The 72089-nt window shown below is 37.8% G+C and overlaps 1 non-coding gene and 1 pseudogene across 1 annotated transcript; one reads left to right on the forward strand and one right to left on the reverse strand.

Annotated features, from left to right (window-relative positions):
- Window positions 1-2196: 2196 nt before the first annotated feature.
- On the reverse strand, window positions 2197-54491 carry LOC110556205 (wee1-like protein kinase 2; annotated as a pseudogene).
- LOC132648827 (small nucleolar RNA SNORA48) lies at window positions 42741-42887 on the forward strand. Its single transcript, XR_009587230.1, has one exon. It is a non-coding gene; the product is annotated as a small nucleolar RNA SNORA48 (small nucleolar RNA).
- Window positions 54492-72089: the final 17598 nt, after the last annotated feature.

Consider the following 72089-nt stretch of genomic DNA (forward strand, 5'->3'; position numbering starts at 1 on the left):
ATGAAGAGACAACATGACCAAGACAAATTTTAAAAGAAGGCATTTACACTGGGGGTTTGCTTACAGTTTCAGAGGATGTGTCCATGACCCTTATGGGAGGGAGCATGGTGCAGGAAGTCAGGCATGGCTCTGGAGCAGTAGCTGAGATCTTAAATCTAATCCTCACAGGAGGCAGAGAGAAAGAGAGACTTGTTTTGGCTTGGGCTATTGGAAGCTCAGAGCTCACTCCTAGTGATACACCAACTCCAACAAGGCTATGCCTCTTAATCCTTCAAAAATTGTTCTACCAAGTAGGAATCTAACATTCAAATATGAGCCCATGGGGGTCATCTAATTCAAACCGTCACACCGGCTTCAACTTTTAATCCTTGTGTCTTGGCATCACATTTGTCTGTGCAGTTGCCCAAAGTTTTATTCTTTTTGAACTCCTTATACACCCTTGATATTAACCTTTTATTGGACAAGTGGTTTGCAAATATTCTCCCAATTATTTTCTCTCCATTGGTTGGTTTATTTTGCTATGTAGATTTTTAATTTAGTATAATTCCATTTGTCTACATTTGTTTTATATTCTTATGAGGTCTATTTCAGAAAACTATTGGTTTACCAGTATTTTAAAGTATTTCCCAAGGATTCCAGAAAGATTTGCTGGGGTAAGGATAGCTTCTTCAATAAATAATAGTTAAAAAGCAAAACAGAATCACATAGTTATATGCAGGACTGAAACTCAATTTCTACCTCTCATTCTGTACAAGAATTTACATAAAATTCACCAAAGATAATAATGTAAGACCTGAAATCCTGAAGCTACATATTGGTATAAAAATAAATCAATATTGTGTTTCACAACATTGTGCACAAAGTGAGTTATGTAGACACTAAACATTAAATATTTGTAAGGATAAAAAGTTAAGAAATATTAGTCTCACATTTAAAAATGATTGTCTCTATATATAGTTTTTGGAATTATAAAAGAATTTCAAAGTAACATTTATTTTTCTTCATAATTGTGAAAACTACTTTAAAAATTTATTTATTTTCCTGATAATTTCCATAGGAATATTCTTCATAGAGTGAGTCTTAGAGAGACTTTTAGTAATATTTGAAAGATGACATTGGTGTTTAGGTGTTAGGTAGTTTTAAGTCTCTGCTGATTAGCAGTCGGAATTAATCGTATCTCCTTAATCCTGCTTTTGAATTGTTAGTTTCATCATTGTCAAGAGCATCTATTTCACATTGACAGTCCTAAAACCTGTTTGATAATATTTACTGACAATTAGAGTCTTAACTAAGAAATAGCAACAGGGAGTAATGCTGCCTTTGAATAAAGTCAGCCACAAAATGAACAGCAGTAGGGGACTGATTGGATCACTTTTATTTAACACTTTTGAGCTTGATCTTTGACATTTTCATTAGTGAAGAAAGAGAGTATACTGACACAGATCTCAGGTGACTCAAAGAAAAAAGTGCTAAACATGTCAGAAACAGTAGGTCTCACGCAACTATGTAGAGAAATGGAGACATGTGGGATTTCTTAGGATGTGGTAATTCAGAAAGCTAAGCAATACTTCTTGTTTTTATGTTTTTATTTTTGCCCAGTTTTTAAATATACCTTATTTGTGAAAATAGATCATCTGTTTGCTTAATTTTAGGAATTTATTTGAATTATGGTTGCATTACTTTGGTAATCACAAAAAATTACTAATAAGCTGAGGCAAGTTTGTTACTATTTTTTTTAAGTTACTAGAAAAGTTTATGCAGATAGAAATTTCTTCAATACCATTGCCAATTACTAAAAACAGTGACAAGGAAAACAAGAACTAGCATGATAAATCTTGTTTGAACATATATCATGTTAATATATGTTATTTACAAATGCTAATATCAATTATATACATACATATATCTATATCATTATGAAGAGATTGGTAAAAAGATAGTACTTTGTAGAGATTTCACCATGTGATACCCTTGGTACCCTGACTGACAATTGCATATTATTTTGATTCTTGAATGTTAGTGCATTTCTGTGAGCTGGAGATGTAGACTTCTTGGGAAGGACTTGCTAACACTTGAGAGGCCTTAGGTTTTTATCAACTCCAAGCATCACAAAAAGTAAAAGAAAAGGCTAGAGGATAACGCACAGAATGTATAATTAAGTAGAACACTATTCATTCATGTTATTGAAACCAACATTTAAGTAACAATTTGAGAACTATTTTCTAATGCTATTGAAGTTGTTTTCCAGTTACATTCCTGAGCCTTGCTTATACCTGTAAAAAAAAGTCAGATAAAAAAAAGACAATAATAAGTATTAAGAACTGAATGTGCTCTCATTTTTTTTTTCTTCTCCAATTGGTCATTCGGCAGTAGTATTTAAGCCAAAATATTGGCCATTTATTTCAGAGGATTAAGCTTGTTGCCTCATTGTGACGATTGAAAATGAAATATCTTTAAGATAGGGGATCATTTCATTCTTTTAAAATACCTTCCTTAGTTACAAAGTGTAAGGCTGTATGAGCGCAGAGTCAGCATGGTCAAGAAGTGAAAGAGTGTGGGATATAACCACACCCCGCTGGTAAGGAGAGCAGAGAAGACAATGTCGTCTCTGAACAAAGGGAGAATGAGGATTCTAGCCAAAGACCTTACACATAGTCATACAGGAAAACGCTTTGATAGGCACACCTCAGAGCGTGGTCATTACAAATGGTGCAACTGTGAGCGGACTTGATTTAAGGTCATAGTTAAAGAACAGAAGATGGCAGCTGCGTTCTCGGGTTTTCTTAGTTTAAGATCACAGAGCATATATTTGAAAGATTAAAATTGCAGATGGGGCCACTTCCAGTCATTCTTGACTTGCATCATAGAGGATCATGCTTAGATTATTTTTCCCTAAGTAATTTTTCCCTGATAACTAAAGGAAAGGATGGATTGAAGGCACATTAGTGTAGGAGTTTACCTATGGAACACTGACCATGCTTAGATGGAAAAACTCTCATCTCTGACGTGGGCAGAGTGTACATGTTAACCAATCAAGGCATGAGAGAAGACTGAGAAAGTTGGGCATCAAATTTCACAGACTCAGTTCTTTTCAAAGAAACATCGTTTTCCGAGTGACCATGGCAAGTTACTCTGCATTTATCAATGAGAGTTAGTTCCTTATTGTTTAAAAGGATTAAACTGTGACTTTAGCATAAGGTTTCATCAGGAAAAGACTAGCAAAGCATAAGCTACTGTTTTAAGCCACTTTATTTCTCCCATTTCTGTTTTGACAGTAGGGGAAACTCTCTTACAACACAGGCAATTTCAACATTCGCCTGTAACTCTCACATGTCTTATATTGTATGTTTGTGTGGGCATATGTGAAGAGAGCAAAATTAAATGTGCTTATTTAAAATGGAATAGTCATGTTACAGTGACAAGAAAACGGATTTAAAGGTGAGAGGGCAAAAGTCCCTGAAGCCATCTCCTCCACACTGCCAGATTGAAAAGACAAACGGGTTAGAGGGCTTCATCAACTGAGAAATTGAAATACAATATAAATCTGGTGAAATGCCATCTCTCTAAATTTCAGAAACATCTCAGCTAGAACACTCTATTCAATATCAGAAAAATTATGCGTGATGGTCAATGTTAAAGATTGGGATGCGTGCTGGTAGACACTTAAGCAGGCAGGGAAAAATGAGATTGGTAACACAGTGTGCAGTAATCATCCAAACAAATCAGACATTTTCCTGTATTAATGTTTATAAATTAAGATAATGTGCTCACTGACAGAAATTTTTTCAATTTATTTGAAAACTCAATAATGTGTTCTCAGCATTTCAGACAAAGGATAATTGGTTTTAGGGGCAATCCTATCAACTTTTAATTAATTCCTTGGAAGTCTTGAAACAGAGGAGAGAGCGTAAAGTAATGTCATAAATGGTTATATGAACCTTCTCTTACTCGACGCCAGATTTGGAAGAAAGTCTATACCTTAATATTCAACTAAAGTAGTTTCAATCACCAAAAATTCTCAGAGTTGCAATAGAAAAACAGGTGCATCATATTCCTTGTCATTGAACTGCTTTAAGAAGAAAAATTTCAAAAATTAGGATGAATTAATCAAATCTTTCTTCCCAAGAGAACTCTTAGTGAGAAAAATGATGATCTCAAATCATTTTGAAAAAGAAAAATGGAGGAATATTTAACTAAAATTGATAACTCTACCTAAAAAATTTATCAGCACAAAAATAACAAAGTTTTCGCTCTGGAACACTTTTATTTGAGGTTGGAGAACTTTGGTAATCATAATATTTGCAAATATTTTTATTAATTAATTGAGTTTACATTTTGGTCATATTCCCCTCCCTCCCCTCTTTTCCCATTTCCACCCAAAATTTGCAGGCAAATGGATGGAACTAGAAAAGAACATCCTGAGTGAGGTAACACAGACCCAGAAAGACACACATAGTTTATACTCACTTATAAGCTGGTTTTAGTCATATAGTACAGGATAAATATACTACAATGCACAGACTCCAAGAAAATAAGCCCAGTAAGCATCTTAAGCTTCATGCGGATTTACTGGTTAGGGGAGTGGAGGATAGCTTTGACATGGACTATGTTCCCTGAGTATTTTTCTGGAACAGTCTTTATGTGCTCACGTAATTATGTTTACTGGGTTAGTGATGTGTAATAAATTATAGAAAAGACTGGAGTCTGGAGCTAGAGAAGTGACTTAGAAGTAAAGAGTGCTTGTTGGGCAACCATGAGAACCAGTCAGCTCTCATACAACTATCTGGGTGTTCTGTGCCTGCTTGTAACCCTAGCTCTGAGGTTGATGGTAGGACAATCACTGGATTCCAGTGTAGCAGAGAAAATGCACGCTCTGAAGTCAGGGAGAGACCCTGCCTTAAAGGAACAGGCAGAAAGTGATGGAGGACACCTGATACCCTCTTCTGTCCCCTGTAGGCACTTAGGTATGCATGCGCACACGCACACACAAAACCAGAGACAGACAGAGGCAGCAGAGATAGAGACAGAAAGACAAGGACAGATGTATAGAGACAGAAACAGAGAAAGACAGAGATACAAAGATATATATATATTGAGAGAGAGACAGACAGAGACAGAGGGACAGACACAGAAAGAAATATGCACACACCTAGAATCATCTTCTTTTAACCAGATTTTAATGTAGAATTTAGAAGCCAGAGAGGACTATATTTCTTTTCAGTCATCACAAGCATATTTCTTTGATTCATTTCATGTGACATACATATATATATATATATATATATATATATATATATACACACACACATATATTTCCAAATGTGTCTCTATTCGAGCTGTATTGTTTTCAATGAATTTGCCATCAATACTTTTGAGAACCACCCCATTATAGCAAGGAAAGGGGTTCAAAGAACAAAGGATTATTTTACTTCAGTGAGGTGGCTTCAGGCACCGTCAAGACATGTGTAAGTGGGGTTCAGTTGCTACGCCATAAGGTCTGATTGTTACTACCCAGGCGGTGAAGGGTGCCATTTGTCCTTATTCAGGAAATGCCTCAGTGGCTCTAGATTATTAAACAGCATGGCATGGCCCCTCAGTCTGAGCAGCAGCTGCTCCCTTTAGAAGCTAAAGATTCAGGCTTGCTGGTATATTTTAACTTTTCTCCCCCAAGTATATTACAGATTTAGACCTTAGATTTTGTTTTACTATTTCTAAATAAAAAATCATCCAAATTATAAATGAAGGCAATTTAGATCACTAGAAATGGTTACAATTAATGTTGGCTAAAAGTATTAACAATGCTTCAGGAAGGCCTCTCTTGAATCCAACACTGACCTTTGAAGGATGCAGAGAATATAAATGGGTAGAAACGTTATCATTAGTGTTTTGTGTTGAAGGCATGCCTGAAAACACACACTACATACATATTACTCTGTCTTACAGAGACTGATCACTGTAATCCTATAATGTTAATGACTTAAACCATACATTAAGCAAGCACATTGTGTGATTACAATGCAGCTACATATAAATAAGATATCAACTGTTTCACAGCACAGGAAAAATCCTGATAAAATGACATGGCCATAGCTGTTTGGATTTAGCTTGATATAATTGTAGCCATTTTGAGTATCAACCACTGTGACTGCCCCTGAGGTACCCTGGTTGCTTTTCCCCAAGTAGTTTCCCAGCATAGAATAAATGAAGAAACCCATTCACGCGGAATGCTGAGCTTTACAAGTAGAACTTGGTGCCAGGAATACACCTACCTAACTCTGATATTAGCTTGGAATGAAACAGGCTTGGATGACATCACTTTCACCCGACTGCTCTCTTGGTCCTGTCTTCTGACCTAAGTCAGGAGCATTGGTAACTAGTGTTGAAGTGGCCCAGGAGCACACTGCTGTCACATGTCCATAGTAAATTGTGTTCTGTGCAGTCCTGAACGTTTCTCCCTCTTCTCCGTCTCTTGACACTTTGGGCCTGCACAACTCATGAACATGGATTGGAGTTCAAGAAGGGCAGGAAAACGTGGAATGTCTTCAAAATGTAATTTTGTTTCTAAATCTCAATATAGAAAATTATTCCAATTAATCAAATGAAACACTTTAAGTAAGGTATCAGTATTTTTTTTTCATGCTTGCTTAAACATTTCTAAGAGTAAAGTTTTAGACAGCTTAGATCCTGAAGAAATTCTTCTCAGCTTTTGCAAAATAAATCTAATTCTCATTTTATAATCAGGAAATAAATCTTAGTTTGCACAACATATTCTCTTTTCCCAAAGTCCTTCTCTCATAGGTAAAGAAAATAAAAATAAAAAGTTGGCTATATAAAACCTTGTCTTCCATTCATCTTATCTCCAGGTTGACTAGCTTTGATAATGAATAACTCAGAGAAAGTATTCATTGTATTGAAAGTGATTTCATGCCACCATTTTCATATCAGAGGAATAATCCATTTGTTTGTCCTGTGAATGTGTACCCGTATTCGCATAAAAGATAAAATTGCTTTTACAATACATTAATTTTTCAGTCTTGGCAGCTCAAGTATTATTTTTCCTAATGTCATATATTTGCATAGCACTTTAGACTTCAAAGAATCTTATGGATTTTTTTTTTTTACTACATTGAGCCCATCACAGACTGTGAGTTATGTTAAATGAATTTGTACTTTAATACCTTTGTGTTTCCTTGAAATGCTGGGATGCATTCAAAATATGGCATTGGTATCATTATGCTAAATGGTACAGATGCACACAAAGCCGTGTATTTTTAATTTTCTAAGGTCAGGTTGCTCACCCTTCCCCGCATTGCTACAGCTGTGATGTGAGTTCCCAGAAAAGAGTGTAAACTGAGAAGCCTTTGCGATGACTGTTGAAACACCCCAAATCTGCCTGAATTTTATTTTCTGCTTTATTGCATGCAATTTGCTCTTTCTCCTATATATTTTTTCACATCATTACTCCTTTTCAAGTTTAATCCATTAAGTGTTTTGTAGAATTTTCCTTCAGTGTAATAGCCTGACACATTTAGAATACAAATTGTATACCACGCCCATTTTCCTTACATCATGCTGTACCTTGAAAAGTTGTTTGTATGTATCTCTAATGTGTTTTTACATGATTCTGGTACCAGGCTGGCTTGCCTAATAATTTTAGAGTACCCTAGATTGAGGTCCTTCCTTTCCAGTTTTGGACAGAGCTGTGAGAGTTTCTGTACAGAGAAGAAATCCTGATTTTGCCCACTTTGATTCTGGACATTTTTACATGATTAGGCACAAAGAGGAGATGTGGTTTTGAGGACCAGAACACTCTTTTTACTCTGGTCAGTATCCAGGTAGCTTCTTTGTACCTTCAGGCTATAGTTTAAAAGACAATAGTATGCAACCTTTATCTTACAGAGTTATTTGTTTTTTGTGCAAGTGTGTGCACGTGTTCCATTGTGTTCCATTGTATGTATCTGTGGTTCACATGTGTGTTGTATCTGTGTGTGTGTGTAAATGGGTGTGTGTGCCTGTGCACATGTGCAGAGATCACAACAGGCTGTAGGGTGTCTTTCTCTGCCCTCTCTTCCTTACTTGTGTGGAAGAAGGCATCTCAGAGTCTGAGTTCCCTGATTCAATACCCAATGATCTGCCTGTTATAACACCCAGAGCCAAAAATGCATGGCCCTGAACCATGCCTGGGTTTTAGGTAGGTCCTGGGGGATTTGAATCTCCATTCTAGCAGACCTGAGCCTCTGTCAACCCCCACAAAACTCATTTTTTTTCCTTTCCACTATTTATATACTTACTTGTTTTGAGACAGGATCTCACGTAGACCAGACTTGCTTCAAATTCCCCATGCAGTTGAATGAACATAGCTTCTGTTCTTGTTTCTACCTCTAGAGAGTGCCAGGATTCCGGGTGCACTGGGATGCCAGGCTTCTGTGGTACTGAGGACTGAAGTTCAGGAAGGCTAGGCAAACCCTCTACTGACCATGCTTCCCCACCACCTGCCCCCAGCTCCTTTCCAGAACACTTTGCTTGCAGACTCCACTGGCCCACCTGAGATGCTCCCGCTTTGCAATTTTAGAAGGATTTCAACCCTGATAATGAATTCTTAATATATTTCTAACTAGATAATTCTAACCTTATTATCTTAAATTTTATACTAATTTAGTGCAATAGGTAGATCCAAGATACAGTATGTTTCACACTTTAGTAATCTGGAGGAGCTTAGCACAAATTACATTTCACATTAACCATCCTAAAGCCATGAAAATGAAAGTATGCTCCAGGGTATTTGGTTAATTGTGCTAAAAATATATTCACACCATTTGTGTAGGACATAAATGTACCAAAGTACTTCTTTAACTAAAATACGGGTAGTTTACAGTAGTTTAATTTCTTTGCTTTCCCATTCATTTAAGATGTGAACAATAATGACTATTTTGATCTTTTGCAAACCTAATAGGTTATACTTACATACCTTTTATTGTTTTCCAAGTGTGGGAGGAGATCAGTAAAAAAAGACCTGTGTTTATTCAAGATCTTAGTTGCTGTTGTTTTAAAACAAAGTGTATTTATTTGTATTTATTTATCAACAGTAATATATTTTAGAATTATATATAATAGCATCAAGGGGAAAACAAGTTTCTTATTGTTTTTAAATTCTTGGCATGTTATACTTTCAGATTCAGTGACAATAAATCATATTCTCAGGAATTATCAGAATTTTCAGAATTATGAATATTTTAACTGTACTTCTAACAATTATAACACTCTACTATTTGTTTTTTTTCCACTTTTTTCTTTTTATGTTCAGTAGTGCACATATGGTACAATAATAAACTAAGAGATCCCTCAAAGGTCTATGGAAATATCATTGTATGACCTCTTCCAAACACACCCATACTAATTCACATTTTTCTAATGAAGGAATAGATTGATAAATAAATACAGACCTACATCAACTAGAGATCAGATTGCCCTCTTTTCTCAGAAAAATGCATCATCTTCTAAACATGTTATCTGGATAGGATGTCTGCCTTCTGTCCCTGCAACTTGATGCTTTTTAAAATAGTTCTCTATTCACCTAAGCATCCTAAAAAAACCTGTTTAGCTAAGACTATCTTAGGTGATCACCAAATAGTTATTTGATACCCGCTGTCCTTCAGAATCCAAGGACTTGCTTATTGCTGATATTTCCTTGATTTCCTCCCTCTTGCTTGTTTGGATTACTTGGAATTCTCTGTCAGGCTGCCTAGTCTCAGAGCTGCAAAATCCCATGCCATAAACAAAGCACACTTCTTGTAGGCCAGAGCCTATGTCTGATGACATAGAGCATACAATAAGTATGAATCCATACAGATACATCAGTCGGACTGAGAGTGGTTCAAACAGATGCTTTCTTAACTCCAATAACCAACTGACCTTTCCAGTGTAGATATCTTGGATTTCTCCAAGTTCAGTTGTTTCTGGAGTTCTTCTTCTGTCTTCTCCAGGAAGGACCGGAGAATTTGACTTACAGCCAGGGCTGCTGCAGAAGGTCTCTCCTCTGGATCAAGGTGGACCATGTTCTTGAGAAGACCATAAAAATTATCTGAGAGCTCCTGGGGAATCTCTGGAAAGTTCCCCTTGCGGATATGATGCCCACATCACAATTGATGGTAACGACTTCTCTTGCGGCTATTGCAATTGTTAACCCGAAATCAAATATGTCTGCTTTGGGAAGGTGTTGATAATTCTCTTGCAAGACCGCCTTAGCCAGGAAGCAAATATCTCCTTCTTCCACTTCAGGTTTGTTGAGTGATGTCATATGGTCCAGGACACCAGTTTTATACATTACACCGGCAGAGAGAAGCCAGTCAGCTTCACTTTCAGCCTCTTCTTGGGCTATAGGAAAGTCCCTATGCATTTTACTACAAAGATGTTACGGGGTTTGATGTCCACGTGCACCATGCCAGGGTTGTGGATGTACTTAAGACCCAAAAAAATTTGTAGAAGGATGCCTTTGAGTTTGGCCTCTGGGAAGTGATTGCCAGATGCAGCATTTATTTTCAGATACAGCAGCTTGCAGGCTCCCACCATTACCGTATTCATTCTGGATGACCACTTGATCATCTTCTGCCCATGAAGAATAGTAGCGTATCACATGGGGGTGATGGCCAAGCACTGCACGAACATGAACTTCATGCAAATCCAAATCATTTGATAATCCTGGAAAAGATTTTGCACAGCGCTTTATTGCATAAATGCGTCCACCCAGCCTCTTAATGCACTTGTAGACTGTACCAAATTCCCGGACCCCAATTTTTTCTATCTTCAACAATTCTTTTTCATAGCAGTAAGCCATATTAGCTTCTTGTAGAACACTTCTCTTAACAGGTAGCCACTGATTTGGTTTGCTTTCTCCTTCTCCAGTTTCCTATCTAAAAAAGGACAAGGCTTTTCTTTCTTTCTTTCTTTCTTTCTTTCTTTCTTTCTTTCTTTCTTTCCTTTCTTTCTTTCTTTCTTTCTTTCTTTCTTCTTCTTCTTCTTTTTTTTTTTTTTTTTACTATGTTTTCATAAGGCAGCCTTACCAGGCCACAGAAGAAGACAATGCAGACAGTCCTGATGGGACCTGATAGGCTAGGGTCAGATGGAAGGGGAGGAGGTCCTCCACACTCTACTATTTGAAGGGGAAAAAAATTTATTTCAACAGTAAGAGCCTACAGGAATATTCATTAAAAAGCTAATTCAAAATTTACAACTCACATCTCATGGTGAAATAACAGCTGGTTATTGTTGTATAATGGTGCAGCAGGGCCACCATGGTGGCTTATGCCAAGGTGTAATCCCTGAGGAATTCCATGACATGCAACAGATCTGGTATAAAGGAGCTTTATACTGGGAAAGGGGATGGGTATAGGGAGGGGCTAGGGTGAGTGGGCCATGAGGGGGAGAGAGAGAGAAAGCAGGGAGGGAAAGAAAGGGGGCACCTATGACACACAAACACACACACAGGTGGGAGGGCTTTTATTCCCCACCACTAAAAGTGGCGCATCTGGTGGTGGCTGCAGGTCATAATATAAGACAAGACATTGCTAGGACCTTGAAGGGAGGCCTGCGAATTGCCTCTACACTAACAGTCATGGAAAAGCATGTGGACATTGCCCACTTAAGAACCTACTCGGCACTGAAAATTTGTTAGAGCAAAAGCATTGAAACGACTTACCACTAGCATGCATTTGTTTTATTTTTGAATTACCTTTTGTTTCTCTTTTCTGAATGATATACTATACTTACACATGGACATTTGTTACTTGTTACTTATATACATGTGTGCACTATAAGCTAGGATCCATATGAGGGAGAATATATATCTTTTTTTTTCTTTCTGAGCTTGGGTGACCTCACTTAATAGTATACATTCTAAGTCCACTCATTTTCATGGAAATTTTGTGATTTCACATCTCTCTAGAGCTGAATAATATTTTATACATTTTATACATGTACCATGTTTTCATTATCCAATCATCTGATGGAAAGCTCTGTTGAAGAAAGCAGCAGTAAGCATGTGGGTACAAATATTTCTTTTTTTAATTAATTAATTACAATTTATTCACAGATTTATTCATTTTGTGTCCTGGTTTTAACCCCCTCCCTCATCTCCTTCAGTCCCAACCACCCTCCTTCTTCTCCTATGCCCTTTCTCAACTCCACTGATAGGGGAAGTCCTCCTACCCTTCTATCTGACCTTAGTCTATCCGGTCTCATCAGGACTGGATGCATTGTCTTCCTCTGCGGCCTGGTAAGGCTGCTCCCCACTGTGATCAGAGAGCCAGCCACTGAGTTCATGGTGAGGAGTTGTCTGGGTGCACACTCAAGAATGAAATAGCTGGGCCATAAGGTAGTTTTATTTTATTTTATTTAGACAAATCTCCAAGTTGATTTTCATAATGGCTCTATTAATTTGCACTATAACCAGTAGTGAATAAGCATTCTTCTCTCTCCACATTTTCTCCAACATTAGTTGTCAGATTTCTTAGAATTCACTGGAATGGATCTCAAGACTAGTGACAATTTGAATTTCCTTGCTGGCTAGGGATGTTGAACATTTCTAAAAATAGCAATTGGCATTTGTATTTCTTTTTATCCTTAGACTGTCTATTAAGTTTATCAATCCTTTTAACAATTGACAGTTTCATTTCCTTGGTATTTAATTTCTGTAGTGCTTTAATAAATTCTGGATATAAATTTTTATCACATTTTTAACATAGGCATAGACTCACAAATTAAGAAAAATCACAGTTAAGTTAATAACATGTGGAAGAATTATGTAGTTGTTGTTCACTCAAGACTTAAAGCATTGAGCTTTGATGTATTTCTTTTACGTTGGATGATTTAAAACAGCTTATTATCAGATGCTTATTATCAGTGGATGTACATTTCCTCAAGGAGACAGAACTGTATTAAGCTTTAAAGTATCTGTGTCTCAAAATATCATCAGAGGCAGTTCGGTGTTTTCAGATACTCAAGGAGGCTTTGAGAAGATTCTAAAGTGATTTTGATTAGCAAGCTTCACATGGAATAATTGTGAGTGCTTCCTTCACATTACAGGTGATTTCTTGAAACACTCAAAAATGTCGATCAATCAAGTGTGCTACGTTTATTTTGCTTCGCCTTGCTTGATTTTTTTAAAATGCCCATACTGAAAAGAGCCGTTAAAGACGGTAAGATATCTTGAACATAAAAAAGCAACATACTCCACCACTGAATATTGTTTGGCAGTCTACGCAGCAAATGCTATTTTTCTTGCTTCTTGCCTTTGCGGATAGGACCATTAGGCATGATTGTTTGCCCTCTTCATTATTCTATTCCCCTTTTGACTTGGTGGAGTTTGAGACACGGATGATGCTTCCCTTTTGCACCCTCTGTCTTAGCTGTTTAAGATTTGAATTGTTAATGTGTGTTGATTATTACAAGCTCTGACTCATTGGATTCCATTTCCAAGGCTGGAAATAAGCAACTTGGTGAGAAGGAAATCACTAGTCCATTTGAATGCTAATTGCTACACAAGCCCTGTACACTGTATCAGAGCTTAGCATAAACATGGTCATCAGGGGAGGCAGAAAAAACCATTAACATGCTCCCCAGGAGACTGAGCTCATTAGAACCTACACTGATATCCAGCAAAGAAGGGAAAGAGTCACTTAGCTGGACTGGTTCCTCTTCTGGATGTGCAGTTCGTGTACTTTCTGAGTTATGAAGCTTTATATTGCCTTATTTTATTAATCTTCTAGATACTAGCTAGAAAGGACATAAAGATTGTTAAGCTTCTTAAACTACACAAGCAGTAGCTAAGATGAAAAAAATGACCAATGAAATAGAAAAAAAAAATTCTACACTAGAATGAAGTCCAGGAAAGGAGGCTGTGTCAAATTCCTTTTCTTTCTTGGAAGTGAAAACTGTCCTTCTATCACAGTGAAAAAAATTTCAAATTTTCAAAGTTTTATTAATGAGCCACATATTCTAATCTCCAAAATGTTTTTAATTATAAATAATCACTTTTGTCCCATCTTGACTGCATTGTTCTTTCAAGTAAGAATTGCTTTTGACGGTTTTTTAGTACTATCTTTGGAAAGTTATTAAAGTAATAAAAGTTTTAGCAACCGCATAAAACAAGCCCGAAAAGACCGGGCCTGACATCAGCCAGAAGCAGATCTGAAAGCAACATTTCACAAGACAGAGTTCTGCTTGACTCTACCTGAGTTTTCTATTTCTTCCCATGCCAATTTACATAAGCTCTTTCGAATAGAATTAGATTTGTATCAGTTTACCTGACATACAATCTTTGCTGTTAACTATCAGTTCATTTTTAATTCTGCATGGGTCAGATAATCTGGGCTGATGGTAAACCCAGAATCCTGGGACCTGTGCCTTGGGAAAACCTGGAGATCCTGCTGAAGATATGACCATGCACTTCAAAGAAGTGCATTAATTAAACAGAGATACATCTGTTCATTCTCAGTGAGCACAAGTTGTCTGTTTTCCTAAAAGATGGTGATAACACTGTGCAAACGGCATGTCTTCTGAAAAGACAAGGAAAGAGAAAAAGAATCCTTGTGTAGTGCTTGAGGAACTGCAGACCAAAAGACTTTGTCTTCTCAAATTAATTAGTGTTTACCAGGTTTTAGGGTTCTCATGTAAAATGCTATGTGTTTAGTTTTGACATCAGATTATTCAAATTGTTTTCCCACAAGTTTATGTGTTTAAAGTGACATGAAAAACTATGTATAGTTCAGCACTCAGGAGGTTGAAGCAGAAGGATCATGAGTTCAAAGTGAGCCTGAGCCATATAGGAGGACCACATCTTAAACAAAAAGGGAATGTGATGGCAACAAGCACAGCATCACAATGTCCCTTTACAAGTGTCTTAGTCACTTCCATTTATAAACAACAATTTACTTCCCATTTCTGTAGTTAGGAAACTTCAAAACCAAGGCAGTGATGGGTAGGCTTGCTGTCTGATGAGGAAGTGGTCTCTGCTTCCAGGATGTTACCTTGAATGTTGCATCCGCATACGGCTAAGAGTACGGAAGGGCAAAAACAGAAGAGCCTTCTTCTTGTCTTTTCTGTGAGATCGTTAATCTCCTTCAGGAAGACCCTTCCTTCCTTCATCAAAGCCTTGCCTCTCAACGATACCATATTGCAGGCCAAGAGTCATGTCATGAGTTTTCAGAGATAGTCAAACCATAACACAAGGTTCCATTGCGTAAGTCAAGAATAGCAGGTAACCTTCCGTTAACAAATGTATGTTGAAGGACTTAACAAAAAAGTATGCCAGACAATGTACTAAGTTTTACAATGAGCTTCTCCTAGAGAGGACTGGGTAGTTTGTCTTTTATAGCCCCCCACTTTTAAAACAAATTAGCTACAATTTGATAAATGAACCTGTATTCCTAGAAATTATCAGCCTAACAATATTTATAAAAATTTTTAACCTGAGTGTGACAGATAGAACAACTGTAATTTATATGCTCGCAAACTCTCTAGTAAGATTTATTGCAGCCCAGTAGAAAAGGAGATTCAATCAGTTGGGAACAGAGTCAATATTTTGAGAAAAGGAAACTCAGATTAAGAGTTAAAGCCATTCATTCATTTATGTTTGCATCAACTGTTCACTGATTAACAAATACTTACATGGTGGTGGTCGTCACTGCATGAACCTAAGCTTTGCTTCCTATCAGACTCACACGTGTTTAGGCATAACTTGAGGGACTGGTGGGGAGCAGGCAGGCATGAGTGTTTACACAGAGGATTAGAAAACCTCCTTGAAAAATAAAAAAATTCATCCTAGAGGGGGAAAAAAGGTCAAGAAGGGTGAGTTTGGTTGATGGGTTGCTGGCAAATACTAAACACAGAAGGAAGGCAGGATTCGGAGCATGGTGCATGCCTCTGAAATGTGACATAATCCAAATCTCATTATCTAACATGATTAAAGTTGTTGGATGTCAGGGCTGAATCATAACCGAACATGTGCCACTCAGAAGCGATACTGCTCTGCAATGGCTGTGAGGCAAAAAGAGCAGGAGGCATTGGCAGCATTGGTGCCCATGGTGATTGCAGCACCAGTGGGGCATAGAACTGGCAGTGATCATAGTGTAAGTGCCAGCAACAGTGTTGGCAGGTGCTGCTGTGACCAAGCCACTGGGAAAGACGACCTTGGCAATGCCAGTGTAACGGCTAGATTCTCTAACTAGCCCTATACATTCCAGGATGGCACTATGTAGGAAAGGCCAATGATAATTTCTTTCCTAGATGATTATATTATTTTCTGAAGCAAGATGATCTTGGATAAGAAGCAGCTAAAAATCATTTAATTTCTATGCATATTCAACTGGAGCTATTTGGTTTTCATGGAGGTTGCAGTTGGATCTGTATGTGTGTTATTCAAAAAGAGAAGTTGTATTTCCACATCGAAAGTCTTCAGTGTTCAAAGATGGGTGAAGTGGCTGAGATCACTCTGGGAAAAAATAATACGATACTAAAAGAATGAAAAAGATTCAAAATAGGATTTGAGAGTGCAGCTATTTAATGTCTATATTCCTTGACTGAGTAGAGCTGAGTGGAATTTAAAGAATAAAACTTAAGGGGGAAAGAGGGAAGGAGGGTGGGACCTAGAAGAGATGATGGAAGGGGCTATAGCCAGGACACAAAGTGAATAAATTGTAGTAAGTAATAGTAATAAGGTAAAAAAAGTAAGGAAAAAAGGGCTTAGTATATGGGCTAATGATAAGTGATAAAGAACAATCCAGGTAAAAAGCAGATAACAGTAAGAAATCAGAAATGAATGAGTGAAAGAATAAATGAATGAACGATCATGATACATTTTTTTATTTTTATTATTTTATTTATTTTTATTTTTTTTATCAGTTACATTTTATTAACTCTGTATCCCAGCCCTGTCCCAATCCCTCATTCCCTCCCAGTCCCTCCCTCCCTCCCTCATCTCCACCGTGCCCCTTTCCAAGTCCACTGATAGGGGGGACCTCCTCCCCATTCATCTGATCCTGTTTTATCAGGTATCTTCAGGACTGGCTGCAAAGCCCTCCTCTGTGGCCTAACAGGACTGCTCCTCCCTTCGGGGGTGGGGAGACCAAAGAGCCAGTCATTGAGTTCCTGTTAGAAATAGTCCCTGTTCCCCTCACTTTGGGAAACCAATTGGTTACTGAGCTACCACAGGCTACATCTGAGTGGAGGTTCTAGGTTATATCCATACATGGTCCTTGGTTGAATGTCAGTCTCAGAAAAGACCCTGTGCCCAGATATATTTGGTCCTTGTGGAGCTCCTATCATTTCCCCATCAGACTAACTCCCCTTCTTTCTTATGATTCCCTGTACTCTGCCAAAGGTTTGGTCATGAGTCTTTGCTTTGAAAACACTGCTAGTTAGAGTCTTTCAGATGCGCTCAGTAGACTCCTGTCATACGTTCAATGCACATCCCATCTGTCTTTCTAAATGAGGATTGATCATCTTACCCCATGTCCGCTCAATTGATTATCTCTTTTAGGTGTATAGATTTCATTATGTTTATCATATCTTATATGTCTATATAAGTGAGTATATCCCATGTTTGTCTTTCTCCTTCTGGGATATTTCACTCAGAGATCATGATACATTTAAGAAATGAAAGGAGCTGAGTATAGAGGTGCATGGCTTTAATACCAATACTTGGGGTGGGGGGAGGCAGGTGGATCTCTATCAATTTGAGGTTATACTGCTCTACAAAGTGAGTTCCAGGACAGCCAGAGCTACATAGTGAGACCCTGTTTCAAAAAAAAAAAAAGGAAGTTAAGTAAAATGACTGAATACCAGTATTTCAAAGGGAAGCAGGAGCAGAGAGGCACTGTTTACTCAAGCAAGAACCCGCTTATAAAAATGTTGCATGTAATGTATTTCAGACACGGGACTCAGAGGACCCATACTGGATCTAACCTGAGAGCCTCCTCTCTGAAGACAGAAGCATCATGTGAGCTTACAAAGTAGGGAACCAAGCTGTAGTCCTACCAAGTTTTGTTGTTTGTGATATAACAATGAATGACTAACATGGTACAATAACCCCAGTGCAACACAGGCACACATAGCTTTGTGGTCATCAACAACTTTCTAATTGGACTTAAGGTCTGCTCAACAAGAGGGAAATTATGTCTGGTCCTCGAAGCCAAGCCAACATTCCCTGGGGCTAGTTAAGTCATGGATCTTGGAGGAGACCCTATAATCACCACTTTACCAAATCAGCATAATTACTAACTACATTCTAAATATTTATCCTTATATCCACAGACAGGCATGGTTCTCACCCTTCATCAAGGAAATTTTTCTCTGTAACAGATGGGGAATATCACAGAAAAAAACACAACCAGTCAAATGTAGAACTGTGGATCCCAGCCCATACATGTATAGCACAACTCCTGCACTGAAGGCTCAGAGGTCAGAAGTGGGAGTTGAAAGACTGTAAGAGGCAGAACAGCAGGGCATTGGCTGTGAGATTGTGTCTTCTAGAAATGTAAAAAGCTGCATGAGGTCTCACCAACATGGATGCCTCAACATGGACTTAACAAGGATAAAACATGCTAACCAGGAAGAGGAATGTTCAAGAGGCCTCAATGGTAGACAAAGAACGATGTGCTTCTAAGGAGTGCTGAAAGTTCGAGAAACACTCTTTCCCCAAAGAAGAACTCCCAAGAGGTCATTCTTGAAATCACGTGCATACAAGTAACTTTACATGGAGAGGGCAGATTTACAAGTGTTTATGTGCATTTCCACAACATTGTTTCTATTCTTCTCTTCGTTTAGAAATGTGAAAAAATGTGACATTTTGTTCTTCATTCACACACACACACACACACACACACACACACACTATCCTTAACAACAGTTAAAGTGAAAGAGGCTATGAATTTGAGAGAGCAGGGACAGATACATTGGAGAGGTTTGAGGTAGGAAAGAAGGAAATTATGTAATTTTTTAAGGATCTCAAACATAAAAACATCGTGTTCATGAGTAATTATTAGAAAGTTTCAGTAATCACAGGGCATGTATGCTGTCATGGAAAAATAGAGAAAGGACAATCATGCCAACTAGTCTGGGACAAGCTGTATTAAACCACAAAGACATCCTATGTCAAACAAGGGGAAAGGTGAGGTCTGATACTTGAGATTGTCTTCCGACTTCTATATTGGCCTTGTGGGGTATGCAAACCCAAATTCTCTGTCTCTGTCTCTGTCTCTCTCTCTCTGTCTCTCTCTCTCTCTCTCTCTCTCTCTCACACACACACACATACCCACACACCCAGAGAGAGAGAAACAGAGAGGGGGGAGAAAGAGAGAAAGATGAATAGAAAGACAAACTGACAGAGAAAGACAGACTGAGAGAAGAACAGAGACAGAGATAGAGATAGATAGATAGATAGATAGATAGATAGATAGATAGATATGGATGGACAGACAGACAGACAGATAGATAGATAGATAGATAGATAGATAGATAGACAGACAGATAGATAGATATGGATGGACAGACAGACAGACAGACAGACAGATAGATAGAAACAGAGACAGAGAGGGGTAGAGGGAAAGAATACTTAATAGCCAGGAAAAGATTGAAAAAAATTGACGATAGTAAGTAAAGATAACAATTAAGGAGAGATAATATGAACTAAGAAAGGAGAGAAGGATTTCCACAACACTGTTCTTGCTCTTGCCTTTTTAGAAATGTATTGTTCATAATTTTTATTTTGACACGCTTCATCGAATACTATTTATCTCCTTAAAGAATAAAAGAAATCAGACATGAGTATTAAGAATGTAGATTCTTCTGTCTTAAGTAAACTGGCTTACCCTAAAATAGAAATGCACAAGGAAGATGTTTAGCTAGTGGAGAAGCACCACAAGAAGTGTTCAGATAGCCATTGGCTGGAAGCATTTCTCCAAACATCTGGAAGAGGTATGACAGAACACATTGCCTATGGGAAGGTGTATAAAGAACTACAAGTAACTTAAATGTGCTTCTGTTACACAAAGCATAAATCTGACTCCAGTTAGATTGTGGATTTTTGTTTTGGTTTGTTTTGGTTTGGTTTGTTTTGGCAGAAGGAAGCTTGTGAGATTTTCTTTTTATTATTATTTTATCTATTACAGTTTATTCACTTTGTATCCCAGCTGTAGCACCCTCCCTCATTCCCTCCAAATCATGCCCTCCCTTCCTTATCTCCTCCCATGCCACTCTCCAAGTCCACTGACAGGGGATGTCCTCCTCCCCTTCCATCTGACCCTAGTCTATCAGGTCTCATCAGGACTGGATGCATTGTCTTCCTCTGTGGCCTGGCAAGGCTGCCCCACCCCTTCAAGGGAAAGAGTCAGTGAAGGTGGTGGAGAGATAAGCCTGAACCACAGCAATAACCACACAGGGTGTACTTGTAGCATTGGAGCATGCTCTCTCTAACTCCTTTGCCACACTTCTCCCCTTTTTCTTTCTCTTGTCTTATTTTTTTTCTTTTCTTTCTCTACCTTCTGTTTTTGCTCCTTATTTCACCATCTAGCCTCATGTCTTCTGTCTGCTTTCATGTCACAGGCATTGTTTTGTCCTCCCTGTATTTACCTTTTCTTGGTCTCTCATTTTTCTGTCTTTGGCTTTCCCACATTCATAGCTATTTATATATGCATATGTATGTCTCACAAGCTAGAATCTGCATAAGAGAGAAAATGGTAGTTTTGTCTTTCTGAGTCCGAGTCACCTTGTTTAATATTAACTTTCCAGATTCATCCATTTTTTTCCTATAAGTTTCATAATTTTATTTCTGTGCATAGCTGAATGAATTAACATTGTACAAAACCACATTTTATTCATGCAGTTATCTGTTGATGAACATCTAGGCCATTTCTATTTCCTTGTCATTGTGAACACAATATACAAGTTGCAGGATATGAAGCCCTTTGTGTCTATACCCAGGAGTGGCATGGCTACATCATATAGAAATCTTTAACTTTTAAAGAAATGACTCTTCATAGTGATTTTCATAATACAATAGTTTTTATTTTCCTGGGTCATTTTTATAATTTGGTTCTAGTTAGTTCTAAATGTTGGAGATGGTGCTGATTCACCCAATGCTATTAGTTCCACTCTGCTGAAACATTTTTACATAGAAATACTGGATCATATTGGGTAAAATACATAACTTGATCAATGATGAGATTCACTGTGTCTTTTTTTCCAGTAGTAAAGATAGTTTATATCACTTAAAGTCAGATTTCTTGTGTGTTTACTCTTACACACTTGATTTATGACAAAACAGTTTGAAATGACAGAAAAATATTAAATCAAACATGGCTTCAGTGATGTGCATTGTGTATTACTATACCTCCCATCTCCTTAAAATTTTCTTACATGTAATTATTTGTCTTAGGTTTGTGGATATATGGGTATAACGCATTGTGCATTTTTAAGTCAGAAGACACTTTGCAGGAGATGGTTGGTTCCTGTTACTGTGTGGGTCCAATGGATCAAATTTAGATAATCAGTCCTGGCAACAATTGCCTTCACCATTTTGCTTGTCCTGTGGTTCCTCTCCAGCAGGCAGGCTCTGCATCAGCCTCTGGTATGTGTGAAGCAGGCTGTTCTTATCCCCTTTATTTCCTTATTCCCACTGGTAAACTTTATAAACTTTGCTAACATTGATAATAAATTGTTACTCATCCCAATATCAATAATAATAAATTACTGTTACTGGCTGACACCGCTCTAACATGTGGGTATCCTCCACAATTACCGACGCTGCACTACAAATAGGAAGCATCTACATCAGGAAGACTTTATCCCCCTCCCTTCTTCCACCACACTCCCTTTGCCCCATCCCGTTTTCATGCCCTTTTTGGACACTGAAATTTAGTTAGATGAGGCATTTACTTGAGTGAGGGCAATTTACAAGTGTCTACACCATTGAGGGTTGTAGACTCTCCCTCCCACCACAACTGTTAACTGTGTCTAGCTTCGCAGAGAGGCATTGACTCTTACGAGCCTCTCTCCCATCGATAATGGGAAGTTGATATGACTGGTGTTTCATGGTATTGTTTCTGATTCTCCAGCTTTTGCATGCTTTCTACTCCCATGTCCATGATGCTCCCTAAGCCTTGGAGTGTGTGATGTAGCAGTCCTGCTTAGGACTGAACACCCCCAATAGTCACTTATTGTCAATGCATTGACTAGTTAGTTATAAGATGAAACACTTAGGTCCCTGATGATTTATATATATTGCCAAGGTATTTAATTGCAATTATACTATTATTCATTATTTTTATTTTATGTGTTTTGATTACACATATGTCTGTGAGGGTATCAAATTTCCTGGAACTGGTATTACTGGCAGTTGTGAGCTGCCATGTGGGTACTGGGAATTGAACCCGGGTCCTTTGAAAGAGCAGCCAGTGCTCTTTACCACTGAGCTATCTCTCCAGCCCCCACAATTATACTATTATGAGGTAAGTTTTATCATGCCCATTTTATAGATGAGGAATCCTCAAATCAGAAAATTTATAGACTTTATGTAAGATCATGTTAGATCTGATTTGGAGTCACTCTCAAACTGGTTACAATATATCATCTTTCCACCATGTTATGTCGCATAGGCTAAACAGCTAGAAAAGCCCAGTAGCTTATTAAATAGGTAATCTACATATGCATCTGTGCATGATTTTCTCTTTTGTATTATGAACTATTGACATATTTCAATTAGATAGTCTCAAATCTTCAATGTAGTTATGAAGTACAAATAGCTTAAAATGTCAGATCACCCATCTTGAAAATGAAGGCGAGCACAGATGCGCCATACAGAATTATGGCCAAAGCAGCCAGGTTACATCCCCACATGCATGTGAGAAATTGCCTATCTACAAACGTCAGGCCAGCTATCACTGACATGTGAATATTCTCTAGCTTGTATACCACTGCAGTTTATTAGTATCTTTCTCATGCTTTCTTCTCCACGTATAACCTCTCCACATTTTAAACTGAAGCTGTTTTTGTTAGCATTAATAGCAAATAACATCACCTATTCCACGCCAATAATATTATATGCATTATAAGATATATTAATATAACTTAAGATATCCTTGCTGATTTCTATTATAATATTTAGGTAGTTTCATATCTACTACTTATAATATTTATTTCTATAACTACAGATATATGGTTTATCAGACTAAAACTTGCCTAACAGGAAAGAAATCTGATTAGTTGAAAATGTGTATCAGTAATCACTGATTTTAACATTTTTAGCAAAACTGTCCTGAGTGAACAAGTTAGGAAGAGGCAGAATTTTCTAGCTACTGCATAAAATGTTTATTTCAAAAGAAAATGTTTCTATCAGCTACAGAAGAAAACTGTGAACCATATAGCTTTGAACAGCATTAGGACTGTAAATGAGAATGCGGTGCCTAACCACTGTGAGACGTTTCACTAGCTGGCATTCTACCTGCGGGTTTTGTATTATCAAATAAACCTACACTGTTTTCGACCTTGCAAAATCTCTTTTGAGCCTCACTGAGTTTTAAAGCCTTAAATCAAGATCCTGCCAGGATGAGATGATTCTTGCAAGAATGATAACCTGCAGATAAGGTGAAATGAAATTTGGTTGGATGTCAAAATGACTGGGCCTAACTCTAGCAATGGAAATGTCAATCAAAGGGTCTCAAGTCAAGGCTAAATCCAAACTTCTGTTTGAGTCCTAAGACTGGATACCTGGGTTATTATTGCTTTTGTTATATTTATACAACCTTAGATTCCAAATGTAAAAACCAGCCTGTAGCGAATAAATATCAGGGCCTGAGTACACTGGTAATTTAATTTGAAGTAAGAAATATGTTGGTCCCAAATCCCAAGCATTTGTACCTTGTAAATCAAGTCTGGCATGATGGACTCTAGTGGCTGCTCTGTGCTTTTCTGTTGGTGTGGTTATTGTTTCCTTGTGAAGCTGGGGTTGGAGATGATGTGATGTGGGACAGCTTTTAAAGTCACTCCGGGGAAACAATATGCATGTGCTTTTATTTTCATAATACAACGTTATTGTTGATCACTAAATTATGCACATCTTAAGCATATGAAAGTATCAAAAAATTTATCGAATTGGCTATATTGAAATGGCAGGTTAAGCCACATAATAGACAGGGAATTTTCTACCCTTGTTCTCTGAGGGTGGTGTGAATTATACTTGATATGCATCATGGTCTGGACAAGAAGTTTTACTGTACAAGCATAGCTTTCTAAATATTACAGCTCCTGAGACTGTCTTCCTTTTGCTTAAGAATGATATTTTGTAAACCAAATGCTTCTGCTTCTACTTATTAATAAAATAATCAGCCAATCCCTACCTCCATAGCAACAGAAACCGCTCATCATTCACACTATCTTCTTAATACTTCCGCTAATAGATTCTTCTGACTATATATTGATAGGAGTGAGTACAGTATAGCCAAGTTGAACAAGAGACCTGGTTTCAAAAACTGAAGGCAGTGATCCAAAGGAGACAACAGAGGCTCCATAGAGGATATACAAATTGGTAGGATATATTCGTTTGTGCTCATGAACTTGCAATGCAGGTGCAGTCTAAATATGTATATGCTTTTCTTTGTTGTTTACCTCTAAAGGATTCAAGACTAATCCTTCAGCATTTCTTTCTCAGAATGGTGACATGATCCACTTCTTTTGAAAGAAACTAGAGCAGCAGAGAGAAAAGATTTCTTTGGCATCAGTGTGTGCTTGTACACACATGCACATTCTTGAATTTGGGGACTGTGCTAGCTCATGTGTGGGTCCTCTTTTGTCTTCTTGGATCGCTCTCCTCTCTAGTTTTGGAAACCAGATCTCTCATTGAACCTGGTTAGACTGAGTGAGCAGTGAGGCCCTCACTCCTAGCAATGGGGCTGCAGTGTGAGCTCCGACACCCAGCTCTCACATAGTTACCACCGATCAAACTCAGGTAGGTCTCCAAGCTTGGGAGGCAAACAATTTGCCCACTGTGACATCTCTTGAAGCCCCTTTTGGACATTTCAAGTTTATGTTTTTCATCAGCATTGAACATGTAGTTACCCAGTATGTAGGGAGAGGTGACCCGAAGTAAGCCTCAAAAACTAATGTCCGCATCATCACACGTCAGTGTCGCTTGAAGCTGCAAAGCTGTGTTAGAGTTTGGAGAAGGAGGCAGTGCACAGAGGGACACCTAAGATCTGGCCCATGGCATTCAATCCTTAATTTTTTGGAAGGTAAGGTTAGAAGTGACTGAAATGAGAAGTCTATTTCTATCCTCTTTAGGTAGGGAGGACAATGACAGGTCAGAAATTCAATGTTATCAAAGTTCATCTTGCTGAACCAACGTCTGTTGGTGTTACTTGAGTGAAGATGTAGCTGAATAACCAAGAAGCTCACCCCAACATGGCTTGTAAAGCTTTGTCATTGGAGCTTCTTCTACATCTTCCAGGCAGCTATACCACAAAAAGCCTCCCCCCCAAGGTTTTAGGGCTTATAGAACCTCAAAAAGTTGCCCTGTGAATGATATGAGTCTCATGATTTTCTTTAAGAGTCTCATGATCCCTGTTCCCCTCACTTTGGGAAACCAATTGGTTACTGAGCTACCATAGGCTACATCTGAGTGGAGGTTCTAGGTTATATCCATACATGGTCCTTGGTTGAATGTCAGTCTCAGAAAAGACCCTGTGCCCAGAATGACTGGCTCTTTGGTCTCCCCACCCCCGAAGGGAGGAGCAGTCCTGTTAGGACACAGAGGAGGGCTTTGCAGCCAGTCCTGAAGATACCTGATAAAACAGGATCAGATGAATGGGGAGGAGGTCCCCCCTATCAGTGGACTTGGAAAGGGGCACGGTGGAGATGAGGGAGGGAGGGAGGGACTGGGAGGGAATGAGGGATCGGGACAGGGCTGGGATACAGAGTTAATAAAATGTAACTGATAAAAAAATGTCTGATTGCATGCGGGTTGATGCCCCAGGTCCCGCCTCTGAGAAAAAGGTATCGGACTGGTCTGATGATCTTTGGGTGGATGACACCTAAATGAACATCGGTACAAAGTCCCAATTTATTTCTAATATCGGAGATCAGACCTCTACTCTTGCCTGATGCGTCTAAAACAAAAAGGGGGAACTAGAGAGCTGCGGAATGCTATGCCTTAAAGATGGAGCTGGTTTCCGCCTTCCACCTTCCCGATGGTGAGTGCTCTCTGTCACGAACAATTCCACATTTGGCTAAGGCTGAGGATCTGGCTTGCCTCCATGTATGTGGACCTATCTGCATTGCCCACATGGCTCGCCTGGGTTGGCTACCCAGAGGCTATTTAAGCTGTGGGCTGGCTTTCCCCGGGGTCAGATGATTGTTCAAGGTTCCTGAATAAACTGCATTGAAAAAAAAAAAAGAATAAATTTGGCATGAAAAAATCATAAAAAAACATGATTATTAATAAATTAGTTAACATTAACATTATATTTCAAAATCTCAAAAGTCTCATATGCTAATCCCTCAATTACCCACACACATGCACACACACAGCCAGCATCCTGGGAGTCTTCTGAGTTAACTCTTTTTGGGGCCTTCATTCTCATCATCAGTGTGAATTTGCTTCACTGTGCTCTGTAAAATAAATGGTTTAACAAGAAAAAAAAAAAGAGTCTCATGATCTATCGTGTGGCTCATGAGTTTTCTTGAGTCCTTTGAAACTCCCCTTTATTACTCAAAGTAATGTTTTAATGTTGAAGAAACACACACACACAATTTAGGCCACTCTCAACAGTTCCAAGTCATTGCTTTAAGTCAGCTACTAACGTGATACACATTTTTTAAAGTGGTTTTTTTTTTAACATCTTCAATTTTGTTTTTTTCCATTACAGGTAACAAGAATTAGGGATGTAGCTCAGTTGTAGAGTGTTTGGTATAAACAACATTCCTGGTTTCAATCTCCAATACCGCTCACCCACACATACACAGAGAGAATAGTTTTATCATATATCCAAGCAGCACATATTATTGGTTATATTGTAAGATGTCCCCAAGTCAATACATTGTTTTATCTATTTAACTGTCATCCAGCTTTATGATCTGTATAAGTATTCATTTTTCTACATAGTCTCTCTATATCAGTCACTAATTTATCTACACTCTTCTCTCAGATCTGCATTGGAAAGCCTTTCAGTTTAAATTGCGGGTATTTCTCAGATCGCCAAAGTAAAAGTAATCATCTTTATATGTATGGCAGCAAATGTCCTGTAGAGAAATTATATTTATTCTGATCTCCTAGTCTACTTTCAGTCCTGAAGAGAGTGGAAAATAAAAAACTTTGCCTCCAAGTTTCTGAAAATATGCTTCTGTCAGTTAGACAGAACTGCTGGAGACAATCGTAACTGCTTTGCTTGGGACATCCATTTTGCTGAGCAGTAGGTGAGGAGGTGTGACGATTGCTCTCCTAGTATTCTATTCTATTCCAACATCGCGTGTTTTCTTCTGTTACGCTTAGAAGGGAAAGTAAGGTTGGAGAGATGGCTCAGCGGGTAACGTGTTTGCCTGAGAATCTGACTTTGGGACGCTGGGACCCATGCGAAAGCTGGGCACACAGCACACCTGCAGCTGCTCCCAGCGGGACAGGCGGAGACAGAGAAATCCCAGGGGCTTGCTGGTGAGCAAGTCTAACCAAAGTGACAAACTTCAGTTCTCTGAAAGACCCCATCTCCCAAAAATAAAGTGGTAGGTAGGGTGATGTAACTCAGTGTTAGAGTTGTCTACCCTGCAGAAGGCTTGGGTTAAGTCCCCAGTACTGCAAAAGGGGAAACAATGAAACAAAACGAGCCAGGCAGAGACGCCATTGAGGGAAGACCTCTGGATGTCAGCGTCTGCTCTCCATGTGCACCCGTCGGATGAACACAGCCCCCCTCCCTGCCGTAAACATGAAGAAAGTTTTAAGAAGTGAAGAAAAGTGGAATTTCTGTAGTGGCGTCACAGAGTCCATGAATGTGGACATACCCTTACGGTGGCTCCAGTTTTAGGCTTTCCAATTCTTATGTTGATTTGGCATGGGGATCATTTTTGAAAACTGCACTAAAATTCCAATACCTCTTGACTTTGTCAGTTCTTAAATCTCTTTCTCAGTTGCTAGAGTTTTCTTGTATTTTGTGTGTTCCGTTTTCTTTCCCTATAACATTCTTGATTGAGTCAAATAAAAAGGAAAATTTAGAAACTATTACCCACCTTCTGTTTTTATCCTATTTTCTACCCTTGTCAACGACTTCTTCTTCTAACACTATATGGTCTGGACTCCTGGCATTTTCAGCCATATATATTTATTGTTTATATAAAAATATATAAACAATGTATATAAGAAATAGTCACTCCAGCTTGTCTCAAAAATGTGTTCACTTTTCTGCATTTGCAAATAGCACCTTTCCAGACCTTTGAGGATAAATTAATTGCTTTCTCCTCTGCAATTCTACACAACTCCTACATGAATTTCTCCTAAGGTTGTCTCATCACACTGAGTTTTTGATTATTAATTTAAACATCAGGCATACCTGCCTCTGAGCTTCCAGCAAGCAGGAAAACAGTGTCTTTTATCTGCTTCTTCCATGCTAGGCCTTAGATCTATCAAATTGGTTCTAATTTTTGTTGTTTTTTTTAAAGGTCTATTTTGTATCACAGTCCTCGTGGAAGTTTTACTATCTAATCAAGCCACAACGCTGATCTCATTTTTTGTCATGACTCTACCTGCAACGTTGCTTATATTATGACTTGAGAAAAAAAATGAGATACCCATTGACCCAACCTATTGAGGCATAGCAAGGGCATAGGCATGCAATAATAGATTCTAAGTTTTATTGCTTTAAAACTAATTCCCAGAATGTTGGCTTATATCCAGCTTTGTAAAATCTATTTCATTATTTCTTCCAGACATTACTAGATAGCTAATAATAGACAGTGCTGATATAATATCACTTCAAATGTTTGTCACTTGTAATTTCATGTTGACAACAACCTTAGAATTTGCTAGTAAACCAACGTGTACTCCTTTTAAGGATAGTGAATGTCTCTTATTATCATTCATAAGAATAATCACCCGCAGTGAGACAGGCAGGCAGTCTGTGTAAGAAGGTAGAGTGCAGACTAAGCAAGTTCCTGCCTGCCATCAGGGCACTTGATTTCGGATGGGGAGAAAATACAGACACTTGAACAAAATAATGGAAAACTCAGTAAGTTACATAAAAATGATATTAACGAGCTATGGCTTACACAGGGTGTTCCTTAAGGATGGGATGGCAAACGAGCAAAAGCTTGGGGAGATGAGAGCTGGTGCGTATGTAGAGAACGATGTCTGTGGCAAGCACTCCCCACCATAACAATAGTGAGAGAACAAGAAGGAAAGAGATTTGTGTTTATGATTATAGAAATGTGAGGGAGTTCATGTTTTATATGTACTTGTAAATGCAAAATACATAGGATCATGTGTAAACTCAGGAGCAAAATGTTTCTTTGTAGCATCTGCCTCATGTCCATATTATTTTTTTCTATTTAAGTCATCTCATTTTACAATCTATCAGTCTCAGAACTACATTATCATCCCATCTTATTCTGAGCATGGTTTTGTGCAATAATAAATTAAAATCATAATAGTTGCTACCAGTGTCCTTGTTACTCAGATTTAACAGCCATTAAAATGTTTGGCATTGTGCTGTGGAGAGAAATGGGTGGTCTTTGATGGACATCTATACGCATGTAAGTAACTCAGTTGTAGCAGCCCCATACTGAAAGCTCTTTCAAGGCTTTGTACATTCGTACAAAGCACAGTCTTTGTTTGCTGTGAGTTAATAGCCTTAGCAAACATGTAGCCCAGATGGGTTTTGAATGAAAGGTGACCCTGGAAACCAAGTCACCTTGTTGGATGTATGAGAAGGGAAATAACTAATTACCAAGGAACAACTGTTTTAGTTTGTACACCAGGTATATAAATCCCTGGAAAGATAATACTTCTTGATTGAGGCTTTGATAAGGATAGCTACTTCTATTTGCTATCTCTGAAGATATCTGAATACTTTTCAACATATTTCCAGACAGTTGCCTGCTAACTTCAGCTACAACAGAGTAAAGGGTGGCTTCTTATAACAGTGGCCCCCAAATGAAAACAATATGACATCTTCATAAGGGTGATTGGAGGGCTAACTGGTGTTCTAAGGAAAGACAGAGAAAAGGTGATTTATTCCATCTGTATTATATTATCATCTCTGTACTCTGACAGTCACATTATAGTTGATTTGCAATCTAGTCTATTTTGCTCTTAGTGCTATCATTAAGCGAATTCCTTGAAAAGATGGAGAGAATTCAAAAAGGTATGTGTATGTGTGTGATATGTGTGTGTCTGTATTACTTCAGTGTGGGTATTTTATTTTCTTCAAAGAATATGCCCGTGGCACGCCTGGGTTGGCTACCCAGAGGCTATTTAAGCTGTGGGCTGGCTTTCCCCGGGGTCCGAGAATTGTTCAATGTTCCTGAATAAACTGCATTGAAAAAAAAAAAGAAAAAAAAAAGAATATGCTCTAAAATTACAAAACATGAATTTTTATTACACTACGTCCTGACATTTCCCCACTGTTGCATATTTAAAAAAAACTAATCTTCTAACTTAAAACTACATGTACAATCTCATTAATTGAAAATATACAGTCAGGAAACTAAAGAGATCTCTGTATTCATGAGCACTGGCTGCTCTTCCTGAGGTCTTTTAGTCCAATTTCCTGCAACCACTTGGTGGCTCACAACCATCTGTAATGGAATCTAATGTTCTATTTTTTTGTTTGTTTGTTTTTTTGTTTTTTTTTAAAGACATGTGTATATGTATGTATTAAGTATTTCTTATGACTGACACTTGGGACTTCGACTTATGTGTATTCTTGCTCACCAGGTGCCTTTCTGACCTCACTTTAAAGATGGGAGCAGTCAGGGAGGACAAAAACTAGGTGATCCAACAATAAGATCACCTAGTTACTAGCATCACATTAGGTCAACTTTGCCTTCCATCTCAGATTATTTTTATATTTTCAAAAGAAAATAACCCATCTCACAAATGTTGTAAGGCAAACTGCTCTTGAATATTTCACTGCATGCTAGTTCATATGTACAATTAAAAATTAAAATCCAACTTGTCATTAGGAAATGAGAAAAAATTAATCCCCGTTAATTGATGCTAAACTTAATTTACTCTTCTAACACTGGACAGGAAACCTAAGCAGTGGTGACACCATGCTAGGTGCAATCAGGGTACCAGCCAAGTCACTCTCCATGACTTTGTTAAATAGTTGTATGAATGAAGTATCACAATGTGGGCTTCCTTCCTTACACGTTTGTTCCTTGCGATTGCTTTACTTTTTGTATTACAACCCACGTTGAATTTATCTCAGTGATTCTTAGATTGACCTGGGTCCTACAAAGCAAAGAGTAATCATCCCTAGATTCTAAATCGACTGTAGTCTAGCCTTATTGTTCCAAATCATGGTGGGCAGGAATATGTATGCTAAAACTAGCCTACGTCTATTTGTTCTGAGAAAGACAATAGAAGGAGTCAGGATACTGAGAAAATGCACAGTTCATCTTTATCCTTTTGGTCATCCTGAAAATATTTATAGAATTCCTATTCTCTGCCAGGGATTGTGCAAAGTATGTGATATATAATGATGAACAAAAAGACAAGGACTCTATTCTCATGAACTTCAAAGAGGTACCCAGTTAGCAAACACACATGCCTACAAATCAAGTTTTGCACAGAAAAGGTGGGTGGAATGAGTTCATGAAACATAATTTGTGCTCATGTGTTTAGTCTGGAATGCAGACTGGACTTCACCATGTATATGCCATTCACTGTCTTCTGTTAGCAGCCCTTGACTCCTCTAGTGTTGTAGGTGACAATTAATATTTATTATTGGTTTATCTTTTGTTAATGCTGCTATTAATCCTAAACATCCATATAACCAAATCACCACACAGAGACTAAGATTTATTTAATTAACCTAGAACACAATGCTGGGCAATAGTTACTCCATCTTAAACCTCCAAGCCCTCATAGTTTCCTAACATTTAGGTTTACCACATTATATTTGCGTTTAGTGATATATTAGGTCTAGTCCATCTCTCCATGTCATTCCAAGACCTCTGCTCCTGCCTCTGCCTTCCCAGCTCTCTTCTGCCCTTCTCTCCTCCTCTGCCTCCCACCTTCCTGTCCTCTGGCTCTTCACTCTCTTCCTGCTTCCTTTCCCTTGCTCAACATTGTGGCTAGTTGCTTTATTTTGGCATGTTTACACAAAGCTGAGACAGGTGATGCTTACAACAAGCATCACAATGCAATGTCCGGATTGAAACCAGAGAGTGGGGGAGAGAAATCAGCATTTGAATGAACAAGGGTAAAGTGTATACATTCCAAAGTGTGTAATGTATAGTATATACATTATACCAATGTTATATATATTATACTCTAGCTACATTTGAGTTCATCTTTCATTGTTGTCTGTGAAGGAATGTGACACACTAAAATGTCCAGAGCAGCTCAAGCAAAGAGCAAATTACACAGTGTGGTAGTGGTATTTTTATGACATGTAGTCAAAATTTAGATACTCATGATTTTTGATGAGATAAAATGAGTATTTAAGGAAATGCTGGGACACAGACATACACATCTACACACACACACACACAGAGAGAGAGAGAGAGAGAAGGAGAAGAGAGAGGGAGGGAGAAGTTACTTCTGCAAGATTTTATGTAGCTAATTATCTAATTAATAATTTTGTTCAACTTAAAGGTTTATTCTTTCAACTTTTATATTAGTTTTCTCTTCAACCTTATCTTCTAAAATTACTGTAATACTTAATTTTATGTGTCAGTTTGAATGACCATGAGATGTCACCAAATATTATGTTGTACATATGAGTGAGGAAGACTCCACGTGAGCTTAACCACTTTAAAGTTTAGCCTGAGTAAGGCAGACTGTTCTCACTCATGATGTGAATGGCCTCATCTAACCAACTGAATCCCTGAATAGAATAGACAGACTGGAGAGGAGGGTCCTTCTCCTGCCTAGTCACTGGAGCTAAAACACTAGTCTTTTTAAACTTTGGACTCAAAGACTGAATGAAACAGCGGGTAATATTTCTGCAGACTGAGGCAGCTTGCTTCAGAGTGGAACTTGTCTCATCCTCTCTCTTAGGTCTCAGGCTTTTGGATAGATCAGAACTGCTTGCTCATTGATTCTCATGTCCTCCAGCTCTTAGACCTGTACATGGCCTTTGTAATCACAAGAGTCAATCATGAGCAAAAGGTGAATCTTCTAATGATTGTTTCTTTAAGACACTGAGTGTTCTTAATCCATACTTGACATTTTGTAGCACAATGACTTGAAGAATTGAAATGACATTCTTGTTTCATTACCATGGCACTGACTTCTGTAGCTGCTAGGATTTTGACCTGTTTTGTTTTAAGCAAATATTGACATATATCTCCATGTTCAGTTGTTCAGAGTATAATTTATTTAATAATGAATTGAATTAAATCATTAAACTTAGAATGATAGTCAAATACTAATCAACATTTTCCAGGGTCGTGGACAGCTTGGGCTAGAGTAGTGGGATTCCATGGACTATGAAGACTATAAATAGCACAGTTTTAGAAGCTGGAGGCTAAGGTTTGGGTGCCCATGAGGTCAGGTTCTAGTGAAGGCTTTCTTTTGGGTTGCCGACTATTGTCCTCTCATGGCGTTTTCAAATGAGAGGGAGCGTGTGAGGGAACTCTCTAGGATCCCTCATTTATGAACACTGGTCCCATTCATGAGGGTTTCTGAATCATCTCATAACTTGATTACCTCCAAAGACCATGACCTCTCATAGAGTCAAAATGAGGTTTAAATTTTCCACATAGGATTTTTAGGAAGACCAAACATTTAGTCCCGGCAGCCAGTGTTGATCAAATATCTGAAAACTATTCTCTTTTTAGTAGAGACAAAGTGTTAGTAAGAGTGGCCTAAACACAGATGAGCATAGACCAGTCTCTGTGTGCCAGAACTCTACTCAAGGGATCAGAGCACTCAGTAAAAGGAAGTGTTGGGAATATTCTATGCAAAATTGTTATTTTAAAAGCATAAGTAGTATGAAAGAATAGGAATTTACAAAGTGTAAAGAGCCTGACTGTTCAATAAGGCAAAACAAAGAATGAAAAGCTTTAGTATCCCATATGGTAAGAAAACAGTGTGAAATCCATTTCAATGTAGAATTAAAAAAAAAAATCACAACATATTGAAAGCAGTGCAACATAAGGAAAAATGTGTATGTTTTGGTTATGGCTGACAACAAAATGACCCTTGGAACCAATCATTTCTCTAAGAAACAGTTAATGATTTTAATGATAAACTTTCATATCAGATAAGCTTAGTTGTATTTTACAAACATTAATATTACGTAGTTTAGGCACCAGTAATCAAATAGGAGATTTTATACATGATCAGTAATGTGACACTGTTGCTTCTGACATCAGAAACAGACTGATCGCATGTGCACATGTATGAAAAGATGTGTGTATGTTTAGGAAAGTAAATGTTTCAAATACTTTATGGAACAAATATAAACAATTTATGTTTTTAGCTTCAAAGAGAAAAAAGTCTGCTTGGAACAAAACTGAAAGTTCAGGATTTTTTAATTAGTGCAAAAACTGTTAAACATTAAAAAAAAACATATCTTGTCCAGTTATGATCTGCTTCTCCCACTGTGAGAAATTCTTATAATGGAATAGCACTATGGAGCATTGGGAAACACCTCAGTCAGTTAAGTGCTTGCCAGTTAGACATGAGGACCTGAGATGGACCACCAAGTGCCCACACAAAAAGACCAACATAGTGGCTGCATCTGTATTCTCAGTCCTGGGAAGGCAGAGACAGACAGCTCTATGGAGCTCTCAGGACAGCCAGCACCACCCACTCGCCCTCAACAAGCCCCAGGTCCTAGTGAGAGTCACTGTCTTCAAAACATGCTAGAAGCTACTGGAAAAGGAAGCCCACACACATGTACGTGTACATATGAACCCGTGCACGCATGTGCACACACACACACAGTCTTAAAAAGAGAGAAAGAACGTGAATGAAGGAAGGCAGGTAGGCAGGCAGGAAAGAAAAAAAGAAAAGGAAGGAAAGAAGGATGGAAGGCCTTCATTGAGGAGCATGGATATTATAGATACCTATGTATACATACATATTTATATGTATACATATATAGGTATCTATGTATTATTATCAGGATGTAAAGAGAATAATTGCAAAATGAAATACTTTGAAGATCCTTAAAAATCTTCAGATTTTATTAGATACACTGGGAAGACCTGTGCAGATAGGTAAGAATGAGAAGAATTATAGACCCTCTATTATTTACTTAGCAAATTGCAGGGCAGAAAACTTCAGAAAGGAGTATTTGAAATCAAGAATAAAAGAAGAGAAGATTAAAAAAAACACATTAAAAAAAGGAAAGGAAATAGTGTTAAGATGTGTCTGATTCCTCCTTACTTTCTGGTATGTTTGTTATTGTTAAATAATTATTTTAAAATTTTGTATCTGTTTTTATATTCAAAATGTACTTACCAACATCTTTTAAGCCATTTAAAGATAGAATAATTATTTTCCATTGCTTTTAGATTTGTCAAACTGCTAAATCAAATACTTTACATAAATTTTATTTTAAATATGGAAAAGTTGATACTATAATATAAATATAATGTTGATGGGGTTTGAGATAATGTTCTGCCAAATGTGAGATGACAGCAGAAAAGTCTTCCTGACACCCCCTCCTGTTTTCTCTGACCTTGCTATGTCGTAGGCCATGTGATCCTTAGAGGGGAGGTGTCCACTCTGCATGGAAGGGAAGGATGTCATTTTTAAAAAATAATTATTATTACAATTTATTCTCTTTGTATCCTGGCTGTGGTCCCCTCCCTAATGTCCTCCCAATCCTACCCTTCCTCCCTTATCTTCCATTCCCTTCTCCAAGTCCACTGATAGAGGAGGTCCTCCTTTCCGTCCATCTTACCCTAGCCTATCAGATCTCATCAAGACTGGCTCCATTGTCTTCCTCTGTGGTCTGGCAATGCTGCTGTCCTCTCAGAGGGAGGTGATCAGAGAGCTAGCCACTGAGTTCATGCCAGAGAAAGCCTCTGCACCCTTTACTAGGGAACCTACTTGGAGACTGAGTCCATGGACTACGTCTGAGCAGGAGTTTTAGGTCCTAGCCATGCATGGTCCTTGGTTAGTGTATCAATCTCTCCAGGGCCCCCAGGGCCCAGGGAAATATGTCCTTATCTGGGAAGCTAAACAGCACATGAGACCCAGAAAAACCAGGTCTTGCCAAGTCCACCTCACTATTAGCATTAGAGCATTTCCCCTTTGTGCAATCACTCTCCATAGCTACCATCTTCATTTAACTCAGAATGGAAAATACTGCACCTTCATCTTGAGAGACTCTTGTTGTCAAATAAACCTTACAGAAGTAAATACACATATACAATGCCATGTTTTTACTTCATTGTCTGTTAATCATGTCTCAGCTATGAGCCTTGAGCTGGGTGAGAAATGAACATTTTTTTTTAACTCCTCAGATCAACTAAAATATTAATGAGGTCACTCTTTGGCATTGGTGTTATTACTAAAAGGTTTTTCAGGTTTTCTTTCAGTAGGATTGGCTTAATAGACTCTTAATGCATTTTTAGATTTATTTCCCTGCAGCAAAAACCCAATTGAACTCACTGCTTTTTGTTTCTCTTCTTAAAACCTGAAATATATCTATAAAAGCACTGAGTTGGCGAAAATCTGTAAGTGCAAGGTGACTTTGCGGAACAAATTAACAGAATTAGTAAACTATTCTACTTTCTGACCTTTTATATTTTTCTCTTAAAACGAAGAAGGAAGAATTAAACCATATTCTAACTGTTTTGAATTAGGTAGCAAACAGGCTGTTGTAGGTTTGTTTTTGCTGTCGTGATTTAAAAAACTGACAAAACATATCTGGGGAGGAATGTTTATGAAATGCAGTCCTAGGGAAACCACAGCAGAAACTCAAAGCAGAAACTCAGAGTCAAGAACTGAAGCAGAGAGAGAGATGGCTTGCTGCTTGCTTTCCAGCTCATATTCAGTTAACTTTCCTAGAAAAGGCAGGGCCACTTGCCTAGAAACAGAGCTGCCCATAGTGGGCTCAGCCCTTAGGTATCAATTTGCAGTCAAGAAAATGCCCTAAAGTTATGCCCATTGCCCAATCCAAAGGAGGCAATTCTTTGTGTCAGGTTGACAACTAAAGCTATGACACAGGCCAAAATGCTTGTAATTTTTCTTTAAGAAATTATTTTTTAAATAAAAATATAATTATATTGTTTTTTATGTTCCCTTTTCTTCCTCCAAGCTCTTCTATGCACTGTCTCCCTTGTTCTTTCTCAAATTTATGTTCTCCATTTCCAAATTTGTTGTCATGTGTGTATATATTTCTAAATGTATAAATATAATGTACACAGTATCTATAATGTTACTTGTATGTATGCTAACCATTTGGTATGGGAAGGATAATTGATGTGTTCTTCCTTGTCAAAGGCTCTCCCACACAGCATTGCTTGGTTGTGGGTAGCTCTTTGTCTAGGGTTGAGGCTTCATGAACTTTTCCCCTTCACATTAACATGTCCATTTGTGTAGTCCTTATTCAGGTCATGTTTAGGTAGCCATGTTGGTGAGAATTCATGAATGTAGCTTCTCTGACATTCTAGGAGATGTCATTTCAAAGCAGATGTCATTTGTTTTCACCTGGCACTTACCGTCTTACCGTCTCTTCTGCAGCGATCCCTGAGCCTTTGGTGCAGGAGCTGTGCTACATATATATATATGTGCTACATATATATATATATGTATATATATATATATGTATATATATGTATATATATACATGTGCTCAGTTGTGGCTGAGTACCACATGCTCACTTGTTCTCTACATTTTGATCAGTTGTGGTTTTCTGTAATGGTTTCTGACCATATGTTGCAAGGACAAGTCCCTTTGTTGAGGGATAAAATTTATCAAAAGTGCCTCTTTAAAAAAAATACTTTGTTGACAAGTGATAGATATTTGGCATTCTAATCTGGTAATACTGGGATAATCACAGCGCAGGTAGAGACACTGATGAGACACAGTAAGTTGTAGTAAAAGACTTGCCATCAATCAAAGTAGTGCAGAATCTGATGCTTAGGAAGATAGAATTAGAATACGATGGAATCTTTACTATAAGATCTGAGTGTCTGATGAGTTACTGCTATGTGTGAATGTGTGTGTGCATTCATGAGTTTGTTGTACACTTTAGCTCTAGACGACAATTTGACATAAAAGAGAGATCACGAGTAATTTGTATCTAAATCAGTTATCTACAATTCAGTTTAATGTTTTAAAAGTACTACTAGATACATTTTATTATATGACTAATTCTAGGCTTGGTGAGGAAAAACAACAGTGAACAGAATTAAGCAAAATATTTTTTGCCCCTTGGAAAAAGAAACAATTGTGAGAACCATGCAATAATCAGTAAAATATTAGAACAATTATTCTCTGTCATTGGAAGCCCTATATATACCTATGATTGGGAGAGGTCAGGTTTCCTGGGGGAAGTCATTTGTCCGCTTTCACACAAACTGGTCCCCCAGCAAGTGATGGAGGTCCTTTGAAATTAAGTACAATTTCAATGAATTGGCACAACCTGAAATCAATACCTGAACATGAGCAATCAACAGTTCAAAGGCCTGAGGCCAGATTGAAGCTGTTCAGAAACCAACTGCTCAAGCGAAGAACAGGAAGAAAAATAAACTTTCTGTGATTAGAAGGGTATAGATGAGAATTCTATTGTTTTAAGGATCCTCCTTTGGAAATAGAAATAACCCTTCAATAAAGAATCCTGGGTAAATGGCGTGGGCAGTGGTGTTCATGCTTTCTACAGCAGGCATATGCCAACTTGCGTACTCAAGTGGCCAGATGTGGCTAGAAGTGGTCTCATGTGTCTGAATAGTAGCCCTCTCAGGCACATCAGTGATTGGACTAATGCCCCTTGGCAGGATGTTGTCTAATCTAGTTGAATGGGTGTTCTCTTCATCCTGAAAAAAAAAAAAAAAAGTAAGACCTGGTTTATCATTTTACATGTTGGGGTTTAATTCTCTGAGTTCAAAACAGGAACAGTTTACTCTTTATCAAATGACAGTAAAGATGTATTTATCTAGCTTAGTTGACTTAAGCAAAGTCAACTACCTAGGTATAACCACTTTGTATTTATTTTTCAGATCTGAAGGTAAGTTTATGGTGCATTAGGTAATTTTTAGAAACAGTGATTAATGATTATTTACTCTTCTGGAAGCTTTGCTGATCCTGGATATTAGATGATTTTTTATATGGTATAATTTTACAAAAAAACACATCAAGCATCATATTTCTATTCTTAGGAATATTTAACCAATTCCTAATTTTCACATCAATTTCTTTTAAAAAAATTAGAAGGATTTAGAAAAAGCCCCGATCTTTTTTAGTGTTAGGAATAGGGTATTTTTCACATGAAATATAAGATAATACAGTAAGAATTTTCACAAATTTGTCTCTGCTTTAACATAGAAATGCTATATTTTAGGGTACTATCATTTGCAACAATAATTTTTATAACAAATATTGTGCCTTTTGATAAGTAAAGAAAATATGACTCAAGTTGTTTTCTTGCCTGGGTTTTCCAAGAATATCACTGACTAATGAGGAATACTGGAGCATGACTTTTTTATTTATGAACTTATTTTCTGGGGGAGAGCATTTTACTGACAGATTGTTCAGCTGTTTTTTCAGCTTGATGTTCAGTGATACATTCTGAAGAGACAAAATATTTCTATATTCAAAGTACCTTGCTATCAAAATGGTCACTTAACTCATTTCATCTTCATGTTTTGTGGTCCCTTTACTTGAGAGCATCTTGGCTATCATATGCCCTTGTATTAGTTATAAAATGTTTCTTTTCTGGATTTTTGTGAGCACTAGGAAATCACTCATATTCTATGCAAACAGCTGGACAGTGATACTATAGCTTAACTACAGTCCTGATCTTTGCTCATTTTAAGTGGAATGTTTTTCTTTGCTGAAAATGCTTCATCCTGGATTGTACAAAGTGTCATATCAGCCAAATGGATTCCCAACAGTTTGTGTAATTATAACCACCCAAATGAACACAAAAATTCCTCATAAACATCACAACATCATCTGATTTTTGGCATTACATTAAAGTACATAAATGTGATTCCAATTAGATTGGGGAAGTTTTAAAGATACTTCTGAAGACCAGAGTTTGGTGGTATCATTCTTGAAAAAAAAAAAATGTAAAAAGTTGCTCTTTAGCTCACCCAGTGTATGAAGAAATTGTCATTATGAAAACTTCATTAATATGTAAATTGCAACATTTTGATTAGCACTTGCAGACCCCTTTTGTTAAGAAAAAAGACGGAAGGAGCTAACCAGATTGCAATAATTTACATAATAAAAACTCAGTGGTGGCAATGCCACTGAGTAAAAGACCTAAAGAAAGCTAAAATGTCTTTTTAAACAGCTTAATAAAATACTAGGATCTCAAAATACAAAAGGAGAGAAAATATTTTTCTTTGAACTGACAAACTCTGCTGGGTTGGTAATCGTGAGGTCCTGTGCATTACGTGAAAATGATGGGATTGAAAATGTATGCATCCAACAATATCAACATCTCCATATTTTTCAAGCTTAGAATATGTGTTTATATCACAGATATATAAGAAAAACAAAAGAAATTATATTCACCCACTAATGACCTGTATATAGAAGATAACTTTGTGAGACTCATTTGTTGTGAAAATTACTAATATAATTAAGTGATCAAAAGACATATTTTATAAGAATATAAACATTTAAACAACACAAAACAAAAAAGTTAGAAAATTTATATTTGATGATTAATGTTAATATGTAGTTTTGGTGGGTTTTAACTTAGCAGACAGGTTATGGTGAGGAGGTCACCTTAAGAGAGAAAACCAACCCCCCAAAAACTAGAAACAATATTCTTGCTACTTTACTGGGTGGTTTTCTTTGAAATATAAAGACGTCATAAGTATGACTTTTGACCCTTCAGACTATTGCCTTACTTTTCCCATTTCCCTTCTTATTTGTTAGACATACCTACATAGACCTTTGATGTTAAGTTACTGTTGCATTAAGCAAGATTGAGGCTAATAGTGTACATGGGAATATCCTGCTATGTGGAGGTGAAATGTGGAAATTAAATTAGAATCTTTTAAAGGATTTTCTTCCTGAAAAATCTTCATAGGCCCAGACTTCACATTAGATAGAAAACAGTGAATGGGATATGAGAATTCGTTGATGAGAATGTCTTCTAGCTGATTCCAGCCAGACAAAACCCTTCTTGGCATCAGCCATTTGTTTGTTGCTCAAAGGAGTCCTGGAATTGCTTTAACGGTTGATTGCCACCTTGAAGGGAGGTAGTTTTGGTCTCAATGCTTTATCTTTTGTAACATTCTTGTCTTTAGTGTCATAGCAATTAGGTTAGTTCTGGAGAAACCTATTAATCATTTCAGTTAGTGTTAAATCGCCTAAGTGTGTCGATTTGGAATCTGGAGAAGAAAATGGAAGATTAATGAGGTGCCTCTAGTTAGATGTGATAATCCAAAACTAAATGTCTGGTGCCCCACTTGTTTTACTGTGTTGACAATGTAGATTTTATAGTTGCTAAGCTCTGCCTTAATAAAATAAGGAAATGCAGCACTATGGTTCAGAAGTAGAAAAAACAAAGATTAAAGGAACTCTGTACCAGAGCTGAGGCCCAGAACACGGTGCTGTAAACTGCTAACTAAAGGGTACAGGAGGGTCCCAGGACAGAAGCAAGGATGCCTCATCTTTCAATTCTTTTGTGTCTGGACACTTTTCTAACCATGACCAGCCTAGAAAATGGAACATTAAAACCTAGAATAGTAGCTTTTTTTTTTTTTTTTTTTTTTTCTCCAGAGCTCCACTTTCACCCCCCTCCAAGAAGAAAAAAATGCTACATAGAGAGTCTATGAATCTGGACGAATCCCTTAGTCCTTCTGCCCAACGTGCTTATATTGGATTTACCCATTTTGTCCAATCAAACTTAAACATAAACTATGTGTCTTATGTCTTTGATTTCTAAACTCTCATTTCATGTGTCATTCCTACTCAGGAAATGGCTTATTCTTTTATCAGTTATTTTCCATTACAGTCATGACCATCAGGACAGGTAAAGAAATACAACCTGTTCTTTTGCTCCTATGCCAAGCAAGATAAAATCAAGGCAGAGAGAGGCACACGCCACCACCACCACCATTGCCTCCATCCTTTTATTTTTCTCTTTTCTGAAACCAATTGCATGGCAAGAAGCCAACTTAAGGGAGGAAGAATGACTTTCAGCTTATAGTTTAGGAAGCAATGAAGTCCATTGTGTTGGGGTAGGTATAATGGCAGGAACATGAGGTGTTGCTCATAACACATACATGCTAGAAGCAGAGAAAGCAGATCAATGGGACATGTGGTTACGTTATAAAACAGTAAGACCTGACAGTGACCCAGTTCCTATGGGGAAGCTCCACCTCCTGAAAGTTCCACAGCTTGAGCCCCTGACAATAGGCAAAGAGACACCTTGGTGGTGGTGGTGGTGTTCTTATATCAGTTAGGGGAAGAACAGATGGCAGCCCTTTCTTTATCCTAGCTTGATGCCTGGCATGGTGGTCAAAGCTGTCTTATGCCTAAGACTCATAAAAATCAATTCAAATCCTGCAGCACAACACGGGAGGAAGAAGACAAACTGAGACCTTTGGACCACCATGCCACCCACAGACCTGCCCTCTGTAGCACAGGGAAGTCTCCAGTCACCCACTTGCTTCCACGTCATTCAGCAAGGATGGAGTATGGTGCCCAGGGGCCCGCTAGCTGAGAGGCTTGTAGCAGTAGTCACTACAGTGTGAGAGCATGTGGTGGACAGATGGGCAAGAAAGAGATGTTGAGCAGCTTGAGCAGTATGAAGAGAGATGGAACTGGAGATTTGAGGGTACAGAGGAATAGCCTGCTATGAGTGGTCAACCCCACCACCTAGATTATGGTGAGGTCCTCACCTGAGTTGCCACTTAGGGCCATGTCTGAATCTGCGGCTACACAGCCTCCGGGGTCAGGGTCAATGCCCATGGCTCTTATCATCACTAGACAACAAGAGGATGTCCCTGGTCAGGGCAGCTGGTGGGGACATCATGGACATTTAGGGGCTGCACAGAATTCACTCCACCTCTCACTGGATGTGAGGCTCTGGAGTGAGCCCCCATATCTCACCTGTGTCAGCACTTGGGAGAGTAATCCCTGAGCTTCGTCCAGAAATCGCAGTAGGCGATTTACCCACTGAGTCCTGGGTGACTTATCTCTCTACAGAGTTTTTTCTCTCCTAACTTTTGTGCTTAAACCTCCTTCCAAAATATCCCTTTAATAAACATTAACTCTGCTTCAAACTGTACCGAGTTTCTGCAGTGAAGCCAAGGATCCAACTTGACCTGAGTAGGGTCCCTAAAGGGTAAAGGAACTCGTCTGGTTGCTGGTGGACGTCCTGGGCTTTGTCTTTTCTCACCGTGATCTGATAATACCAGATCCTTGTTTTCTTTCCAAAATCTTAAATTTGTTGATCTAATGATATGAGGGCATTTTGTAAGGTATTTAAAAGTATTTTTAAATTTACAGGTATCTTGGTTTCCAGGTTAATTTGGTCATTGATAATTATATATTATTGATTACTAGCGAGTAATTTGGCTATGACAATTGTCTGCTCCCTGAATACATTGTCTCTAGAACAGAATGCTGAAAAAAGAGAAAACTGTGACAAATAATTTGTTAAAGTTGGCATTATGCATGTTCTGTGCTGGAAAAAATGAAACACAATGTGTACTAAAAATGTAGCAAGCAGAAAGCAATAGACAGGAAAATACATGAGTAGAAGTACTAATGGCATGCATGAGCTGATGCAATTTGCAAAACTTCTCATGGAATGAATGTGAAATGATTCCTGGAGAGCATTGTCTTTGCTGTTGACTAAAGCCTAGATGAAGGTGCACACCATCACTATAGAGTAGGTTCAGTGATACTGGAAACAGCAGGGCATGTTGAGGGAATGAATGCATTTTCAAATTGACTGTACGATAGAAGTTGTTAGAGCTTGTCTAAGAAAATGAAATTATTAAGTTTCACTACACTGTAAATACTGGAGGAGCCACTGACGTTTCTAGCAGATCAGTAACAATATTCCTGGAACATCATATTGGCTGTATTATGATGGGAAAAGGCTGTCAACTAAATAAGCATAGCGGTTCAGAATGCAAATTCTACATTCAGAATAAAGGCTGCTGTAAATCAATTATTGATCTTGAAACACATGCATGAAATTTTGAATGCTGAGATTGGAGAACTAGCGCAATGGGCAAAATGCTTTATGGGAATGCACAAAGGCTTTCAAACCCTCAGCAACTGTGTGAAAATTGGGTGTGGCAGCCTACATCTGTAGTTCCCAGTGTTATGGAGTTTAAAGATAGATGGTTTCCTAGAGCAAAGTGGCTAACTAGCTTAGCTGATTAGCTTCAAGGTCTGTGAAAGATGCCAATCTTAAAAAATAAGGTGGAGAGAAATTGGGGGAGACAACCTCTACAAGTATGTGCACCCACATATACAAACAGTGCACACACACAAGCACACACACACTGGATGCAATCTTAGTCTTTCAAGAATGGCTTATTATTATAAAAGCTATTGTAGAAGCTTCATTCACCCTGAGTGTCATGGCCAATATTTTTATAACAAAAGACATGTTAATAAGAGGAAAATATAGCATATGCTTTTTATTAGATTATATATTCAGGAGCTTAGGAAAACTCTGAAGGAGGAGAAAGAGACTGTGTTCATTATGTGTTTGCTATAACATATATTATCTTATATCAATGAATCATTCTATCAAACTGACTAGTAAACTAAATTGTAATTGATTTAAAATAAAACTCTTTTTAAAAAAACATAAAAAATAAATAAAAATAAAAACCACAACTTTTTTTTGAGGAAAATAAAACACAACATGGCATTTAGAAATAGGAGAGACCCATAACCAAGACTTTGGCAGAATATAGGGAATCATAGGAAGGAAGGAGAAATTAGTATATCCTAGAGGAGACAGGGAGCACCACAAGGTCCAAATATATCAGGACACAGGGGTCTTCTATGAGACTGTTTATCTAACCAAGGACCATGCCTGGATATAACCTACAACCCCTGCTCAGACATAGCCCATGGTAGTTCAATATCCAAGTGGCTTCCCTCGTAAGGGAGACAGGAATTGTTTCTGACATGAACTCATGAGCTTCCCCTCTCCCCTGAGGAAGGAGCAGCCTTGCTCGGCCACAGATAAGGACATTGCAACCATCCTGAAGATACCTGATAAGCTAGGGCTAGACGGAAGGAGGGAGGACACCCCCTCTCAGTGGAAACTTAAATAGCACCTTCCAGTACTGAAACAGCCCGTGAGGTGGAGGCTTTCAGACAAGATTCAGCTTGTATTTTTGCAGTCCTGGAGCTGAGGCACATGCTATCTTCATCAATAGAGACTAATCTTTTGTTTGTTTGTTTGTTTGTTTGTTTTATTTTTTTGTGGTTTTGTTGTTGTTGTTTTTCTTTTGAGACAAGGTCTCTCACTGGCTTCATACTAAGCTGGCTGGCAAGTAAGCACCAGGGGTGCACATGGCTCTGCCTCTTCAGTTCAGGGATGACAAGCTTGTGCTAACAGGCCCAGCTTTTTATGTGGAGTCGGGGATTGAACTCAAGTCTTCTAGCAAGCACTTTACTGAATGAGCTGTCCCGTCCCCCCTCCTCCCCGACTCTACTTCTCTTTCTTAAACTCAAACTAACAATTAAAAGCATCTATGTGTGAGGCCTTGATATTTCAGTTTTTGTCATTCTAGGTGTTCAACATTGGATATTGCCTTCATCTTTGTTGCACCACAATTGCAGTGACTGCCAGTTACCATTGCACTTCTGGTGACACTTGAAACCTAGCAAGTTTGGTTATTATAATTCTAACCTTAAGGAAAAAGATTCTTGGAAAGAATTTTAATTCTGTTACTTCCTGCTAGAACATGGAAACACTGCTCGGATGTCAAATGAGATAGTTTGATTTGGATGAAACCCTGGGCTCAGCTTCCATAAGCACAAACTTTGCAGGGTCTGTTCCCTCTCCTGCTAAGCTCTCAGGCAGGAGCTGGCTGTGCAAGCATTATTCATGCATGATACAGGAAGCTGGTAGCTCCATTTAGTGATTTACTGGCTTGGGTGCTCTTTGTTGAAACCTGAATAAAGTGATAGGATTTTTTTTTTTAACTCTAGATGATTCTTGGCATAGCAAATGCAAGATATTCAGTGCAAATACATGCTCGTGAGAGTCATAAATGCCATTAAGGAGTGTGATTCAAAAGGCATGCTTAAGTTTGGCTTGGAAAAAAAAGAGAAAGAGAGAAAAAAACACACAATGAGGATTTCATTGTCACAATGCGTCAGCTTGGAAGATATAATTGCTTTCTCACGTGCATTCTCTTTTCTTGCATGCGGTTGTCAGTACAACAGAGGAAAAAGGAGGCAAAAAGGTTTTAACTCTGTTACCCCTACCCCTGACCACCTAGAGGAAAAAAAAAATTAAAAAACTAAACTCCAGTGAGTGTCCACGGGTTTTCTAAGGTTCTCTGGTTCTACTTCCTGGCTCCTGGTACTGTTATCTTTATCCTTTGCTTATTTGTCCTCTCTTCTGCCCTTTCCCTCCCCTGATAGTAAGCTGGCAGAGTATAGTTTTCTATGTAATTATTCTCTGGTTTCTTGTCTTTTCCTGTGCTATTTTTTTTTAAAGAAACATAATATTACTCTGTAGCAGGTGGTGACAGTTTTCCACAAGGCATTGATCAATGTGACAAGATAGGAAAGTTTTTTTTCCTCACTTTTTTTTCCCTCTCTTTTTGTTTTAGGACTGAAGAATCAAGACTCTGGGCCTTTTGTGACTACATTAGGTTTGCTGGCAGAATAATATATCAAGGGCGCCAAACCAGTGTAAAGACTTAGTCCATAACCTCTAATCTGCAGACATGAACTCTATTATTTTCCATTAAAATTAGAGGTTTCCAAATTGTAACAGATGTCCTTAATAGACATGTCTTCTTACAGGGGAACATTAGGTAAATGAAAACTGAACCTAGTGTTTTAACTTGCGCTTCATCATAATACAAAGCTCTGTGGCTAGATCTGGCATGTTGAGCTCAAATTACAGAAGAAAGCCTTTGCATGATTTGCATTAATTGATTCATCAGCAATTTTTCTAAATTGCAGCAACTTTGAAATAGTGGGAACTAAAAAATAATAGTCAAAATCCATTTACTCCAAAACAGCTACAATATTTGACAATCTCATAATTCATAGGGATTATACAGTATGTTTCAGTGTTAGAAATAGTTCAATTAACTGCTAAGAGAAAAGAGACAAGGGCAGAAATCTTCCAATAAAGCAATTATGACAAGAAGGTAAGGACAAGCAACTTGACGTAAAAGAGTTTTATGAGTATTGCTATTGCAGGTGTCTGAATATTTCAAAAGAAAGATGATGACTGTGTGGAACAATTAAGGTAAAAACACAAAAGTGGACAAAATTCAAAAGACTAATGTGGTTTGCTGAAGCCATTGAGCCTGCATACCTTATCTCTATGAAATTGCTTCTGCTGAAGCACTTAATGAAATTTGAGCACATTCACATTCTGTATTTTCCGAGTGAAGTTTTCTCTGCCAATAGTGCCACATTTGAAGTTATATCAGAATATCACAACCTGTTTCCTCTGCTTTCCCAAAATAGGAGTGACTAGAACTGACTCTGTCATGGAACCCATGGGCAGATGATGCACTTAAAGAGATGGACAGGATTTAGAACCCATGAACAAGAAGAAAAGACTCTTAAATATACTGCTTCACTCTCTTGTTGATAACTGGAAGAAAATCAGACTCAGTATTGTTTTATTTTATTTTTTTTTAAATCAGTCCCAGCATTCATTGGTATTTAATATGAACATAAAGACAAACAGGTTCAGATGTTTTTAGGTTCTGTGCTGATTCTTGAAGAACTGCCGGCAATTCGTCTGAGTCACTCATGAGGAGATGTGTAGGCCCTACGTAGTGGGACCATGGAGAGGCAGCACAAGGACTTTACATTCCGTACATAGTGAGCTTGAAAATCTCAGCTGTAAGTGAAGAAAAGTTGGGTGAGCAACCTGAAAACAAACCACTGTTCCTACATTTGTCAGATAAGAGGGCCAGTTTTTGCCCTTAAAATTGGAGGAGACCATTCACTGAAGCCTCCACAGGTATGAAGTCTCAGGAGAGCATGGAATTAGAATATGCGGACTTCTAGGGCTCAATGTTGGCAAGTGTGAATCTGAACTACTCCCTGGGACTCTTTCTAGAAAAGACATGTGGCTAATTTTTATGTCTAGGAGCACAGCCAGATTCTCATGGCGCATATGAGTGAAAACTTACCCCGTGTTAGGAAAGGGGAAAATAAACCACTTTGAGGGATACCAGAATGTCCTGTTGTCCCTAGCAACACTTGGTCTCAGAAGGCAACTATTTTTGTCATATTTCTATCTTCTGGGAATTTATCAAAACCTAGTAGAAACATTTATCTGGTAGAAAACATATTCAAGTCCTATCTGCTCTAGCTCTCTGTCCCTGTATAGCAGAAGTATTTGTCAAGTCCATAGTTCATCACAAGGCCCAACACTTAACTATAATACTATAGCACCCTTCCTGCCCCAGTTTGTTTATGAGATTTTCCCCTATTGCATGATTTGTAGCTATGAACTAAAATTTTATAAAACAAATAAATGTAGAGGAATTTTAATTCAGAATATGGCTGCTCCAGCAAGAGAACACATCTAAAGACCTTCTAGGTCTGTGTGGTCTGGTTGGAATACAGATATGCCTTTAATCCCAAGAGACAGAGGCAAGCAGGTCTGAGTTCAAGGCCAGTTCAAGGTACAGAAAAGCTTAGGTCCTTGTGTGGTGGTACTCGCCTTTAATTCCAGCATTTAGGAGACAGAGGCATGCAGATCTTTGAGTTTTAAGCAGTTCTGTTCAGGCTGTTTGGTTGAAAGTGAGTTGACAGACAGTGCAGTGAAACTGAGTTTGTGAAATTCAGAGGCAATTTTACTGGGAGAGTTTTACAGAGATAGGTTGAAGAGAGAACAAGGTAGACACAGGTGAAGACAGAATGAGCCAGAAGATTAAAACAGATTGCCAGAGTTTGTTTGGGGCCAAGCAGAGCTATTCAGTGAGAAACAAAGAAGCCAGATTGAATCAGTCAGTTTGGAGAAGAATTTGAGCCATACCAGGTTAATTGAGCCATCCAGACAGAATTCAGAAAGAACTAGAAAGGGTGAGCTTTTCAGCAGTAAGTCTCAGGCTAAAAACATTCTAGGCCTAGATTAGATTTTACAGAGGCTAGAAGCAGTAAGTCTCAGAGATGACAATTAAACCAGTTGAATAAAGGATACTTTTACCAAAGGATACTTTCATAAAAGTCAAAACTAAAGAACAAACAAAAAATAATATGTAGAGTGTAAAGGGGTCAGAGAAAGAACCAGACATAGACATGTCAGGAATGTTGGAATTTTCAGGAAGGAGTATAAAACAGTTGTGAACGATCTGATTTAAAAACATGATGAATAATGTGGATGTCAGTTAGAAAAAGACAGACCAGGTGACCAGAGTAATGGGAGTAGGAATGAGTACAAGAATGCTACGAGTGAGAACCACTATAGCAGAACTGATGGAATTAAAATTCCTCTACATTTATTTTAATTAATTTTAATTCAGAATATGGCTGCTCCAGCAAGAGAACACATCTAAAGACCTTCTAGGTCTGTGTGGTCTGGTTGGAATACAGATATGCCTTTAATCCCAAGAGACAGAGGCAAGCAGGTCTGAGTTCCAGGCCAGTTTTAATTGGATTATTTGGTTTGTTGGTGTTTAATTTCTTGAGTTCTTTATATATTTTGGATATTAGCCCTTTGTTGGAGGTAGGATTGGTAAAGATCTTTTCCTAATATGTAAATAGTCATTTTGTTCTATTGACAGTGTTCTTTGCCTTATAGAAGCTTTTCAGTTTCTTGAGGTCCCATTTATTAATTGTAGATTTTAGAGCCGAGCTATTAGAATTATGCTCGTAAAGTTGTCTCCTGTGCCAATGAATTCAAAGCTCTTCCCCACTTTTTCTTCTAGCAGATTTAGTCTATCTAGGTGAAGCTCTTTGATTCACTTGGACTTGAGTTTTGGGAAAGGTGATAAATATGGATCTATTTGCCTTTTTCTACATGTAGACATCCGTTTAGACTGGCACCATTTGTTGAAGATGCTTTCATTTTGTCATTATATGGTTTTTTTACTCCTTTGTCAAAAAATCAACTCTCTGAAGGTATATGAGTTTATTTCTGGGTCTTCAGTCCAATTCCATTGATCAACCAGTCTGTTCCTATGCCAGTGCCATGCAGTTTTCATTGCTTTTGTTCTATATTACAGCTTGAGATCAGTGATGGAGATACGTCCAGAATATCTTTTATTGTACAGGATTGGTTTAACTATTTTGGTTTTTTGTTTATCCATATAAAGTTAGAATTGTTCTTTCAAGGTCTGTAAAGAATTGTGTTTGAATTTTTATGGGGATTGCATTGAATCCATTGATCAATTTTGGTAAGATGGTAATTTTTACTATGTTAATCCTAATAAACCATGAGCATGAGAGATCTTTCCATTTTCAGATATTATCTATAAGTTTTCTCAGAGTATTGAACTTCTTGTCATACAGGTATTTGACTTGCTTAGAATTACACCAAGATAGTTTATATTATTTGTGGCTATTGTGAAGAATGTTCTTTCCCTAATTTCATTCTCAGCCTATTTGATGTTTGTATACAGGAGGGTTACTGCTTTTTTTTTTTTTAATTAATTCTCTATCCATCCACTTTGTTGAAGGTATTTTTCAGCTGTAGGACCTCTCTGGTGGAATTTTTGGGGTCATTTATGTATACTATCATATCATCTGGGAATAGTGATGCTTTGACTTCTACCTTTCCAATTTATATCCCTTTAATCTCTTTTAGCTGTCTTATTGCCCTGGCTAGGACTTCAAGTACTATGTTAAAGAGATGCATTGAGAGTGGGCAGCCTTGTCTTGTTCCTGATTTCGGTAGGATTGATTTAAGTTTCTCTTAATTTGATGTTGGCTATAGGCTTGCTGTATATTGCCTTTATTATGCTTAGGTGTGTGCCTTGTATCCCTGATCTTTCCAATACTTTTAAGTTTGTGGGGTGTTAGATTTTGTCGAATGCTTTTTCAGCATCTAATGAGATACTCATGTGGTTTCTTTTTTTTCTTTCAGTTTATGTGATGGATTAGATTGATGGATTTTGAACCACCCTTGTATACTTGGTATGAATCGTACTTGATCACAGTGGATATTTTGATATGTTCTTTAATTTGGTTTGTGAACATTTTTGTTGAGTATTTTTGCATCAATGTTTACAAGGGGAATTGGTCTGAAATTCTCTTTCTTTTTGGGTCTTAGTGAGGTTTATGTATCAGGGAGACTGTGGTCTCATAGAATGTGTTTGGCAATGTTCCTTCTGTTTCTATTTTGTGGAATAGTTTGAAGAGTGCGGTGTTAGATCTTCTTGGGAAGTCTGGTAGAATTCTGGACTGAAACTATCTGGCCCTGGGCATTTTTTGGGTGGGAGACTGTTAATGACTGCTTCTATTTCCTCATGGGTTTTAGGACTATTTAACTTGTTTACCTGATCTTGATTTAACTTTGGTAAGTAGAATCTATCAAGAAAATTGTCCACTTCATATAGATTTTTCAATGTTGTGGAGTATAGGCTTTTGAAGTAAGACCTAATGATTCTTTGGGTTTCCTCAGTGTCTATTGTTAAGTCTCCCTTTTCTGATTTTGTTGATTTGGGTGCTGCCTTTCTGCCTTGTAGTTAGTTTGGCTAAGGGTTTGTCTATCTTGTTGATTTTCTCAAAGAACCAGCTCTTGTCTTCATTGATTCATTGTATTCTTCTCTTTGTTTCTATTTTATTGATTTCAGCCTTGAGTTTGATTATTTCCTGCTGTCTACTTCTTTTGGTGTATTTGCTTTCTTTTTTCTTAAAGCTTTCAGGCGAGCTGTTCAGTTACTATTATAGGATCTCCAATTTTTTTATGAAGGCCCTTATTGCTATGAACTGTGCTCTTAGCACTGTTTTCATTTGGTTCCATAGGTTTCAATGAATTTAAGGAAGTCTTTAATTTCTTTCTTTACTTCTTTTCTGATCTTGTGGTCATTGAGTAGGGAGTTGTTCAGTTTCCATGAGTGTGTAGGCTTTTTGTTATTTTTGTTGTCATTGAAGTCCAGCTTTAATCCATGGTGATCTGACAGAGTACATTTGGGTTAATTCAATTTTCTTATATAGGTTGAAGTTTTCTTTGTGACCTACTATAAGGTCATTTTTGGAGAAGTTCCATGGGATGCTGTGTGGAAGGTATATTCTTTTGTGTTTGGGTGAAAAATTCTGCAAATATCGATTAGGTCCATTTGATTCATAAGATTTGTTAGTTTCATTAATTTTCTATTTATCATCTGTCTTGATCATCTATTGATTTGTGAGAGAGGTATGATTAAGTCTCCCACTATTAATGTATGGGAATTGATGTATGATTTAAGATTCATAATGTTTCTTTTACAAATATAGGTGCCCTTGTATTTGGGGCATAGATGTTCAGGATTGAGATGTACTTTTTGTGGATTTTTTCCTGTGATGAAAATGAAGTGTTTTCTCTCATCCCTCTTGATTAATTTTGGATGAAAGTGCATTTTATTAGATATTAAAATGGCTATTCCAGTTTGCTTCTTCCATCTGTTTGCTTGGAAAACCTTTTTCTAGACCTTTGCTCTGAGATAATGTTTATCATTGTTGCTGAGGTGTGTTTCTTGTATGCAGGAGGATGTTGGGTCCTATTTATGAATCCACTTTGTTAGCCTGTGCCTTTTTATAGGAAGGTTGAGTCATTTTGTTGAGAGATATTAATGATCAATGATTGTTAAGTCTTGTTATTTTGATGTGGGTGGTGCTTGTGTATTTCTGTGCTTCTTTTCTTTTGGTTCTGCTGTTGTAAAGTTATTTATTTCCTGTGGGTTTTTTGTTGTTGTTGTTGTTTGTCTTTTTTTTTTTTTCAATGTGGTTGACCTCATTCGGTTGGAGTTTTCCTAGTATCTTTTGTAGGGCTGTGTTTGTGTATAGATATTATTTAAATTTGATTTTGTCATGGACTATCTTGTTTTCTCCATCTATAGTGATTAAAAGCTTTGCCGGGCATAGTAGTCTGGGATGACATCTGTGGTCATTTTCCCAGGCTTTCATAGTCTCTATGAGAAGCCAGGTGTGATTCTGATAGGTCTGCCTTTATATTGGCCTTTTCTTTTTCAGCTTTTAATATTTTTTCTTTGCTCTGTTCATCTAGTGTTTTGATTATTATGTGGGAAAAGGATTTTCTTTTCTGGTCTACTCTATTTGGATCTCTGTGTGCCTGTTGTGTATTTATAGGCATCTATTGCTTCAGGTTAGAAAAATTTTCTTCTATGAGTTTCTTGAAAATATTTTCTGGTCTTTGGAACTGGGAATTTTCTCTTTTTTCTATTCCTGTTATTGCTAGGTTTCATCTTTTCATGGTGTCTTTCATTTCTTGAATATTTTGTGTCAGGATTTTTTTTTCAATTTATTATTTTCTTTAACAGATTTATCAGTTTCTTCTGTTGTGTCTTCTAAGCCTGAATTTCTGTCCTCTATCTCTTGTATTTTGCTTACCTTTCTGGTTTGTATTCTCTTCCCTAAGTTTTCCATATCAAATTTTTTCTTGGTTTGTGTTTTCTTTATTGATTTTATTTCCATTTTCAGCTCTTAAAACATTTTATTCATGTCCTTCTTCTGTTTGATTTTGTTTTCTTGTATTTCTTTAAGTGATTTATTAATTTCTTCCTTAATGGGCTCTATTTTTCTGATTGCAGTTTTCTGTATTTCTTAGAGGGAGTTAGTAATTTTCCATTTAAAGTCCTTTACCTGCTTCATAAACATAGATTTAAGGTCATTTTTCTGAGCTCCAGCTGTGTTAGGATATTCAGAGCTTGTTGCCTTATTGCCTTGGTTTTTGTTGACTGTGTTTTTACTCTGGCCCTTAGCCATATGGTTGTCCTTCATATTGGAACCTGCTGCGAGCTTCAACATGTAGGAGGAGCCTTAGGTGGCAGCGGGTGGCCTGGATGTCCTCATGTAGTGTACAGCTCTGTTCTGCTGGCCGTGTCCCAGTTAGACCAATAAGCAGAGATTTAGGGTGTGGGTTTCTACCCTGTGTGGTCCTGTGAGGTTCTGCCAGTCTCCTCAAGACAGCTGGAAGAGCCATGAATCATAGGCAGGCTCTGCATGTCTCTGGGATCTGGATTCAGCTTCAGGATGGGGGCCAGATACTGAAACTGTGTGTTTCTGGAACTCGGGAGTCATGCTGAAGTAGGCTTATGGTGCTGGGTGCTGGAAGCCTAGGACCAGGTAGGCAAGGGAATTTGACCACATAGCCTTCACCTCACTCAGGGCCCTGCATCATGGACACTTAATAAGGCTGATATCTCACAATCTTGGGTATTTTTTTTAAGAACCACCACAGATGCCTTCTGTAGGAAACACTTAATGGAAGGTAACAAGTTTCCCAGGGAAGAAAGGCAGAAGTGACTTCTGTTTCCAATAAGGTATGTAGCTTATGAACACCAACTCCACTGGACTCCTGGGGCTCTGGGGGAAATCCAGGTGCATCTTCTTTTGTTCTCAACCTCAAATGGGAGTTCAAATGATGAGGTGAAAATGCTTTCTGCAGGAACTGAGTCTCTAAAGATGAACATTTTGGTGGAAATCAGGGCTGAGGGAAGGTGACTCTGCATTGGGGCCTGCACCTAGCACCTGAGAGTTTTATGTCTTGATCCACAGGCAGCAGGGAGAAACCATGTGCCACATTGGGTGCAGCCTGATCATATAAGACTTCAAAGCTCTCCCCTCACGATGACACATTTCTTCCAATAAAGCCACAACTACTTAAAGGACCAAAGGGGGGGAAAGGAGACAGGAACAGAAACAATATTTGTGCCAAGAATGACTAAAAAATAGCTCTGAATTAATTGTAAACACCAAATTTCATGCTCACGAAGCTCAAAGAACCAACAGTGATGAATGGAAAAGAACAGAGAATTCAGCAAGATAAAAAGAGAGGAGAGACATTTTTGAGAAATGTTTTTTATAGACTTATGTGGAACTACACGTAGTTTTATCCACCAATTCTTTGCCTTGATATTTACTCAAAGCAGCTGAAAATTCACTTTCCCCCCCCACCGCAGAAAACTGCTTGAGGCTGATAGCAGCTTTACCATCATAATTGTAAATATTTGTGAAAATTCTTAAAGTTTGGTAGCAGCTGAAATTATTCCTTAGAAGTTCATCAGGGTAAGTTATTCCTGGACCGTTGTGTGCTTAATATCTAGCGGAGGGTGTCGTCTACATTTCCTAGGCTGTGTACGTTCACATAGATGACAAGGATGAGGAAGCTGAGGAAGGACAGAGCAAGAACACCAAAAGTGGCTGTGTGTGTTTTTGCAGCTAAGTGTTGGCTTTTGTTTCCAGAGGGATGAAAGTGAAGTTTTAGAAAGTTTGTGTCTGCGAAGCTTGTCATGTCTGACACAATTTAAGTGAATTTAGTCTGAATAATACATAATTATGCTTTGCTTTGTAAGAAACTAACACCACTATTTGCATGGCATTGACCTAAAATATTTCAATCAGAATTTTGTCTCTTAGATGTTCATTTCAACAGCCTTAGCTGAATCTTTGTTCTTCAAACTAGGTTTTAAAATGACCTTCATAACATAGAGGGTTTCTTACTAATGAGTAGAACAAATGCTTTGACATGTTTATTTTATATTTGCATGGTTGTTACATTTCTAATTGTCAAATGCTTTCTCTCCCACCACAAAGCTAGGGTGGTTTGCAAAGCCCTATGTTGTAGCACAGACTATGAATGGTTTATTTACCTATCGTACAGGGAACCACAACCTTCCTAGTTTTGAGTTCCTGCTCCTGGAAAAGGAATCAAAAGTATAATGGTGAGATGATAGGATAGACAGAGCACTTTTTCCAGAGTTGCCAAACGCATATGGACTGGTCATTATGAATGTAATTCTTACCTGATAGTTTTTTTTTATAATTGTTCTTATTGTATATAGTCTATTGATATTAGAGAAATAGCCTTTTTTTTTTCTTTTTGGACTGAAAGGGGGAGAAATAGAGATAGTTTCTTGTGTTCTGTGTGGAAAAGTCACCTGTGAATGAAAAGCTGATGGTCAATAAAAAAAAAGAAGAAAAAGAAAAATGGTGAGAATGATTAATGTCTGCTCAGAATATTTTGTGAAAAAATGAAAACGAAAAACAAACCTGTACATAATCTTTATTCTTGTTAGCACTGTTATAGATGTCATTATCCTGACAGTTATCGTGAGGATATCTCTATGATAGGAAAGCTCTCTATGCCTAGGACTGTTCAAAATGCTGCACGTCTCTGTCTGTCTCTCTTAATCCCTAAGGCAGCCCCATCTGGTTGAATCAATCACTGCTCCTGTTGAGAAAAGTAAAGCTCCCCCCAGAAATGTTCATCTTGTCTGAGGTCAGGCAGCAGGACATTTTGAAATCCTTCCTGAGATGGAGGATCAGACATCTATGTTCTTTCCCATAAATGGCTGGGATTTCATTCCTGGCACAGACATTAGAGTCTCCCTTTAGCTTGCAATGTCGTTTCTATATTCCGTGTGTATGTGCAATATTTTCTGGAGAAATGCATCTACTATTTACTTTATGTTAAACAGAAGTTATGAGAACCTAACAATTATGGCTGACTATATTATGAAATTGTTCATATCACTCACAAAAATTAAATACATTAAAACACTAAAAATTTGGTTAATTATAGGATCTCACAGTAGATGTATATAATTTTTCTACATAATTATTGAGGATTGTTTGCTAATTGAAAAAAACAGTGTGTGTATATGTGTGTATGTGTGTGCATGTGTGTATGTGTGTTGTTTTGTGCAAAATACTGAAGATGGTTTGGATCATATAAGGGAAATGAACCAGTTATATTAAAATCTAGCTAGGGAGGTTTATGTAATAGCTTGGCTAGTAAAGGCACCTGACACCAAGCCTGTTGACATAAATTTGATGGAAAGAAAGACTGGATTTTCACAAATCACTGCCTGACATCCATACATATGCCAACATGGGTGTATGTTCACACACAAAAGAAACCAATATATTCTTTTTTTTTTTTTTTTAAGTTCATTTATTTTTATTTTGTGTCTACGGCTGCTTTGCCTGTACTTATGTCTGTGCATCACATGTGTGCTTGGTGTCCATAGAGACCAGAAGAGGGCATCTGAAGAAGAACCGGAGTTACAGATGGGTGTGAGCTGCCTTATGAACCTAGCCCTTCAGGAGGAGCAATCAGTGCTTTCAACTGCTGACTCATCTGTGCAGCCATCTTCTCCCTTACCCCCAAGTAGTCTCACAACTCACACCAACGTGTTTGCCCAATACAGTGATGGGGAGAGCAGATAGCTGGGTTACAGCAAGGCAAGAAAAACACTGCTTTAGCTTTCCTTTTTTTATTCCTTTTTAATTTATTATGATTTATTCACTTTGTATCCCAGCTGTAACCCCCTCTCTCATCCATTCCCAATCCTACCCTCCCTCCCTCTTCTCCTCCCATACCCTTCCCCCAGTCCACTGATAGGGGAGGTCCTCCTCCCTTTCCATCTGACCCTAGCCTATCAGGTCTCATCAGGACTGTCTGCATTGTCTTCCTCTGTGGCCTGGTAAGGTTGCTCCCCACCCCCTCAGGGGTAGGTGATCAAAGAGCCAGCCACTGAGTTCATGTCAGAGATAGTCCCTGTTCCCCTTACTAGCGAACCCCACGTGGAGACTGAGCTTCCATGGGCTACATCTGTGCAGGGGTTCTAGATAATCTCCATATATCCAAAATATGCTCAAGTACACAACAAGGACATTTGCTCAACCACATTCGTAGCAGCTTTATTCGTAATAGCTAGAACCTGGAAACAACCCAGGTTGAGGGACCCAGATGTCCCTCAACGTAGGAATGGATATGGAAATTGTGGTACATTTACACACGGAATACTACTCAGCAATTAAAAACAAGGAAATCATGAAATTTGCAGGAAAATGGTGGGAACTAGAAAAGATCATCCTAAGTGAGGTATCCCAGAAGCAGAAAGACACACATGGCATATAGTCACTTATAAGTGGATATTAGACATATAATATAGGATAAACATACTAAAACCTGTACTCCTAAAGAAGCTAAGCAAGAAGGAGGACCCTGGGCAAGATGATCAATCCTCATTCAGAAAGGCAAACGGAATAGACATTGGAAGAGGGAGAATACAGGGAATAGGACAGGAGCCCACCACAGAGGGCCTCTGAAAGACTCTACCCTGCAGAGAATCAAAGCCTATGCTGAGACTCATAGCCAAACTTTCGGCAGAGTGCAGGGAATCTTACGAAAGAAGAGGGAGATGAAAGACTTGGAGAGGATAAGAACTCCACAAGGAATGCAACAGAACCAAAAAAATCTGGGTACAGGGGTCTTTTCTGGGGCTTTCTAGATGCTGATGACCTTCAGCTTTGTGTGGCTTGAACCTAGTGGTATGCTTTTTTAATCAAATTGTTTTTTTAAAATCAATTACAGTTTATTCACTTTGCATCCCAGCTGTAGCCCCCTCCCTCACTCCCTCCCAATCCCATCCTCCCTCCCTCATCTTCTCCCTGCCCCTCTCCAAGTCCACCGTTAGGGGAAGTCCACCTCTCCTTCCATCGGACCCTAGCTTATCAGATCTCCTCAGGACTGGCTGCAATGTGGTCCTCTGTGTCCTGGCAAGGCTGCTCCTCCCTGGTGGTGGTGGTGGTGGGGATCAAAGAGCCAGCCACTGAGTTCATGTCAGAGACAGTCCCTGTTCTCCTTACTAGGGAACCCGCTTGGATACTGAGCTGCCCCGACTTACATTTGAGCAGGGGTTCTAGCTTATATCCATAAACGTAATTTAGGAAGTTCCAAGTAATCCGAATATCTACAGCACCTTCAGTATACAGGCTGCTTTTGCAGAGAACCGCAACTTTCGCCTTCAGCCTGTGAAATTGTTGCCATATACTTTTATCACCTGTTTGATGTCCGCTTCTACAATCCTCGCTGAGTGGGTTTTATGCATTGGTTTTTGTTTGTTGCGTGAAGTGGATTCATGAAGGGTTTGTTAGCATTTTAGCTAAAGGAAAGTTGTGACATCGTTATTAACCAAGTTTTCTGCATCATAACACAGAGGGGTTGGGGAACACACAGCCTTCTGGACTTTGGGAGTACTCTTGAGGTCCGCTCCTCTAAATCATCGGTAAAGCGGGAAGCAAGAGTCACTCATAAAAACAAAATGTAACCTTCACCAGTGACCGCTTTTCCTGTTTGCCGCTTGGTTGTCTAGCTCTGGAGTTCGAAGCAGAGAATCAATAGGCATTCGCTTTATCAGTGAATGAATGATAAATGTAACGGAGCATCCATTATCCTTCATGAAGAAGAGTAAATGTGATTTAACCTCTGCAGCCAACTGAGCTGCTGAATTAAAAAAAAAAAAAGTCAATTAAAAGCCTGCTTGAACCTGCTGAGAACTAAACCACACCTTCTTTTTACTTTGAAAAGCTTCACAAAAGGTGGTGACCCCAGGATAATTAACGTTTCTGTTGACACCTAATTGGTTTCAAGTGGTGTGCATACACCTAGAGAGTGTGAATAGACTACCCTTTTAATTTCCTCTTCAACTACAGGTTTAACTCACATTATGAATTAGCAGAATAAAAGTGCATGTTAGAGACTCAGCCTTCCTGTCCCAGCTTTTAGGAAGCAAACTAAAATATTCAACTGACTCATTAGGTCTTTGGTTTCTGAACTCTGGGGAGAGATTTTGAGGTGTGTGTGTGTGTGTGTGTGTGTGTGTGTGTGTGTGTGTGTTTATGTGATTGTGTGAGTCTCTACCTGTGTGTGTTTGTATGACTGTTTGTCTATGTTTGTGTGTTTGTGTGACTGTTGGTGTGTGTCCACCAGTCATTGAATCAACATAAAATTAATTAAATCTTCCTAGAGTGTTTTTGTTTGTTTCAAAAGCAGAAAGACTTGCTGTAGAAGAAGATATTTTGTTTACGTATTTTCATATAAATGTGAGAAAACATAGTGCATTTATAAGTTCCTCAGTTATGTTTTCAGCAATCTACACCTGTGACTTCTGCTAAGGATCTATGGTGTCAGGTTTGTAGAAACCAAAATTATTTGATCCAATAGATATATTTTATGCATTTTCTAGCAGGATGGGAAAGATTGAAAGCAATATTTTTGATATTCCAAGAATATGATATTGCCACACTGGGCCTCATGCCTAATGAACACATTCCGTGAAGCTAAGCTGCATTCTCAAGGTATTAATGGATGTTTTAATGAGACTGGGATACTAGACATCATAAAAGTATTTGGGGAAAAATGCATATAGACAACTAAAATGTTTATAAATTAGAATTAGCATTCAAAATAGATGCACATTGATGTTGGGTGTATTTTCAAATATAATTTATTCATTTTGTAATATGTGTTCAATGATCACTTAATTCACTTGGTTCATTCCTATTTATGATATTTAAATTATTAATAACTTGCAAATCTCTGTAACATATCATACAATCACTGTATTACTTCCCCACCTTTAAACCAACAATTTGTTTTACCAAATTAGACAGTCGAGAGAGGTTATTTTAACCTTCAATATTTATTGGTGCTCAGACTGCTTTTTGCTGAGGTTGTTCAAAAGAAAAGCTTTCTTGTGAGACTCTGAGATACATGGTTGTGATACTGAAGTTGGTGGATATTTTAAACTGATACTGATAGAGAACTCTTTTAGGTCGGCATTGTTGATTCATTTGAATCAGAGTTCTCCCTTCTCCCTCAGACGGTACCAGAACTTCTTAGCATTTGCATTTGCCTCTTATGTTTTCTGCCTCTCATTAGTGAACACTTTTCTGTGTACAGCTGTACATGGGATACTGCCTACTGAATGCTTCTTGTTACCAAATCCTCCAAGGTTTTTTTTTTTTTTTTGACATTTAAAATGATGTTCTGCTACAACACTGAAATCTCTCCTTTATGTCAAATTCCCAGTGTATAAATTACACAGTTAAAGATGAGATTCCGCACGTTAGGCTCCACTGAAATTTTTTAACTTTTTTTTTTTTGGGGGGGGGAGAGGATGGAGGAAGCTGTATAATATGATATGGAGTGTCTGATCTACACTGCACTTTCAGAAAACAAGCTTAGAGACACATCACTGTATGTAACTCTGACATGATGCTTGATATATTCTTAAAGCCTTTCCAAATTAAATTTCTTTTCCTCTGCTAAGCATAAGCATCACTCATGCCTTTTGTCAATTCATTTGCCCATGGTTAACCACAGTTGTATAATGGCACAAAAGGAAAAAAAAAAGTATGACAACATTTTCCTTATCTGTGAAGACATCACAAGTTTTCATGGCTTCATTAGTGTAGCTCTGGTATTCTCTCAGCATGTTTCCATATTTTACCTTAATTAATGAGAAAATCATCTCATCCCAAGCTTCCTTGAAAGGTTTATCAGACTTTATGAGACCCTGTGTACATACACACTTCTGTGTTTTTGCACTTTCTGTTTTTGGTCCACGTTCTGTCAAAGTTCTCAAGACAAAGAACGATCTTTGCTTTTAATGTGCAGATAGATGTATAGCAAGATATGCACAAAAGATAACCACAGAGCCACTCAAAAGAAACACAAAATAGAGTAGGTGATGATATATTTTAAATGAAGTTAGTGAAATGTGAATTAAAGTCGAATATGTAGACTTACGTTGGGATTAGAACTCGTTGCTGGTTTTGTGACAATGTAAATTTGTAAAACCTTTATAGCAGGTGTTTTCAAGCAGTAATGGTTGTTTCCAAAACAATATTCTTTCACCCAATTTTATTTTGCAATGTCATGGGATTAGGCATGGTGTGCAGTCATTCTTCCTCAATATTTCGTGTGTGTTTGCTCATATTCTTTGTGTACGAGCTACTACTTTCCATGACAGATATTCTGGACTTAGTACTTCACTGTGAAGGTTTTTTTTCAGTTCCTTCATGCAGGCAAATATGAAGTGAAGTTCACCTGGCTCCCTGACAAGTCTTTAGAGCTCTTTAAATATAGTTTCAGCCATTTAAATTTACAAAAACAAAAGAAAACTATTTTAAGGACACGGAAGAGGGTAATAGCTTTCAAATTTCTAGCATATAATGGTCATTTGAAGTCAGTTATTTTGAAAATAGTTAATTATTTCTATAGTCAGCCTTTTAAGTTTATGGGTTAAAGTTTACCTTAGAGAAATTTTAGATTTGGTGATGCTCATTATAGTAAAAGAGCTCAAACAGTTTTATTTGGGGGAAAGAATTTACTCTGTAGAATAAAACATAAATATTAAGGTGGAGAGAAACAAGGTATTTCTGTTTTTTTTTTTTCCAATGCAGTTTATTCAGAAACCTTGAACAATCCTCGGACCCTGGGGAAAGCCAGCCCACAGCTTAAATAGCCTCAAGGTATTTCAATGTTCAACTTTATTACAAATTATAGGAAAAGAAGAAATCCTGCTGTGGAAAGAGTGATGGGCATATCCTTCAGGATAATGTAGCCGGTGATATATACATATTTAACCAGAGCCCCAGTTCTTCATGTCACACCAACCACCTGGCATAAAGAAGATTTCCTCTTCAATTAAATTTTTAGGAAGTTAGCTTCTGCTTTCCTGCCTTTTTTCTTTTACAAGCATTTATTGTGCATGTTTATACTCTCAGAAAGATATTTGAGGTAAAAGTCACATACTTGGAAATAGGCACAAAATTAGAAGGTTTGGGTTTTTATGCATTTTTAAGTAAAAAAATAAAAGGCAGTGTACTTGCTGTATTTATTTATGTTCACTTAACCACAAAATTCGTTTAATTCATGTCAAAAATAGCACTTGCAATCTGAGCTGAACTATGGATCCTTTATGCTCTATAGCTGCTAGTCATCTTTTCCATGTCACTGTTCATTTCTACACTATGTTCTCCTCTGCAAAGCGATGCTATCAAAGAGTTAGTGTCTACTTCCTTATGAACTGAGGACACTAGACAACACATATAAAACACCTACTGCAGTATAGTGGATTCTGCAACCCTATAAATGACAGATTTGACTCCTTATGCTTCTAAATACTCTAATGCATGATACTACTATCTAAACATAGTATGTAATGAATGCATCGTTTTTTTCTTTGTTACAACACCACACCTATAGGAATAAACTGCCAGGAGATTGTAGAGATGTTCAGAAGTTTTAAAGAGGAGATACCATTACATTTCAGGTCTGAGAATGCAGAACACATATTTTAGGAATATGAACAGTTATTTACGTTAAAATAAAAGTACTATAAATAGCACATGTCGTGCAGAATTAGACTGAAGCAATGCTTTTGGGTAATGCCAAATTAGACATGTGTGATACAGCAGACAGCTTGTGTTATTTTTGCAGTTTCTAAAAAACGCCTGTCAAGAATAACATTTCAGAAATATTTAAAAACATTATTTTTTTTTTATGAATCCATATATTGTATTCTTACAGAGATGGCAATATTGAGAACACTGAAATCAAGTTTTTATTCTGGGAAATCTGCTGTGTCAGTTCTGGTAATAAGGGATAGTGATCCAACTTCAGACCAGACATCACCTAAGACAAATCAGAGATTGTGTTTTCATCTGGAATAGCATCAAGGTGGCTGATCATTCTCATTAAAGGGAGGGATGCTGAATCATGCGTGTAGAAGGATTGTGTGGGCTTATTCCAGTTCCTCTGAGGAAAACCCTGTAATTGGCACCAATTAGTCCCCTTGTTGGCAGTTTTACTAAGCCATCTGAAATTTAATAAACAGAGAATGGAATGCGCGCTCAGTGAGAGAGTCGTCTTGGACATCTAGGCACACCGATTAGCAAATTGGCAGTTGGTGCTCTCCCTCCCTCTTCAAATATTGACTTAATGCTTTTGTACCCTTTATCAGCATAAGACTTCATTTTCACTTCAAAATGAGTTAATTTCTCCTAAATAAGTAGTTATATGATGACAGATATATACTGTCCCTTTGTGTATACTTTGATACTAATTCATGATCCATGTGTTACTGAAAAATGGGGAAACCTCAGGACACTATCTGTTGCTTGAAAATAATACACATTAAACAGAAGTAAGACTTTGAAGAAGCTTATGGGTTATCGTGAATATTAATTTAATCATGAAAATTAGGGATATTCACTGGGAGATTCTGAAGAGCATTTTTCATATTAAATGTACAACTTTGCACACTGAGAACCTACGCCATTCCCTAACTCACTAGTGAGTCCAAATGAAACACTACACGTTAAAGAAATTAGAAGAAAACATAGCAAATTGTAATTTTGTTTTCAAAATTAATTTTTTCTCTCTTTTTAAAAAAAACTTTGGCCTATCACAAAGTTTATGTTTTTGGATTTTACTAACTCTTAAAAGTCAATGCTAAAGATAATACATAAAATATGTAGTTTATCAGTTTAGCTAAACAACAACAATATAGTTTAAGTAGTAACCATATAAAGGAAAATAATGAGGAAGTTCATCTACCATCCTTTGTCAGTTTGCAATGAAAGACAATTTAAAATTATTTTTGATCACTAAATAAGTGCATTTCAAGATATGTTTTAATTTATGAGTTTTTATATTTTCATATAAATTATATTCTTTTAGTCTCTCTAGGAAGTACAAATATTAATAACAAATCTGTTGAAAACATTTAGAATTGAAGCAGCTGATGGATGTCATGCATATTGATAAAATATACTATAATGTCAACTGTTGTAGATAATTAAAAACTTTGGGCTGATAATGTTTATGATTAGCCCTATAATTATTATGGTGGCATTATCTAGCTCGCTATTATAATCAATTAAAGAAACAGACACCTGATAGACTTTAGAATAGCCTTATTTCACCTGGGGCAAGGCAGATATCTTTACCTCCCAAACCCCCATCCCATGACATCTGCTCTAATAATTTCTGTTTGGCCTACTTCCCATCCATAATCCCAAAGTACATGCTAATGTTCTTCATCTGGTTTGTTTTCCTGCATTAACACTGATCTGGCTATATGTTTCTCTACTAAATCCATGGCAGCTCTGCTCCTTCCTCTTCTGCACCTCTCTCCTCCCATGATCCTTCTCTCCGCAAAGCCGTTGAACCTTCAACAGGTCCCTCGCTTCTGCCCTGCCCTTTTAATTAGCCAGTCAGGGATAACTGGGGAACATTCCTTATTATCACATGGGTGCATGAGATAGTAGTTCAACATTAGTAACAATGCCCATGGCAGGGTGCTAACCAGAACTCAAGGCACTGAAATCGCCATTTGAAAATACAGTCGATGTCTCTGACATGAACTCGGAGTGCAGCCTTACTAGGCCACAGAGGATGAGACCTGATAGACCAGGATCAGATGGATGGAGAGGAGGACCTCCCCTATCAGCGGACATGGGGAGGGGAATGGGTGGAGAAGAGGGAGGGAGCGTGGGATTGGGAAGGGAGGAGGCAGGGGGCGACAGTTGGGATAAGAAGTGAATAAACTGTAATTAATAAAACATTTACACTTTTCAAAAATGTAAAAAAAAAAGCACAGTCGACTACTTTGGAATGTATTTATTTATTTTTTATATTTGTAATAAACCATAATAGTATTCATCTATGAGCAACGTTGATTAATGCGTGGGAGACATAGCATGTAGATACTTCTGTGTATTTAAGCCATATGCCAGGAACAACTCAGTGATTTCAACGGGCGCTGCAAAGAGACCCTTGGCATAGACTACATTGTTAAAGCTGAATCCAGGCCTGTTTTTGTTCACAGGTGTTCTTGTCACCCAAAGGTTCCTGTGTGAAGAACTTGGTCCTTAGTGAGACAACACTAGATGCTGCGACTTTTTGGAATAGAACTTAGTTGGAGATTTCTAAGTGGTTGGAAGAGATTCGGGCAGTTTTTTAAAGGATTCTTGGGAGACTATCATAAAAGGAGCAAACCTTACCTCCTTCTCTTTCTTTGGCTTTCTTTGTTGTGATATGAACTGTTCCCCCACATAGTCTCTTCTCATGAAATGCTCCTCTTCAGTGTGTCACAGACGTTGGATCTCACCAGAGCTGAGCTAACACTATGCTACATCTTTGAATCCCCAGAGCTGTGATAAATAAACACCTTCCTTGAAAGGTCCTAGCCCCAGGGGCATTTATTACTTGTTTTCACTGTGGTGAAAACTGTACTAACATAAAGAGCTACCTTTGTTGTGTAGAGATGAAAACTATAAACATTCGCTTGTATTTTTGACATGTAGTCTGGTGACTGACAAATAAAAAAATATATATACAAAGTGCAACATCAGCAAGCTATTGATGTTTAAAATTATTTAAACATTCGTGAAACTTACAAAGTTCTAACCTGGACATCCTTTGAATGCCTTCTGTCCTGTAACACTTGACTATAATGAGCTGAGACCACTGTCTTAGTACTACAGAAAAATCCTCCCAAAATGCACATGACTTGTAGAGTTTTAAGAGGGCATGCTCCACGCTGCCTCTGGGCTCTGTCTTCCAGCCCACTGCACCGGATCTTAATCATGTCTTACAGATGTTCTCACCCCTTGCTCTGCAAGGACACAGAGGCCATAAATTAGCCTTTCTTTTATTCCTGCTCAAGCATTTTGTCTCATCCTCAAACCTCTCAGGGCTCTTTCTGGGATCTTCCCATTTTATTTATGCAAAGCACATTTGTTCCTCACACTCTCTGTATAGTCCAATTCTCATTGCTGTGTTCTGCTAAATGAACAGGTCCCTCCAAGGTCACTGTTTCTCACAGATGAAATAACAGTGTGGGTCCTTCTACCTTTACCACTGGTGGCTGGAAAGGGTTTAATAGAGCTTTAGAAGACAGAATGACCTTCATCAACTTTGGTTTAAATGGTGTTAGGTTTTTTTTCAGGATAGCACATTGATCTTTTTTAGAAGTCCTGTTGCTGCACTGTGGAGGTCAGGTTTCATAAAAATGGCAAGTTATCATTACTATTGAGGGCACAGTACCTTTCAGCCATCAAAATAAATGCATTGTGCATTGTAGTTTATGTGAAGGAAACACACACACACACACACACACACGCACACAATGGATGAATTTAGAAACTCCTATATGGTGGAAGAAATCCAAGGACAAATACACTCCTGATTTCAACCTCTGTGGCTCAAAAAAGAACATGAAAAAAAAATAATTCTAAGCCACATAGAAGGACTTCTCAGGATAATATTTATTAGTTTTCAAAATAGGTAGGCAGATACTTACAACTTAAGTAAAAACTTGAGAACCTGAGTAATCCCAGTCAGAATACAGTGATTGTGCATTTTCAGGGTCTACAGGCCCAAACCTCACTTTGAAGCCACTTTGGGGATCATTTCTAGAAATTAGTTTTCTGTGACAGATTAGTGTCTTTACCCCAAGGCTTCATTTTCAGCTTATTGCCTGTTTTTCGATTTCTAGCGGAATTTAAGAGAAATTTTTGAAAACTGAAGGGCTCTTTGTATTTAGGCGGGTGAAATTTAATGGAGGAACGTCAGAGAGCGGGAGAGGTTCTTTGAGCTACGAGTCTCTACTGGCGTTATAGCACAGCAAAGAGAGGGGATCTACTGGTTTGTGCGTGATAAACCTAAACCAGTATCAATGCATCCTCTCAAAGAGTGCTTCACTATACCTAAGAAATGGTGACACCTCGGAACTTTCTGTTCTTAGGTTTCTATTTCTGCGATTAATCTCTGAACAAGAGAAACTCAAGGAGAAAAGAATTTACTTCATCTTATAGATGCACATCGTAGTCAACCAGCCCTTTGACATCAGTCAGCAATTAAGAAAATGCATCAAAGACAAGGGCACTGGGGGTAATCAATCACTTTTCCCAGGTATATCTAGGTTTGTGTCAAGCAGATAAAAACTATGACAAAAATCTATATACATGATTAAAACATTTTATCCACTATTGTTTGCTAAGTATTCATTACTCTTCTTTGTCAGTCTTGTTTCTTTCTGCATTCTCAACATTTTCTACTAGGTTCCAGTCCCACATGCTGCTGTCCCAGCAAATGGCCCTACTTTTTATCACACTAAGTACAAAGTTACGTCCTCCGTCAAATCCCTGTTGATATATCATGCAGCAATCTTTCTTTATATTGACTTTTCCCTAAGTTTCAAAATTATTTAAGGAATATATTCTTGATTCTACTTGCTCTTATTTTTTTTGTAGGATCTTTGTTAGTCTGTAATCTCTAACATCTCCAATAGCTCCAATTTCCCTTTGTCTCGCATTTTTAATCTATACAGACAATGTGAATGTTTACTACCTGAAATAAGGCAAATCACTGATATAAAACCACTCTTTGATTTGCACTCTCAGTCCCCTCATTAAAAAAAATTTTTTTTGAGTAATTATTTCTATCACAGATCTCCTTGCCAGCTAATGGATCTCTAACCTTTTCTGATCCTGTTTTGTCATTCTGGTGAAACTTGCGTGGTGTAGTTCTTGTACTAAGATGATGGTTGGAAGTTTATAGGCTTATGCCATAGTCTTTCAGCTAGGATGATATTCAGAGTCTGTGCCTTCCAACTCCAGGATGCACTTTCCTGGAGTTAGAACAACAATTACGGCTTTGTTTTAAGTGGGCACTTTGAGTTTTTTAAGTCTCCAATTCAGCAGTGACTTATTCATTAAGTCTCACATAAAGTCAGCAACGATTTATAGCCAGCACTGCCTTATGTTTGCTTCTGGCTTTTATTGACAAACATGCTCAGAAACACATACATACATACACACACACACACACACACATTCATATACCTTATGTATTGTCAAATATTTGTTTTATTTCTCCAATATCCCTCCTTGTTTTTTGGGTGTTTGTCTTAGGGTTTCTATTGTCATGATAAACACCATGAACAAAAGCAAATTGAGAAGGGGGGGTTTTATTTCATCTTGTCACTCTCAGGTCACACTCCATCACTGAGAGAAATCAGGGCAGAAATAAAGGCAGGATGCTGGAGGTAGGAACTAAAGCAGAGACCCCAGAAGAGTGCTGCTTATTGGCTTTCCCAGCCTGCTTTCTTATACCACCCATGGCCAGGAATAGAATCTTTTGGGTGGGTCCACCCACATCAACCATCATTCAAGAAAATATACCCCACAGTTACCAACAAGCCATTCTGGTGGTGTCATTTTCTCAATTGTGTTTCCCTCTTCCAAAATGACTTAATATGGTGACAAATCGACATTGAAACTACCTGTCAGAGGTTGTTTATGTTACAATAATAGATGTTTTACGTATGACTCAAAAGAGGAATCATCAGAAGTTTCTTCTCACATTGTTTTTTCCCCACTTACAAGAAATAAACTATCATTAAAGAAAATCTTTCAATAGATTGCATTGTTAGTCTAACATGACATCTAAAATATATCTATATAGAATTTATGAAATGTTATTCTTTGAACCACTTCCATTTGTCCCTTTTACTAAATATTTCATTAAATAGTTGGTAGGGATGAGAAGATTATCTTATCTCTTGGCAATATGTTTTTTCATTCTTATCTTGTATATATTTTGAAATGTAGTTGTACTGTTATGGATAAATGTAGTATAAATTGACATGTGATTTCTTCATATGGAAAATAAATATATTATCATTCCTTTTATTTAGAGATGTGAGCAATGAGCAGTGGTTATAAAATGAACATATAAGCTCATATTAAATATTAAACTTTCATTAAAAACTTTCTCAGTGTATCAGAGTTTCTATAGGTTGAGCACTTAAAATATTAAACATCAACATTTTAGAAGTTTTTGATATTAACATAATGTGTGGTATAAAATTTATGTTACAAGAAACTGGCATATCATGTATTTTTTATTTAAAATGTGGGTTATTTATTTCTCCAGTCCTTAAAGCCTTTCTTTGGGTATAGGCTATAAACTCAATAAATAAATCTCCAAGTAGTGCCAAATCTCAAATATTCTATGGTTCATTTTTCAACTTGTTCCAGGTTCCAGATCAGATGAGAGTTGAAGTCTAGAAAAGCATATCACAGAGAGGACAGCTTCTGACCAAAAAGCAGAGCAGGAAGAGATAAGCAACTTTCTGAAAGGGGATTATCAATAAAAGTAAGTGAGAAATCTGTGTGCTGAAAACTGAATACTGCTCAGGATGAAGGTAGGAAATGGTCAGCATGGTTTTCTCTTCAAATAAAGTTGTGTGTGTGTTTGTGTCTGTGTTCATGTAAAATGCTAATTTTACATGCTAATTTTAAGCTTGTAAATGGGTAGCATGCATATCCTACACTTGCCATTACTAAGCCGTCAGCACCAAACAAATGGAAAAAATGGCCATGTCATCCCAGGCTGACTGCAGGTCTACCTTAGAAATTTATCATTTTGACTAATGAAAAGCCTATTGTTAATGTAAACTCTCAGTTTCCCTCTAGACTAGGACCAGAGTGCTGACTGATGAAGATCACTTTTACGGTTTTGAAATTCATATATTTGAACTCTTACTACATGTAACACTAGACCTAAATAACTCAGTAGATGTCTTGTTTTCCTAGAATGGTCAGCATGACCTTAATTAGCCAGTCGGTTAATAAGAATCTCATTTGAAAAAAGAAAACATTTACATCAGTCTGTGAAGAGAACAAAGCCCCAGTCCATCATTTGTAAAATTCCTTTACTAGGTGTTTGGGGACATTTTAACAACTGCTCTGATTAAAATTCCTATCTTTATTGAGATTTTAAAATTAATTTAAATTAAAAGTTTGGCTAAATCCACACATGAAAGGTTCAGGACTACAAAAGAGGATATAGACAAACAATGTATTTTAATTTTCTTTGCCAGCTTTCATCATTAACATCAGCTGTTAACTTGACATAAACCTTGGATCAACTTGGGATGAGGCACCTTAAGAGAAGAGCTATCGCCATCAAATTGGCCTGTGATCATGTTTGAGATGATGTTTCGTAGTTGATAAATGATGTATAATGATCCAGGCCAAGGTGGCTGGTATTATCCCTTGGCAGGTGGGCCTGGGCTGTTTAAGAAAGGTAGCTGACCAAGTCAGAGCAAGAAACCAGAAAGAAGCATTCTTCCCTGGTTAGTACTTCAGTTTTTGCTTCCAGATTACTGCATTGGCTTAATGATGAAGTGTATGCAACCTCCCACAAGTTTTAGTCTTATGGTGTATATCTCAGCAACAGAAACTAGGACAGAGAGCTTTTAAACAACAAAATATTTGATACAGCTGTCTACCGATTCAAGCAAATCTTGAGGATTTACAACACACTGTTTGAGGTTCCTATTCTTGAATTTAGATTCCTATTTCTTATTTTCTATCCTTGTCATCTTGGATATATCACTCACCCTCTTGGTGATTCAGCTTTCTCATATCTCAAACGAAGAAGAAAGGCATGAAATAAATGAGTGAATCTATGAGAAGCACTCTTCAAATAATGGCTCTTATCAATAGTATATGCCGGGGCTTACTTAGATCTAGGGT

The sequence above is a fragment of the Meriones unguiculatus genome, chromosome 17 (genome assembly GCF_030254825.1).
Source record: "Meriones unguiculatus strain TT.TT164.6M chromosome 17, Bangor_MerUng_6.1, whole genome shotgun sequence".
Lineage (NCBI taxonomy): Eukaryota > Metazoa > Chordata > Mammalia > Rodentia > Muridae > Meriones > Meriones unguiculatus.